Genomic DNA, 72089 nt, shown 5'->3' with positions numbered 1-72089 from the left:
TCTTTTTCATTAAAGAAAGTAAAAATGGGATTTTATTTTTTTGCCTTTACATGACCTTTAATGATTTTTCTTTTATTCTGTAGTAATAACACTGTACCTAGTACTTGATGGTAACAAAGATGCAAGAATCCATATTGGGGCAAAACAATCCTGTTGGGTTTATTTCATGTTTTAGTATTTTTAGCAAGCGATCCAAATGACTCCCCATATCTGGAAAACCCAAATTCGAAGTATTTCAAGTTATTTAACTGCTTCTCTACCACTGAACATTCTATTCAAAGCTCCGGGCAAAATGCATTTCCGACCGTTGTGTGTAGTAATGACTAGAACTGAAAGGGTTAACAGAAACCTCTTGGGATTGTTTCTTAATGGGCCTGAAACGACTGTTTGAGCATTTCTGTGCAGTGCAAGTGTGAGTATACCTGTGTGTGCCTGTCTGTGTGAATGTCAATGTGAGCGCTGTTTCTCTCTCTGCCTTTCTCGAAACTCCCACTTTAGATAAAACTTCAAAGGAATTCCTTCCACTGAGCCTCCAAATACTCCATTGGCAAATGGCACACTTAACCCCTTTGCTGCAACCAAATACTAATCTTCTACCATAAACACGGCAATGGTTCACACTATGGGGCAAATTCACTAAGATGCGAAGTTGCGCCAGGTGCAACTTCGCCGCACTTCGCCGCACTTCGCCAGGCGTAGTTTCGCCAGGGCTCCGCAAATTCACTAAAATCCGAAGTTGCGCACAGGGGCAGCGTAAGGTTGCGGAGTTGCGCTAGCGTTGATTCGCTATATAAAGCAAAGTTACGCTAGCGAAGGCTAATTTGCATACGGCGCGAAATTCAAATTTCAATGGAGGAACACGTATCTGCATTACAAATGCCTAGAAAACCTTCAAATCAGCAATTAAAATTTTTATTTTGCCCTACACATGTGCCCACTGTCTAGGTAAGTTGCCATGAGTCAGGAAATGTAGGGGGGAGGAAGGGGAGCCCCAAAAAATTTTCGATCTTTTTCAGCCTATCAGCCATCATGTAGAAAACACGCCAGCGTTTTTTGGGACTTAGAAAAAAAATTTACTTTTTTTTAAACAATCCCTATCTACTCTATTGCGCTTCGCCAGGTCTGAGGTGGCGAAGGAAGTCTAGCGTAAAAGGTAGCGTTCAGTACACTGCGCAAGTTAGTGAATTTGCGTAGTTTCGTCGCTAGCGAAAATTCGCCTGGCGTAAGGTTGCGAAGTAACACTAGCGAAACTACGCCAGCGTTCGTTAGTGAATTTGCGCAGTAGCGAAAATGCCAAACGCTAGCGAATTAACGCTAGCGTTCGGCGCTTCGCGGCTTAGTGAATTTGCCCCCATGAGTTTATTCCCAAAGATCAATGGACTCCTGGTTTTATTCAGAGTGTTGGCTCTATTGCTCAGTCAACTTGCTGATTCCTGTTCTTTTCATCTTTATTACACTACAGGGTGGGTACCGTTCCGCAAAAAGAGCGTATTAAACATCCTACATTAAGGAATAAAAACATGATTTAATTATAAAAGAACAGAGACTGTCGCATGCCAGCTCATACCACTTCATTGTTACCATCGTTACCTTCACTCTGTTCTGGTTTGCTGCCAGCGTGTAACCTGAACACCCAGATCACCCTAATCACCCACACTGCCATAGGCCTCACTCTTTTTGGCCTCCTTTTACTTGGTCAAAGTGTGCCATAGCCTTAAGGCGGTGGTTGTTGGACTTCAAGAACCACTTTAATGTCCCGTATTTGCTTGGGGGCCCCTTAGCTCAATGCACAGTTGCGGATATATTAAAACTTTAAAATTATCCGTTATACCCCATTGTACCACCAATTATACCAAGCTAATAACCCATTCATTTACAAAAAATTACGTAAGATGCTAGAAGATTGGGGGAAATATCACATTTCCTGGATGGGCAAAATTACAGCCATAAAAATGACCTTGCTTCCAAAAATTCTCTACCTATTTAGAGTGCTCCCCATAAACATCAAATTGGATGATCTTAAAAAATTCGAACGGTCCATAATGGCTTTTATCTGGAGGGGTAAACCCCCTAGGGTAAATAAGAGTACTCTATACAGACGACGGATGGGGGTCTTGGTCTGCCCAATCTGTATAAATACTTTTTGGCTTCCCAACTGGCACAGATACTACCCTTACATGTGCAATACCAACCTCCATTGTGGGTTGAAATTGAGAACACCCTAGCACATCCATTTTCCGCTGAGGGGTTAGTGTGGACTCCACAGAAAGATAGACCCATGATCGTAAGCCCCAGCTTGTCGCACACACTTTCTCTATGAGACATGAACGCTAAAAAATATGCTCTTATCTCCCCTCACACCCCGGTGGCTCCAATCATTCGCAATCCAATGTTCATACCGGGCATCTCAGCCCAGTCCTTTTCGTGGTGGACTTCTAAAAAAATGAAGAGACTTGCTCACGTTCTTACTGTCAGGGGACCATGTACAGTGTCTTACCTAAAAGACACTCGACCTTCCGGAGTCAGAAGTGTTTAGGGCTACCCAACTCCTTCACTGGGTTACGGAGAGGTGGAGGCTGTTTCCTCCGGATACGGCTTCTCAAACATATTTTGAAAGATGGTGCTACAATGAATCTATCCCTCCCAATCACTTTCGTTATTGTACCGAAATATGCTGTCGCCAAAGGTGGCCTCTAATCTCCAATATGTAAAACTCTGGGAAAAGGAGTTGGGTAGCACCTTAACTGACGAGGACTGGTTCAGGGCATGGTCAAACTTGAAACACAGCTCAGCCAACACAATTTTAACAGAGGCTGGTTATAAGGTACTCACAAGATGGTATCTCACACCAGTGCGACTTGCTAAGAATTATCATTTACCAAGTGACGAATGCTTCCAGGGCTGTGCAATACCAGGCTCAATGGGCCATATATGGTGGTTGTGTTCACGAGCAGTTCGATTCTGGGGGAGAGTATATCAATTAATTTTCTCGGTCCTCGACATTAACCTACTGAAAAACCCATACGAGGCCTTGATGAGTTTGCCACCAAAGGGAGTTCCGAAACTAAAATGCAAGTTGCTGAATCATATCTTTTTAGCGGCTAGGCAAACTATAGCCAAATGCTGGAAGTCCCCGTCTATAAACTACAATATGTTCAAAAATAAGATTGATTGGATTTATGTAAATGATAAGACGACAATAATGCAAAAAATATGGGAACCATGGGTTAGATACAGATTTGGAGATGCACCAACAGTGTAGACCTAACAAAAAGAGCTCCTTCAATCATTTTACTCCATCCGGCTTAGATAACTAGGACAAACGTTGGGACTGTCTCCTCTAGTTTGGTTAAAATTTATGTTTTTTGTAATGTTTTTATGTCGATTACAAGTACAATACAGGGTGATTTCAGTAGGCTTGTTATGTCATTTGCAATAATGCAAGACTTTGATAATGTGTAGAAACAACTACGCAAATGTTATATAGCTTGTAACCCCAAATTGCTTACAGGAAACTAAACAATGGATGTTATTGTGACATTATTTCCAGCGTATGATGTAGCAAACAGTTTGCTTTCTTGATATTGTGATCACTGTTATTGGGCTTGTATAATGCTATGTATAATACGTAATGTATATGTATAAACATCACTGACGATATGTTTATAAATAAAAATATTTAAAAAAAAAAACTTTGAAATTATCAGCCACAACACCAAGAACCACTTTCTCTTTTTAGATTATAAGCTTTATTGAGCAGGGCTCTGTTGAATTTGCCGAAAATGTTGGCACAAACATGTTATTATAATAATACTAGGGATGCACCGAATCCACTATTTTGGATTCAGGCAAAATCCCTAATCGTTCACGAAAGATTTGGCTGAATACCGAACAGAATCGGAATCCTAATTTGCATATGCAAATTAGGGTTGGGAAAGGGAAAACATTTTTTACTTCCTTGTTTTGTGACAAAAAGTCATGCGATTTCCCTTCCTCACCCTTAATTTGCATATGCAAATTCGGATTCGGTTTGGCCGGGTAGAAAGATTCACCCGAATCTGAATCCTGCTGAAAAAGGCTGAATCCTGGATTTGGTGCATCCCTAGATAATACTCAGCAATTGTCAAACTGTGGACTGGCCTGGGGGGCTTGGTACATTGGAAAATTGCTCAGAGCAAACTTTTGCTATTTACCTTATTTTTTCTTTTAATTCCAAGATATTCACAAAAACATGTACTGCTCATATAATGAATTGTGTATCAACATCACTATCTGCTCGTCAGTTTTGGACTGTGGCCTGGTGAGAAAAACATGTCAGAAGATGTTGCTCTGTTTGTCCCAAAGGTAAGATTTTCAAGAAGGGATTGAACTTGGCCCCAAACCAAGGATGACTGGACCCATGGTTGAGAAAGCACTGCCGTAAGGTCATGCAAGAAGAATTTGTTGGCTTTGGAGCCATCTTCTTATAAAAAGCCTGGCTCTTCAAATATGGCTAAAAATAAAAATTAATTTGAAGATGTTTTTGGATGTTCCCAGAACTAAAGTTATGCCCAGTTTTTATCAGTGATATTAGAAGTTCAGATTTTAAGGGGTCATTTTTCAGGGCTCAAGTGCAAGAACACTAAAGGGAGCAAGAGTGGGCCTGTTAGTGTCATGGGGTTTTCTGCTCTTTGCTCTAAGGCGCAATATAAATCTGGCATTAAGGGCAGAGAGCACTGGCAGGGGCCCACAACAGAGCCTTCAAAATAAAAAATTAAAACTTAGTTGCCAAAAACACAATACTTTACACTATAATATACATTTCTGGTAAAAAGTTAACACTTATATAATCCCAGCCAGGGCTTGCACCTGAATGCAAGGAGGAGAACCTGTAATCCACACTGGCTACCATGCAAGGCTGAGAAGGGGTTAAAGAGAGTGTATTTAGCAGCACAAGCCACCTAGAGTTCAGCACTTATCACAAGAGCCTTTGTTGCTGCTGAGAACACAATATACCTTGGTCTCTGTTTGAGCCGGCGCCTCTAGTAAGTGCATAGCTCCATCTGCATGGCATGAGTGGGACTGCATTGTGCCTCCACGCAAGTGCCACTTTCAGCTGCCAATAGGTGATTAAAGCATCAGGCGGATCTGAGTCTGGGCTGAATATTGCAGACAGCGAGTCCCACAGGAGGAGCAGCACTACAGAGAATAGAGGATAATGCTCTGTTATGTGGTTAAATGTCCATCTCTCTGCTCTTTATTTATATAAGCCCTCAATGACTTTCCCCTTCTCGAGCACACTTTATATTTACCAATCAAAGGGGAATGACTTTGTAATATAAACCCAAACTTGTAATGTTTGCTAAACATATCAGCAGCTCCCACTGCACCGAGAGGCCTTCTGAGATTCTGCCATAATAGGGTTATAAGAGTAACCAACCCATTAAAATGTAATTTTATAGAATCGATGGTAGTCCAAGTGCATGTAAGGAGAGGGGGTTAAAGGGAACATAGATGTTTGTGGCAATTAAAGGAAAACTATGCCCCAAAATGAATATTTAAGCAACAGATTCAGATATCATATTAAGTGACATATTAAAGAATCTTACCAAACTGGAATATATATATTTAAGTAAATATTGCTCTTTTACATCTCTTACCTTGAACCACCATTTAGTGATGGTCTCTGTGCTGCCTCAGAGATCACCTGACCATAAATACTGCAGCTCTAACTGTCACAGGAAGAAGTGTGAAAGCAAAAGACACAACTCTGTCTGTTAATTGGCTCATGTGACCTTACAAGTATGGTTTGCTTGGTTTGTTTGTGTGCACCATGAATCAGACAATCCCAGGGGGCTGCCCTTATTTTTTAAAATGGAAATTTTCTATTTATGATTACCCAATGGCACATACTACTAAAAAGTATATTATTATGAAAATTATTTATTTACATGAAGCAGGGTTTTACATATGAGCTGTTTTATGCATTATCTTTTTATAGAGACCTACATTGTTCTGGGGGTATAGATTTTCTTTAAGTTGAAGTCCTTGCTCCACCAGAGATAGGTTTCTGGCTAGCTTCACATATAAGAGCATATTATATTTTGCCGGGAAAGGTCTGTATCCAAGTTTTCCTAATTAGCCGTGAAAAAAATTGGGGTAGAATAGCTTGAAAACGCTGTTTTCCCCTTGGACTGGCAGCAGCTGGAGTCACACACTGCTGTAACTTTGATGTTGTATAACCCCCAGCTGTCTTTATGAAATCATCATGTGGTTGAGCTTTGGGGTACCAGCATGCTCGCTGTTTATGAGGAATGAGCACAGCTGCACATCAGTATATTCTCTTCTCCCTGGTTGTTACAGAGTTAAATTCATCCATAGAACTGAAGCACGAAGAGGGTGTTGTGCAGATATCAAGGCACCAGGTTCATAACTAACGAGAAGGTAGAGGGTTATTTGGAGGCAGTGAAAAAAAGCCAATCACTGACTGGTTAATACCCATGTACAAAATTGGCCAGCATTATAAATGACGTCTTGTCTCCATTGAGCATTCTTCTGGGTTTGTTTAATACAAAAAAACACCCCCAGTTTAGTGTCGGACTGGGCCGGCAGGCGCCGGGAAGAAACCTGGTGGGCCCCGGCCCTCATGGACCCCCACAGGCCCAGACCCACTCCCCTGATCCGCCAGCCTCCCCAAAAAATAACCATGTTGAGCGGCTGGCGTTCACACATGCGTACGAGGGCACCAGAAGATTGGAACCTGCTGGGCTCCCAATTCTCCAGTCGGACCCTGCCCTAGTTAGGGCCCTGGCAGCTGCACTGATTATAGGGCCCCCTTGCATCTCTGCACCCTGTATATATTGTGTTCAATATATCAAAGCAGGAGAACCAGCTCATTGGCACTAGGTGCAAATCAAAAGGAGCACATTCACTTTCAATGTCAAATAGTGGTTTGCCATTCTGTAATGATAAATGGGTGAAAGTTGCTTTTTCCTGAAGCCTGGAACCTACTAACGTAAGCCTAGTACCTCTGTTGCACACATCATTACATAGCCGAAATAATATATATATATATATATATATATATATATATTTATATATATAAATAAACAAAATGACAATTCAGCATTTACAACACATTATAAAGTATGCTGAGTGGGTGCAAGAGTCATACACTTATACCCAGCCTTGCATCAATAGTATAAAATATTCATCAAAGTATATCACTCCTATATTGACAAGGAAAATGCATAATTCAATTTATGTGCCTGAGTAAATCGTTCCCATGGGGGAACAACAATGGGCACAAGGCTGTGAGGCATGTTGGCAACTGGCCTGCTGGAAGGGGCATCTTCTTGTAAGAGAAACTTGATGTACTAAAGCCTTTTTCAACCTCAATTAAATGTGACTGTGTAAGACTTGTAACACTAAGCCGTGTGCTTAAAGGGGGGGTTCATCTTTAAGTTAACTTTTAATATGTTATAGAATGGCTAATTCTAAACCACTTTTCTATTAGTGTTCATTTTTTATTTTTATATAGTTTTTGAATTATTTGCCATCTTTTTCTAACTCTTTCCAGCTTTCAAATGGGGGTCACTGACCCCATCTAAAAACAAATGCCCTGTGGCTACAAATGCATCGTTTTTATTACCCATTTTTCTAGTCAGGCCCTCTCCAGTCTCTTATTCAAATCGATGCATGGTTACTAGGGTAATGTGGACCCTAGCAACCGCATTGCTGAAACTGCAAACTGGAGAGCTGCTGAAAAAAAAGCGAAATAATTCAAAAACTGCCAATAGTAAAAAAAAAAAACGAAAGCCAATTGCAAATTGTCTCAGAATACCACTTTTTTTAGACCATATTAAAAGTTAATTTAAAGGTGAACAGCCCCTTTAAATTTATACAATTTAAATTTGAATCTAACAAGGATTACATTTACAAATGTATCCCATGAAACAGCCGTGTTAAAGGCTTATAACAAATGCCACATGCAAAACGGCATCATTTGGTCAATGCAATTTCAGAGACAACTGTTGTCATGCTGTGAATTACAAACCACAATAATCTTGACTTTCTTATGAAAATGCCTCCAAATATAAGAAGGTCTATTGGTGTTGATGAGCAGTGGGCTCCAACATCTTCCTTTCTTTCCTCTGTAAGGAGAACACATGTGCAAAGGTTCTATCTGTACCCAAGCTTTTGGCATTAGTCCCCAAGTTGAAGGATACAGTATTTCAAATTAGAAACCGCAGCCTTCATTTTCTTATAATTTCCCCTTGTAATCTTGAACTCTAATTACAGATTGCTGAGGTCGTAGCCGTGCATCAGCTGAGCTCTCTCAAACACAGTTGCACATTAGTCAGGCTCAAGGGTAAGGGCTGCTAAGAGATTAAAAGAAACAAGATTAATAGCCTGGAAAAGTCAAATATCTTGAAGGGTTATTGAAACTTAAAGGGATACCAGGAAAACTCCCGGTGGGCCTAGGTGTCAGTGGGCCCTCATGCTGCTAAACATTTGGCCTATTTCATGGTCATTCCCTATTCTATGAGAACAAAGAGGCTAAATAGATGGAATAATAGATTGTAGTATTATAGTATGTAAAAAAAAACACACTAGGAGAATAGAGGTTGAGGAGATGAAGAATATTAGTACTGAGAGTGGGCCCCTGGTCTAAGGTTTAATGGTAGGCCCCTGGTCTAAGGTTTTTGGGTGGGCCCCTGGTGTCCCAGTCCGACACTGGGTAAAAATCTGCTTCCATCTGGCAGGATGCTGAAGATGAAACAAGGGTGGACATTTCTGCAAGACAATGATCCCAAACACACAGCCAGGGAAACTCTCAATTGGTTTCAGAGAAAGAAAATAAAGCTGCTAGAATGGCCCAGTCAATCACCCAACCTGAATCCAATTGAAAATCTATGGAAAGAACTGACAACCAGAGTTCATAGAAGAGGCCCCTGGAACCGTCAAATTTGAAGACAGTTTGTGTGGAAGAATGGGCCAAAATGAGCAATGAATGCTACTAGTTTCTCCATACAGGAGGCGTCCTGAAGCTGTCATTACCAACAAAGGCTTTTCTACTAATTATTAAATACATTTCAGTAAGTATGTTCAATACTTATTCCCTGTGTCATTCCACTTTATTACACATAACTTCATTTATGGATTTATTTGCTTTGAGTTCTTTGTATGTGTGGATTACTTTGGTTTTTACCGACATCTGGTGTAAATTCTATGTCAATAGCCCAATTAGAAATATATTTAATGAGAAAAATGTTGACTTGCTTAATGCTTATTTTCCCTGTATATTGGCCCATGATTTCCTCCCTAGGCAGGTTTACAAAAGCCATCGGACTAGTCCCTGGATCAACTTGTACTATGAGCTATCTCCCATAACCCTGTATTCCCTCACTTGCTAAACACCATCTAACCCCTTCTTAAAGCTATCTAATGTATCAGCCTGTACCACTGATTCAGGGAGACAATTCCACATCTTCACAGCTCTCACTGTAAAAAACCTCTTCCAAATATTTAGGCGGGTGACTGCCACTGGTTAGATGTTTAGTAACAAAGGTACATAAACTATGTATGAGAACAGAAATGTGAAAGATACTCACGTCACCCCTATCAACAGAGATATAGTGTAAATCTTTTATGTGCTGCATCCTACAGTAAAGAGACAGAATTTGTCATAATTGCTATTGCCTTTAGAGTTGTCAGTAGACCTCTCTAGTCCTGTGGTTTTCTGATAATGTTGGTTTGATGTCTAATATGGTCAGAGCCCTCCTTATAACAAAGCTACAAGTACATTGAAAAACATTCTTATATGAGCCATTAAAGGGATCCTGTCATCGGAAAACATGTTTATATCAAAACGCATCAGTTAATAGTGCTACTCCAGCAGAATTCTGCACTGAAATCCATTTCTCAAAAGAGCAAACAGATTTTTTTATATTCAATTTTGAAATCTGACATGGGGCTAGACATTTTGTCAATTTCCCAGCTGCCCCTGGTCATGTGACTTATGCCTGCACTTCAGGAGAGAAATGCTTTCTGGCAGGCTGCTGTTTTTCCTTCTCAATGTAACTGAATGTGTCTCAGTGGGACATGGGTTTTACTATTGAGTGTTGTTCTTAGATCTGCCAGGCAGCTGTTATCTTGTGTTAGGGAGCTGTTATCTGGTTACCTTCCCATTGTTCTTTTGTTTGGCTGCTGGGGGGGGGGAAAGAGAGGGGTTGATATCACTCCAACTTGCAGTACAGCAGTAAAGAGTGATTGAAGTTTATCAGAGCACAAGTCACCTGACTTGGGGCAGCTGGGAAATTGACAATATGTCTAGCCCCATGTCAGATTTCAAAATTGAATATAAAAAAATCTGTTTGCTCTTTTGAAAAATGGATTTCAGTGCAGAATTATTAATTGATTCATTTTGAAAAAAATGTTTTTTCCCATGACAGTATCCCTTTAAGCAACAATTACAAAACTTTCTAGGGCAGGAAATAAGTTCTCTCCCCTAATCATAGTCTAATCGACCTTCACACATGCTGCCTAAATCTGACCATCAGAGTCTGAACCAGAGAACTTCTCCTTTGACCTCCCTAAGGGACAACCCCACTGTCCAGGAACCACAGCTCTATATCATAAACAACAATATATGCATTGGCTGACACAGAACATGGACAGGTTCATGCATACACATACCAGATATACACAGTACACATAGATCTCATTTGGTGCAATACCCACCATCCACATATTAATCATGTGTCAGATAAATAGAGACACTCCTCCACATCTACAGCTCTACAGCAGGAATTCCATGAATGCAAAGTTAGGGTCCCATGACCCAATCATAATTCTCTGTGTTTACTAGTACAATCACCTGTGCTATTAGACATGCAGCAGCCTGTACCAGGCTATTATTGTGTTATTACTCCCTGCACCAGCCCATTATAATGATTTACAAAAACAGCTGATACGCAGCTTATAATATAGATGTATTCGTTGTATAGTGGTGGTGGGGGGTGAGTCACTTAGTTTTAAGTGGGCACCTCTTGCCAATGAAAATCGTACAGTAAAACAACTGTTTAAAAGAATTTTTGTATTGCCCAAATCAGAATAGAGTTGGAATGACTTAAAATGGGCCTCCCTCCTGCATTTCTTCTAGTTCTAAATCCTGGATATTGTTCTATGGCACCATCATCATCCTGAATACGGATGGGGCAAACAGTATTACTTTGAAAAAAAATTGAGGTGGGTTTATAATGATATATTTAATGGTGAGTAATGGGGAACTATATATTTGCTCCAACTGTATATGAACGTGCTCCCTGCTGAGGTTATCCTCTGCTCAGTATATAATAGGCTCCCCAGTCGACAATAGTATGGCAAACTCACTCTATATACTTTTAGCAAGGACATTAAAGGAGAAGGAAAGCTACTGAGGCAGTTTATTGCCAATAGATTAACCACAATAGTACAAGTTATAACACTATATTTATTCTGCAGAATGCTTTACCATACCTGAATAAACAGCTTTAGAAGCTCTCTGTTTGTTTAGGATAGCAGCTGTCATATTAGCTTGGTGTGACATTAATTCTTGCCTGAGTCTCTCCATGATCACTCATAGCTCTGGGCTCAAATTACAGCAGGGAGTAGGAAAAGGGAGGGGGAGATGAGCAAACTGAGCATGCTCAAGCCCCAGCCCTGGAGGTTTATGATGAAAACAGGAAGTCTGATACAGAAGCCCATGTGTACACAATAGAAGGAAAGAAATGCTGTGTTTCTTTTGACAGAGGACTCAGAGCAGCATGACTTTGAGGGTTTACTGGTGTATTAATTTCTGATAAAGCTTACTTCATTTTAGCCTTTCTTTCTCCTTTAAGGTAACCACCCCATTGTGCTTCAACAATTGACCCTTACTTTGTACCTACTCCTGCCTACAGCCTACTGGTAGTAATGACCCTGCTGTATATGTACGGCCATCCCATGGTACTAGGCCCTATAAAACATAACATCAGCCAGTGTCAGGTTCCCACCCTGTGCCACAGTGCACGGTAATGACTCCATTGTGACTCATCTGCTCAGATGATAGGATGATGGCTTTCTATTTAAAACCTGCTCTCTGTTCTGGGAAGTTTGTGGAATTATCTAGAGAACAGACATGATCTAAGAAGTTCTATCATTAAAACTGGAAATTAATCATATCTAATATTAATTAAAGAAAATGTTTATCTGAGTCTAGATTAACCTTGGTGATTTATGCCGGGGCTGTTCCACACCGAAATTAATGTGGGTCTCAAGTTCCAAGTGTGACCTTGGCATTTGGTCTGTTTTCAGTACATTTCTCTTCTTCGCTTCACTGAAAATAAAGGGCTTTGCTCGTGAAAATAAATATTATGGTATAACAGCCCTCATTGGCCTTTCTGTTTAGCCAGCAAAACCTTAACCGTTTCCTTACCTGCCAGTGCAAAAGCCTTGAACAATTGGTGCCAGAGACCCCTTGTTTTTCCACATCTTTGTTATTTGGTAAGTAATGTATATTTAATGAGAAATGATTATGAGGATGAAATTGCTGTATTTGTTCTATAACCGTTAGCAAAGCACTGAGTAAAGAAGGATGGTGTTTGCTTTTAAAATTATAGGCACACAAGGAAATCACCCCTGATTGAATTTTTAGGTGAATCTGACTTCTGACAGTAGAGGCGCTATCAAACATAAAAAGCAAAATGGCCCAAATGTCTAGATGTGCCATAAGCCTCACAGAGAATATACACCCCCCATTTTTAAACTTCCACAAATAAATATAAAAGTATTTTATACATTTATAATACACAAAAGCCATGAATATCCTGCAAATTATATCCTTATAAACGGTGAGTTCTGATGTCATCAGTTATAAACGGTGAGTTCTGATGTCATTTCTGTCACATGACTCACTGAAACTTGTGTATTATAATAAATAAAGTACCCCCAGTTGTAAAATATGAGGATATTAGAAGTTACCTTGGAGTTCCATGACCTGTATAAAAGCACTCAGCCTTCGGCCTCATGTTTTTATATGGTCATGAAACTCCTCGGTAACTTATAATATCCTTATAATTTACAAGAGGGGGTATTTTATTCACTATATAATCTGATTCCACAAATTAAAAAGAAACCATGAAAAACTGTACTTTGAATGTGCATGTAGGGGCCATCACCCCATCCCTTTTTGGTCCCTCTGATTTCCAGACAATCTGTACTACCCACTAGGAAAAACAGAGGAACCAAAAGCCCCAAAATTCATCACTTCACAAATGCGTTTGAATTACACTGTGAGCCTAAAGGGGGTTGGGAAATGGTTCATAGTCAAAGGCAGATGATCATGGTTTCCTTGTCGAGTTTCATGGTTTCTTGGGCCTGTGGGACCAATCACTTCTTGAAGCTTTGCCCCGGTCGCTGCAGATTGAAGGAAAAAGTACACCTGGGGAGGGGTGCAGAGGGGTTTTTGGCCGGGATGGGGGACCAGAATGGGGTTTGCGGCTGGGGGGACAGAGGGTTTTGTGTGGGGGTCCTAATCTGACACTGGGAATGAGTTATGTCTGTGTACAAAATATAATCATTTTCTGCATAAGCCCAACAGCACCCTGTTATATATCAAAAACATATCAAACATATCAAAAAGAGGGTTTATTTTCTTTTTAAGCTGTCCATACACACCCTGAGAAAAACTGCCAACTTTACCCCTCCAGGCCAGGTTGCCAGTTTATCATAATTGAGGCCCTGCTCGATCAATATCTGTCCAAAGTTTGCCAAAACCCCACTGAGACAAGGGACACGTCAGCAAATTGGTGCAGTCCTTTCTGAGTGGGTCTCTGTAGGTCCATTTTATGATCCAATCATTGGCCAAATCAGGTTTTATCAGGATTTAGAATTAGGTGGGCTAAGGTATTAAATGGATGAAAATATATGAACCCAAGGCTAGGCACACAAACAGGTGCGCTAAGAGCTACAAAATCACACCGGTTTATTTTGCTCTTTGCTCTTTTTTCTGTAAATGAAGTCCATTATTTAACTTAACAATTGCATCTGTAGCATACGGTATATATCTGGCCGCCTGCAGCTTTCCTGCCATGGTTCCTCACCCCCCTCAGTTTAAGCCATTTGCATTGCCTGGCTACATACATGATGAACCACATGATAAATACATATAGCAAGTCATTGTACTGGCATCTGAAAAATCTAAGTAGCTCCATGAAATGTCAGTTAGTCCTGGCAAATATAAACTACAGTATTAAACAGCAATTAATCCCACCAGCTGGATTTACACTGGAAGCTGTCGGGGAGCTTTTTACCCCCCTATATGTTACATTATAACCTGACTCATTCATCTTACAACTGTGTATAATGGACTTTCTACATTCCATGCCCTGTTTATATAGGAAATCTTTGTACCAGTTGGTGCTGAAATATATACACTTTGTACGTTCATGGCAAGAAGAGGAGAATGCGAGTGAGCTAGAGAAGATGACAGATAGGAGCAGGAGGGTAGAATGGGCAAGGGAGAATAACAGTAGGGTGGGGGATTGGAGTGGGACAGAGGCCCAGAGATCCATAGCACCAAGAACCCGCATGCGACTACATCAAGTTGGAAGAGTTAAATAGGATAATGTTGCTGAAGTCAAATAAATCAGGGAATCAATATGTCACAATAAAAGCTTTTCTTAATTATAATAGCAGAGATAAAGTACACAGTTGGTGGGGGGCGCAGTATGCTGGTGAAAGAGGTTGAGGCTTGAAAGCCAGCACTGCCTATGAGTGGATTTTTAAAGTGATACTGACACCCCCATTCAAAATGCTGACTGATACAGAGGTGCCATCACCAAGGCCTGACATCCTATTTGTATGGTTGATATTGTTGTAATCGTGTAGCAACAGAGCAGCCCTAAAATGTAACCTCATCTGTAGGATCTTTATAAGTACCAAAGTGAATAATGAGCAGTAACCCAGCTTCCACTAGTATACAAAGTGTCATCCCAGCGGTATTGAATCCTGGGGGACATTCATGTCCCCATTTTGGGACCGTTTTTTTATTTAATACTTTCTATATTGTGGCCCTTAGTGTTTATAGGTTTTATCCTTGGCGGAGAGGGTTTTTTTGTCCTTGGCTGCGAGGGTTTGCTGTTACAGCTTTAGGGGCCTCATTTATTAATGGGCAATGCAAATAATTGGTGCATCTCACCAATTGGCGTCACTTGAGGTTCAGCACAAAATAAAACACCTGATGCTTTGCATGTGCAAACTGTGCGTCAGTTTGTAGCACACAGTTACCCAAAAATGTAACGTAAGGCATCCCAAACACAGAACAAACCCCAAGGATCTGGTCTTGGCCTACAGCAGCCGCCTTTGGCTTAGGGAGGAGCTCTCAGCTACTCAAATGCAGCCAGGTCCTAATGTGAAAGGACCAAGAAGAGAGTTCTGGACAGGCTAGGGAACCGAACGTATAGTAGAAGAACGGGGAACCAGAAGCGTAGTCAATTCTGGGTTGGAAACCAATCTGCCAATACAGTACAAGATCGGCAGGCAGAGGCATAGTTGGGGGGCCCAGGCCGGGGTCAGAATCAACAGACAATGCAGAACCAAATCCGGAAGAGTAGTCAAGGTCACAGGCCGTAGTGAACACCAAAGAGTAGCGCGGTACAAAATCAGGATCCAAAGAATGGTCAATAACAGGCAATGATCAGTACAGGCAGCAAGTAATTAAAGTCAGGGACAGGCTAGGGTCAAGAACAAGGATCAGACAATATATAAACGAACCCAGGAACTATGGAGAGCAAGCCCTTTAAATATTTGAATTTTGCTCCAATGCGTCCAATAAGGCCGAAGATACCAGAGTGCCGCACAAACCCAGAAGTGGCAATATCAGGAGTGGCACACGGAGGAGGAAGACAGCTGGCTTTCCCGCAGTTAGCTCAGCGGGAGTCTCTGCCGCAACACTAGACCACCAGGTATTCTTACAACAAGTTGCACTCACACAAAAATGGGTTTTAATTTCATACCTCATGGGCACCATATGCTTTATCTGAATCAGTGACGTAACTAGATATTACTGGGCCCCACAGCAAATTATTTTTCAGGCCCCAAAAATGTCTACAGATTTTACCAATATTTATTGAAATTATATATGAATTAGGGCCTTGTGGGGCCCCTTTACCTTCCGGGGCCCCCTGCAGCTGCAGGGTCTGTTTCCTCTGTAGTTACGATTCTGAATGACAGGTGTAGAGTAGAAAGCTTCCTTGCACCTTTGTACACACAGCATAGAGTATGTATGGTAAAGGGGTTGTTCACCTTCCAAACTATTTTTTCAGTTCAGTTATTTTTAGATTGTTCCCCATAAACAAAGACTTTTTTCAATTGCTTTCTGCCTTTTATTTTTTACCGTTTTAGCAAAATTTTAGTTTAAATGTTTAATGTTCGTATCTCTATTGTTTCAGTCTGGCAGCTCAGTGATCCAGGAGCATCTGAACTGTTACAATTTGCTCCATTTAGTTGATACAATTAGTTGATCCATTTCTCAGCAGCATCTGTGGGGTATCAGCAACTATTGTATCAATTCTAACAGCTGCCTTTAATGAAACTCAGGGAATCTGCTCAGCAGGGACAAAGATAAGAAAAATATCAACTAAGGGGCACATTTACTTAGCTCGAGTGAAGGATTAGAATAAAAAATACTTCGAATTTCGAAGGTTTTTTTTGGCTACTTCGACCATCGAATTGGCTACTTCGAACTTCGACTACGACTTCGAATCGAACGAATCGAACTAAAAATCGTTCGACTATTCGACCATTTGATAGTCGAAGTACCGTTTCTTTAAAAAAAACTTCGACCACCTACTTTGCCACTTAAAACCTACCGAACACCAATGTTAGCCTATGGGGAAAGTCCCCATAGGCTTTCTAGCCAATTTGGGATCGAAGGAAAATCGTTTGATCGATGGATTAAAATCCTTCGAATCGTTCGATTCGAAGGATTTAATGGTTCTATCGAACGATTATTCCTCCGATCGTTCGATCGAACGAATTGCGTTAAATCCTTCAATTTCGATATTCGAAGTCAAAGGATTTAACTTCGAGGGTTAATTAACCCTCGATATTCGACCAATAGTAAATGTGCCCCTAAATGTATCAATTTAGAACAGTTACAGAGTCGGCGACCCCCCCCCCCCCTCCCATAGCTGCTTTAGAAGGTGATATACTTCAATATTGCAAAATGGTCACAAATAAAAAATTGAAAGTAATTGGAAACATTATTTATTTCTGGTGAACTATCTGAGACCAACTGTAAAAAAGTGTTTGAAGGTGAACAACCCCTTTAATAAATAAACCACTCTTCATTTGTTTTAGTTGGACATAGAGTTAAATGAATGAGGGAAATGCTTGGGACAGGGGCGTTTTAAGGTAGTAAAGACCAAAAACTGTGGAATGAGAATGGCATGTACAGTACAAAGGTCAGAGTGGAGCGCAGGAATAGGCTGAAAGGCGATATTGCTTTCCCTGGAGCAGTTGCTTTTCACACTCCATTACCCGCTGCAGTGTTTGGGTATAAGGTATCAGGTACGACCTGAAGTGACTGAAACCGACACTAACAAATCACATTTCTGGCGGGAGAGAGGAGATGACTGATTGGGTGGGGAGAGAAGTTAAGGGCTACGATTTTCATAGGTTAATGTGTAATTGTGATTTTATCATCTTTAAACCAATCACATTAATGCTGGAGAGAGAGAGAGAGAGAGAGAGAGAGAGAGAGAGAGAGAGAGAGAGAGAGAGAGAGAGAGAGAGAGCGCAGAGGGGTCCTGGAATGAAACCGAAACTCTAATCAGGACAAATATGCAGTGAGGGCCCTGAGGGAAGAGATTCTGGGAAACAGAGGTAAATGAGATGTGGAGTGACAGCACCTTGATGAGGAGAGAGAGGGAATAATGAGGACAGGGAAGCTGATAATGGGTAAAATGACAGATAAACCTGAAAAATTTGTGGACAGTTTCTGGGGCTAAAATACAGTATCATGTGGCACAGAGACTACTTTATGTCTTGCACAAACCCCACATATTTGTATGATATTCTATAGCCCCTTTCTGTTATTGCACAAGTCTGTCTTTCATTTTAGCATTCTTAGGGCTCATTTCCCATCCTCCTTATGACATGCAAGTAAGCAACGTGCAGATGCACCGCCTTGAGCCTTCAGCAAGGTGAGTGGATCAAACCGAACAAGCTTAGAGCAGGCACTCAAATATGGCAATCTTCCTACCAGGCAATTAAAATCATAGGCTTTACACTATGACTAAGTGTTCTTAGCACGAAACGTGTAAGGCTGCTTCTTCTGTGTACATAAATAAAGTCTCTGCTTGATTTTATTCACCTGGTTGGAAGATTACCTTATTTACTTGGGAAGATTACCTTATTACACTTGGGTAAGGGAGCTCTTTTGATCCTGTACTACAATTCCCACTTTTCTTCAACATACAATCAAGCTACAGCATGCTGGGACTTGTAGTTTGGTACTTTCTGGGTACAGTAATACGACTCATACTACTACGGGGTAGCACGATGCATTCTCTCTTCAATGTGAAAGCTTCCCCTTGTCCAGACCACACAATGGGGCAAATTCACTAAGCGAACGATATCGTTAATTCGCTAGCGTTTGGCATTTTCGTTACTGCGCAAATTCACTAACGAACGCTGGCGTAGTTTTGCTAGTGTTACTTCGCACCCTTACGCCAGGCGAATTTTCGCTAGCGATGTAACTACGCAAATTCACTAACTTGCGCAGTGTACTGAACGCTACCTTTTACGCCAGACTTCCTTCGCCACCTCAGACCTGGCGAAGCGCAATAGAGTAGATAGGGATTGTTTAAAAAAAAGTCCAATTTTTTCTAAGTCCCATAAAACGCTGGCGCGTTTTCTACATTATGGGTGATAGGCTGAAAAAGATCGAAAATTTTTTTGGGGCTCCCCTCCTTCCCCCCTACATTTCCTGACTCATGGCAACTTACCTAGACAGTGGGCACATGTGTAGGGCAAAATAAAATTTTTATTTGATGTTTTGAAGCTTTTCTAGCCATTTGTAGTGCTGATACGTATTCCTCCATTGAAATTTGAATTTCGCGCCGTATGCAAATTAGCATAGCTAGCGCAACTTCGCAACCTTACACTACCCCTGTGCGCAACTTCGGATTTTAGTGAATTTGCGGAGCGCTGGCGCTGCATTAGTACCCCCTATTTGCCCCCCATCATATATTCCCCTATAGTCTGCCAATCACTGGGTACAACATGACCACAATGCTAATAATGCATATCAGTCTGGAGTTCCACTGTGTCCCCTATACTCCCAGAACCTTCATTCTGCCATCACCCTAGTTATACTTATCCACTGTACTCTTTTGTAATTCTCTCCTTACCCCCTGTGTGTGTGTCGTACTTAATGGTTTCTTGTAATTGTAGTGTACGACACAATTTTGGCAAAGTGTATACTGCTGTCATGTTAATTATATTCCCAAACCAGAGAGAGACACTTAGCAGATGTGAGCGAGAAGAAGCATTAGGATAGAACAAGCAAGGTAAGAGTCGGATGGAAAGGAGTGAGTGGGAAAAAGAGAGCGAGAGGAAGAGATAAAAGCCAGCGTATGCCAGCAATGCAATTACTGTTAGTGATGAGCGAAGTCAGGGCTGGGGGGGTGTTGCTGAGAGGGAATGTGGCCGGATAGAGAAATCAAACACTCTCCCCCCCTCCAATCACAGAATCAAAGACACAACAAGGACACCGCTCAATGTCTGGCTATTCTGGGACAATTACTAAACCAGAGAGGGACCCAATATGTGTGCATACAGGGAAGGTGAGGACACATTAACCATCTCATACAGGGCCGTATTTAGGGATAGAACCAGAGGACATGAGTGTAAAGAAGGACCACAAAATAATCTGGCCAGGCCTGGATTTGTGGAAAGGCCACCAAGGCTCGGGCCTAGGACAGCAGGATTTTAGAGGGGCAGCATTGCGCCCAACCACATCCACATTGGTTCATACAGACTGGGGATGCTTTGGAAAAACAATCATTTTTAAAATCCCTGTGCCAATCCCTAGTGCTCCAGACCCGATGATGAAAATTTGCACAGGTGCACTAATAGAGGAGGAGGGGACGTGGGTGATGAACGACAGCAGTCTTGGACTGTCCCACCGGGATACCAGGAAAACTCCCAGTGGGCCCAGGTGTCAGTGGGACTCTTGCATCTAACCTTTTGGCCTATTTCATGGTCATTCCCTATTTCTTTATAGGAATAAAAATGCTTAATAATGGAAGAATAGAGTATAGTATGTAGAGATAAGAGACTAGGAAAATAAAGAGGTTGAGTGAGGAGAGGAAGTATAATGAATTTGAAAAGTGGGCCCTCAGAATAAGGTTTTCTGGTGGGCCCCTGGTATCCCAGTCCGACACTGAACGGCAGCAGACCTAGGGGGGCACCCGCTATGTAAATCCAGCCTTGTATCTGGCCTTTTTGCAACACTTAAATATGGTTGGGTTACAGCTGTGACATACCTGACTTAAAGGAAAATTATACCTTCTGAACAATGTAGGTCTCTATAAAAATATATTGGATAAAACAGCTCATGTGTAAAACCCTACTTCATAAATAATAAACCTATTTACTTATAATATACTTTTTTAGTAGTATGTGTCATTGGGTAATCATTAATAGAAAACTGCCATTTTAAAAAATAAGGGCCGCCCCCTGGGATCGTAGGATTGACGGTGCACACAAACAAACTATACATGCTAGGTCACATGAGCCAATTAAGAGACAGAGTTCTGTCTTTTGCTTCCACACTTTTTCCTGTTACAGTTAGTGCTGCAGTATTTCTGGTCAGGTGATCTCTGAGGCAGCACACAGACCAGCACGAAATGGTGGCTCAAGGCAAGAGATGTAAAATGTTTACTTAAATATATATTCCAGTTTGGTAAGATTCTTTAATATGAAACTTAATTTGATATAATCTGTTGCTTAAATATTCATTTTGGGAGTGAAGTTTTCCTTTAAGTAGGTTTGTTTTTCTGCATTGCGCTTGGTCTTGTCTATATTGGACCCTGCTCTCATGAAGTTATAGGGTAATGCAAAAAAGAAATGAAGGATGCACTGGCTTCACCTGCAGCTTCAGGCTTGCCTACGCATCCATTGTGTCTCTGTAATTCTGGCCACAAGCTTCTTTATCACTTCCCATAGGTTTCCCTTTGTGTGACAATTCCATTACAACAAGAAGTGGCATGGCCTAGGAATCCAAGGAACGGGGCATTTCTTCAGGAATGTGAATCAAACAAGGCTGTGAATGGCACTTTCCATAGTAAATACACACAAGTTATTAGATATACCAACAGTCTATGCCAGCACAGGTATCCTCTTGTACTAAGCACAATTCTGTATGATAAAATAAGAATATAATTTGCATTATAACCCACTAACCCTTGAACTATGTATTACCCCAGAATGAGAATTCCATTCACCTAATTTTAAATGACCAGATTATCATCATCTTCTTCCTTTCCCAAGTTATGGCCTGACCTTTCCAGACCAACATTATTATTATTAGTTCACTCACAGTCTCATATGCTTGTTCTTTACTATTCAGTCTCATAGTTGCTGCTGTGGCTGTTTGCACATGGAAGTAATCTGTAAGCTCTGTATGCACAATATCCCTGCATGCTGCTGTATATGGGGATGAAAGTAATTAATCCTTTGACCTGGTGGTAATGTTCAGAACTTGGAAGGGATTCTGAGGATGCTGAGAAATGGAAATACAGAAATATTTAGTCATCCGAAATCTGTATTTATTTATTTTCATGTGAAAGCTTTACAGTATGCTGCATTGTACTCAGCAGAGACGGCCAGCCTCTGAGATTTTCAGATGTTGCTGAACTAGGGTTGCCACCTGGCCGGTATTTTACTGGCCTGGCCGGTAAAAAATGATGGCTGATCCCAATGTATTAATAGGGAAAAAGATAAATATATAGGAAGGACGGTATTTTTTTCCAGAAAAGGTGGCAACCGTCTGCTGAACTAAAGCAGTTGTTCACTTTTGAGTTACCTTTCAGTATTCTAAGACAATTGCAACTCGTTTTCATTTTTTATTTGTGGTTTTGAGTTATTTAGCTTTTTATTCAGCAGCTCTCTAGTTTGCATTTTCAGCAATCTGGTTGCTAGGGTCCAGAGCCGGGCCAAGCCGGGCAGGCGCCCTAGGCAGCCTGCCTGGCTGCTGCGCCGGCTAGTTGCGCGCTTCTGCGCATGTGCGAAAAGACGCTTCAGCGCATAGACGCGTCAGCCCACAGACGCTTCTGCGCATGCGCGAATCGACGCATGCGTTCGCGTACTCGCACAGATGGGCGATGGGCAGAGAAGGGACCGGACTAGGGGTAGGAGTAGGTACGTGCCTGGCGCCTCTTCACCTTTGCACCCTAGGCACGTGCCTACTCTGCCTACCCCTAGTTCCGGCCCTGCTAGGGTCCAAATTACCCTAGCAATTAGGGGTTTTTCACTTATCCTGTATTTAATATTTATAAAACCAACACATACCAGAATTAAATTCTTCAAGGTTAATTACTGAGTCGGCAGCTTATTGGCTCATGTATGGGGCCCCCCGACGGGCTTCCCCGATCGAGATCTAGCCAAAAGTCGGCCAGATCTCGATTAGATGGGACTAAAAATCCCGTTGGATCGCGGCCGAATCTGATCGTTGATGCGGTCCTGCGATCTGACCGCCTGTTCCCATTCGTTAGGATCTGATCGTTGGGGCCTAGGGCCCACGATCGGATCAGCCCGATATTGCCCACCTCAAGGTGGGCATATTGGAGAGAGATCCGCTCGTTTGGCGACATCGCCAAACAAGCGGATCTCTCTGTGTATGGCCACCTTAATGCAGCATGCACCTAAATTAATTGATAACTTGCCATCTGGTTTGAGGCACCAGCATAAGGGTAAGGGCACACAATAAGATTTAGTCGCCAGGGAGATTTAGTCGCCCGGCAATAAATTGCCTCTTCTTCGGGCGATTAATCTCCCCAAACTGCCTTCCCGCCGGCAAGAATGTAAATCACAGATCGATTCGTTTTCCAAAGGTGCCCGAAGTGCAACCTCGGACGACTTCGGAAAACAAAGTGCTCCGAGTGCGATTTAGATTCTAGCTGGTGGGAAGGCAGTTTGGGGAGATTAGTCGCCCGAAGAAGAGGCGATTTGTCGCCGGGCAACTAAATCTCCCCGAATCTCCACGTGTGTCTCTGCCCTTAGTCCTCATAGTCAAGAAAACACACTGAATAAAATATGAATGGTTGAACTGAAAGGGTTAAAATTGTTCTGTTACAGATAATTGTAAATCAGGAATTGAAACTTTCCAGGGCTTGTTCGGCAGTGCTAAGAATGTATTTCCCCTGGGCTCCAAACCTCAGATGGGCCCTATGGCCATACAATATCCTTGGTACAAGTTTTAAGTTATTAAACAGCTGCAGTTGCAGAATGGGACATCTTGGCTTTAAGTAGGTTTCTTCCCGGAGGCTGGGGCCCCTACATTGACAGGAGCCTGCTCTATTCTATCTCTGTCCCTTAGGAATATATTTAATCAGTGGCATAACTAGATATAGCTGGGCCACCACAGCAAATTGTTTTTTGGCCCCTAAAATGTCTAGAGGTTGACTTGTTTTACCGATATTTATTGAAATTATATATGAATTAGGGCATTGTGGGGCCCCTATAGTTCCTGGGCCCCCCTGCAGCCGCAGGGTCTGCTTCCTTTGCAGTTACGCCCCTTTATTTAATCATTTTTCTTTAATTATTTAAGGGGTTTAGGCTGATGGACGTTGAGGTTCAGCAAGATCTGAGATGCCACAGGATGCCCATCACTGAAAACACTCTTTAACAACACACAAAACCCCCAGTTGTGACTGTAACAAAAGCTGCTGCAGCACTGCCAGTGCCGCAAGTTTGACAAGTGACCTTGAAGGTGGAACGTCTAAGCTTAGTGAAAAGAAATGTGCAAATATTTCGGCCATGTGAAGCTATCAATTTCAGTATCCATGGGGCACACAGCAGCAGGGCCGGCCTTAGGCCAATTTGACCAATTGGGCCCAATTGGGCCCCGCACCTCTGGGGGGCCCCGCACCACAGGGCAGCACAGATAATATTTCCCTCAGCACATGATGCTGCCTGGCCTGCCCCCAACTTTGAGAGTCCAGCCCATCCCCAAATCCATAGGTCTAGCCTGCCCCCAACTCTCATAGGCCCAGCTTTCCTCCAACCTTGCTAGGCCCTGCCTGCCCCCAATCCAACCAAGCCTGCTCCCAAGCTGAATCGGCCCAGCCCCAAACTAATTGGCCCAGTCCACTCTCCTATTTCCTCCCTCTCTCTCTTACCCTGTGTGCCCCTATTATGTTACCTTGTCTGCCCCTTTCCTTTCTATTTTGTGCCTGTATGCCCTTATTTTCCTAAATACTTGGTGTGTCAGTAGCCAGCAACACTTTGTCTAGGGGCCCCGCCAACATGGTCCCAATTGGGCCCCACATGTGATAGGACCAGCCCTGCACAGCAAAACTACACTTTATGGCTGCAGCACTTCCAAGCCTTGTGAAAGATGGCAATTCATGTATACAGGTTTAGGACCTGTTATCTAGAATACTCAGGACCTGGGTTTTTTTTCTGAATAAGGGGTTCTTTCCATAATTTGGATTGCCATACCTGAAGTCTAGTAAAAAATCATTTAAGCATTAAATAAACCTAAATGATTATTTTGTCTCCAATAAGTATTAATTATATCTCAGTTGGGATCAAATACAAGGTACCGTTTTATTATTTCAAAGAAAAATAAATCATTTTACATTTTATGTGATTAAAATGGAGTCTATAGGAGATGGCCGTCCTGTAGTTTGGAGCTTTCTGGATAGTTGGTTTCCAGATAAAGCATCATATACCTGTATATACACAATTGCATGTGTGTGTAGGAGCTGTGCCCCTTGATTGGCTTTCATTATTTATTTTTTATAGTTTTTTTCATTATTTGCCTTTTTCTCCTGGCTTAAAATGGGGGTCACTGACCCCATCTAAAAACAAATGCTCTGTAAGGCTACACATTTACTGTTATTGTTACTTTTTAATACTCTATTCAGACTCTCTCCAATTCATATTCCAGTCTCTTATTCAGATCAGTGCATGGTTTCTAGGGTAATTTGGCCCCTAGCAACTGGTTGCTGAAATTGCAAACCAGAAAGCTGCTGAATAAAAAGATAAATAACTTAAAAACTACAAATACTAAAAGTTAACCCAAAGATGAACAACCCCTTTAAGTTTCAGATTCATGTGAGAGGAGTGAGAGGAACAATTGCAGATGTACATGAAGCCAAATTAATCTGAGCACGTTTGCAATTGGTCTTTCTCTAGGGTTTTTCTTTGTGCTGCAATTTGTAATCTATTCATTTCTTATATATTAGATGAGATCAGTGACGTAACTCCTTGAGCATATTTACATACATCTATCATATTTACCCAAATAATCAGGTCTCGCTGTATTTCCTGGTAACACGAGTATATCCTTTCTTCTTACAACTCTGCACCCCCCGTGTACAGCCATGAGGCTGGCATGCAAGATTGTCTACTGGAGTGACACTAATCCCTGGTCAAGCAGAGGACTGGATGGGATTACTGACGAAGTCTGATGTGGTTACTAAAGTTTCTATACACTAATGTAGTGAAAAGGAGAACAAAAGCCTAAAAAAAGAATATGGCTAGAAATGCTTTATTTTGTTTGTTGAACTTCCTGAACCAGCCCAGAGGAGTGTGTCAGCGACACTGCACATGCTCAGTGTGCTTTGGCATATGTTGAACAGCTAAATTTAGGGGTTGTTGGATGGCATCAAACAGATGGGTAGCCTGTTATAGAAGCTGGTGCTAGAGGGTTGATTATTATATTCTAATGCAGAGTTCAGTGATTTCTGAGCTGCCTGCCATGTAATGTGAATGTGAAAATTCCGCCTTGTATTTTGACAGCTATCGTTAAAATTGTTTTCTGCCTTCCCCTAGTCTGCACCCCTCAGTCTTACTCCCCCTCCTTCCCTCTGTCGATCTCCCCTCCCTCCTGTTACCTTCCTTTCTGCCTCTCTCCCCTCTCTCCCCTCCGTCGATCTCCCCTCTCTCCCCTCCATCGCCTTTCCTCCCCTCCCCTCTGTCGTTCTCCCCTCCTTCCCCTCCATCGCTCGCCCTTCCTTTCCTCCCCTTCCCTTCCCTCCGTCACTCTCCCCTCCCTCCCCTCCATCACTTTCCACTCCCTCCATAGCACTCCTCTCCCTCCCTCCTTCCCTCCATCCCCTCTGTCAATCCTCAAGCGTTGGGGGGGGCTGACTGGCCGGGTTGCTTAGGGCTCATGCTCATGGTTCAGGGTACAGGGTACATAATGCATATGATGGTGGAAGACGAAGGAGCACTGGGGCTTTAACTCCAGTTGCATAGAGCTGATAGCTTTGTGAACAGTCACAGTGGCCCAGCCCATATAACTACTAAATATATTACTACACTGATGACATAGAAAATACATAGTAAAGACTAGTTCTTTAAGTGAATCTGCAAGGGTCAGTTTCTGACCCATATAATCTCCAGAGCACCAATCGCCTGAGCCAATCCCCTCTGTTCTTTTTGTTTTGGGTCAGATAGTAATCCTACCCCTGGATTTCCGGCAGGTCAGACCCAAACCCCTGAGACCGACACTGAATTGCTAAGAAGCATTTGAAACTCAACCTTCTGGCACTAAAGAGCGCTTTCTAAATGGCCCGATTGTGCTGTGAGTTTTTGCTGAGGAAGTCAGTATTTATTTTACATTCTGTAGGATTGTTCTTCTTTATTAGAATTTCTTTGTTATTTTCCTGTCTTTGTTTATAGTTTCAGCCTGGAGCTCAGAGAGGGTAAAACAAATGGCAGATTTCGCTAGGAACATCATGAAGCCACAAACAAAAGTTCATATACAGGTATGGGACCTGTTATCCAGAAAGGTCTGGACTTGGGGTTTTCCAGATAACGGCTCTTTCTGTAATTTGGTTCTTCATACTAGAAAATCATATAAACATTAAATAAACCCAATAGGCTGGTTTTGCTTCCAATAAGGACTAATTTTATCTTAGTTTGGATCAAGTACAGGCTATTATTTTATTATTACAGAGATAAAGGAAATAATTTTAAAAATTTGGATTATTTGGATAAAATTTTGGAGTCTATGGGAGACAGTCCTTCTGTAATTCATAGCTTTCTGGATAACAGGTTTCCAGATAATGGATTCCATACCTGTACATGAAAGGGCACAGCAGTTTCCATATAAATAGTTATTATGTATCTTTCTTGTCTGTCTATTGATGATGGATTGGTAGATGCAAAACCTGTACAGAGAGAACCATGTCTGACCAACTGCAAAGCTGTTAAGCTTTCACAAATTATATGGGGTAACGCAAATTAGATTATTCTGCGAGGCCCTGTAATGCCTAGTTCAACCATCTACAGGTAATTTAAATAAATAGGTTTTTTATAAGGCAGAAACCTTAGAAATAATCTCAAGGGAGCTCAGCTACTTTACTTCTTGGCTGGCAAGTCTTATAAAAATCAATACCTGTAAAATGGCCATTATTATTTATTTACAAGAACAGACTTTGTCCATAAAGTAAAGGAAGGGGGGGATAGGATATAGCAGTGCTGGAGAAAAACTAACGACAGAGCTTACTATCTAGAGGGATTAGGAAGAGATCCGTGACAGATGTACAGGTTTCCAAAGAAGACTTTGTCCATTTTGTTTTGGTTTAAAGAGACAGACCTTCTCCCAAAGCAAATTATGGTCACAAAATGCAGAGATTTGTTGTCCCATTATTATTACTTTGAATTTTTTATACATGAAAATGGTGTTTACCTTATTGTTTGTTTTTTTTGTCATTGCACAGGGAGCTTGGTTACTGCAGTCATTTCAAGACAAATACCTTTAATCACCAATGTTTTCTTTCTATAATAGTGTATGAGATGTGCAATGGGACACAGTGGGGTGAGTCTAAATAAAGGTGGAGAAACTTGCCTTTGTGTGACATTGGCAGTTTGCTTCTCATACATTATAGTGAGAGGTATACTGATTGCTGTGGTTTCCAAGAAAAGGTTTCCCTGATCAGATACAGAGTGTTCCAGTGGGAAAAGAGCCGCTACTAAGCACTTTGATCTTCTAAAGACAAAACTTACTGAAAATGCCCTGAATCACTGGCAGACACTTTCCACAAGCCTATATGATTGGGGTATTGCTTATTTCTCTTGGGAAGAAGTATAATGAAAGACATTGACAGTCTTTGGCTGTTTGGGGGATACTGGGAGGTGCATCATAGCCATATTGGACAGTAGAATATTAAATAATACTTTTATGGGTTTTTTTTATCCATGTGATATTGTGATGAGTTTGGTACATGGTACTATTAAGAGAGTGTAAGAGGGCTTAATGGTTGTTTTTACACTTAGCAATAAGGAACTAGCTATAATGATGGGAAGTGTAAGTAGAATACACTCCCCACAGCATATAGGTTTTATGGCTAAATGTATTCTCTCGTAATTACATATATCAGGCACTAGTTTGGCATGGCACAGGAACAGGGAGTCCATTTAATGTAGTTCAGTGGTTCCCAACTTTAGGTCTGATCAAATGGTCAAATGTGGCTTGAACCGAAAAAAGTCTGTAAACCATTGGTTGTAGAGGGTTCTAAGAGGAGGTGGTTTACCAGAGTCAGGCTGGTTTAACTTGGGAAGGGGATATATGGGAGACATTCACTAACATTCGAAAATTCGCCAGCGACGGCTTCGTTCACATCGCAACACTTTGCCAGGCATGGATTCGCCAAGACAACGCTAATTCACTAAAATCTGAAGTTGCGTCCAGGGCGCGGAACGCTGACGAGGTAACGCTACTGTGACAAGCGAAGTTTCACTAGCGTTGCCTAATTTGCATACGGCGGGAAGTTAAAGTTCAATGGATGTATATGTTGCAGCAAATACATTACACTACACAAGCCCGGGAAACCTTAATAAAAGAAAATAAAGTTGTTATATTGCCCTACACATGAGCCCAGTGTATAGTTTATGTGTCATATGTTAGGAAATGAAGGGGGAAGTCGAGTAAGACAAAAGAAATTTATGATCTTTTGTAGCCTATCACCCTGAAAAATGAAAAGTCGCCAGCGTTTTTTTGGGACTTAGAAAAATTTGTAACTATTTTTTGAGGAAGCCCTATCTACTCTATCGCACTTCACCTGGTCTGACGTGGTGAAGAAAAGTCTGGCGCAAGAGGTAACATTCAGTAAAATCCGCATCTTAGTGAATTTGCGTCGTTACGTCCATTCACCAGAGTGCAACTTCGCCAAGCGTAAGGGAGCGAAGTACAGCTAGAGTCTATCTCTTTCGCTAGCAGTTACACCAGCGACAGTTAGTAAATCTGCAAAGTAACGAAATAACGTCACGCTGGCTGATTTTCGCTAACGTTAGTCAATTCGCCCTTTAGTAAATCTGCCCCCATGTTTGTCCCACACTGCTTTGGCTTATGGGGATAATTTATGACGGTAGAAGCCTCAGTGTTACATACCCAGGGGAAAGCAAATTCCACCACCATCTTTATTAGTCCAGTCAGCTGTTAATAGGGAACTTTCTTTAAGCTTCACCTTAGTTGAGTAAGGAACTAGGCCAGTTAGCTGAGCAGATTGGGCTCCACCAAGTAGTTTAGAGGGGCACTCCATCGGTATAGTGCAATAATAATATGGTCAAGGGTAGACATATACTGAGATTCTGTACCCACAAACGTTCCCAAACAAATATCAAGTCGACATCATTCAATGTCCCACAACAAACAGGATGGAGGCATCATACCTGGAGTTAGCAAGGCTGTAGAAAAAATATATATACCATTATGCCAGTTAAAAAAAATATATAAGATTAATGAATCAATTTATTCATCCATTTATAAAACAATAAGCGTCAATTTTTTTCCAGCTAATAGCAACGCAGAAGCAGAGGCATTTGGTTAAAGAGGCACTAGAGACCCTAGAAAATATTTTCTGTATGGATTAAGTTGGAGCATATGCTACAATAATTAGGCAGCACATTTGCTTTATATTATTCTCTACAACGATGCATTGTTTTGTATGGTAATGATTCCCAGCTTCATTCTGCAGTGCTGCTTGTTTGCACACGATCATCATGACAATAGGGGAATTTCATTAGCAAAATGGATCTTGTCTAGTGTAACGGATTCTCTATTCTGTGATCATGTCCTGAGAAAAGAGTCAGTGCATCCTTCTGCTGCATTTCCCTGTACCCCAACATGCAGAGCTGTCATTGCAGAGGTCCTCACAAAACAAATTAAAGGGATTCTGTCATTGGAAAACATGTTTTTTTTTCAAAACACATCAGTTAATAGTGCTACTCCAGCAGAATTCTGCACTGAAATCCATTTTTCAAAAGAGCAAACAGATTTTTTTATATTAAATTTTGAAATCTGACATGGGGCCAGACATTTTGTCAGTTTCCCAGCTGCCCTTGGTCATGTGACTTGTGCCTGCACTTTAAGAGAAAAATGCTTTCTGGCAGGCTGCTGTTTTTCCTTCTCAATGTAACTGAATGTGTCTCAGTGGGACATGGGTTTTTACTATTGAGTGTTGTTCTTAGATCTACCAGGCAGCTGGGGGGGGGAGGGGGGTGATATCACTCCAACTTGCAGTACAGCAGTAAAGAGTGATTGAAGTTTATCAGAGCACAAGTCACATGACTTGGGGCAGCTGGGAAATTGACAATATGTCTAGCCTCATGTCAGATTTCAAAACTGAATATAAAAAAATCTGTTTGCTCTTTTGAGAAATGGATTTCAGTGCAGAATTCTGCTGGAGCAGCACTATTAACTGTTTAATTTTGAAAAAAAATATTTTTCCCATGACAATATCCCTTTAACATATATCTATATCTGATTTGTCTAAACCAGGGGTCAGCAACCTTTACTATCAAAAGAGCCATTTTGCCCCCTCTTCCACTAAAGAAAAATAGCCTGGAGCCGCAAAACATAACACAGCTTCTAAACTTTTAAAAATGCTAACCTTTTTTTTAATTTTAACTGTTACAACAAAAAAAAAACAACAAACAAAAGTGTAGTGTGTATGTGTAGGCCTACTTTGAAATAAATTAAACACTGAATAGCCCTATTAAATGCTAGTGTTCTCATCTGTTTAATGTGATTTCTGTTTCTGAAGCTCCATGTTGAACTTCCTTCTCTTGTCTTGAGTGTGTGACCGTGGTAAGGACCATGATGAATCATCTTGCCGTGGCTCGGTCTTGCCTGTCTCTCATGGGACGTCTATACAACCCTCGCACCTGCTGGCGGCTTCCTGAGTGTGCGACCGTGGTAAGCTAACCGTTAGCTTACCGCGGTCGCACACTCAAGAAGCCGCCAGCAGGTGCGAGGGCTGTATAGACGATGTGACAGGCAAAGCCGCAAGACCGAGCCGCAGCAAGCAGGATGAAGAGCCGCATGAGGCTCCGGAGCCGCGGGTTGCCTACCCCTGGTCTAAACTGATATATTTTAATATATAATTATTCCACTTATGGTGATCTCTAATGAAAAAAGTGAACCACTTGCATTCAGAACTTTCTACAGCAAAAGTCATATTGAGATATTAAAAAGGATCCGTGCCCAATCTTGAAAGTATCCCATTTCTAAACCTGACCAATACCTTTAATTTTTCTGATCCCTAGCACAATTTTATACAGGTATAGGACCTGTTATCCAGAATGCTCGGGATCTGGGGTTTTCCGGATAACAGATCTTGGCTCTTCATACCTTAGGGGTGTTATTTTTCAAAGGACAAATTTTTGGGGCAGATTTATCAATGGTCGAACTGAAAAATTCATTTTATTTAATTTCAAGGTCATTTTAGTGTACTTCGACTAGAGATTCGAATCGAATCTGAAAAAAATTAGAATATTGAAATTTATCATGTACTGTCTCTTTAAAACTTCGACTTCGACTATTCGCCATCTAAGCCGAATTGCTGTTTTAGCCTATGGGGGACCTCCTAGAACCAATTTGAAGCCATTTGGTGGAAAAATCTGAGTTTTTGGGGGGGAAAACTTTGAATATGATCCAAATTCAATTCGAACGATCGAATACAGCCTATTCTTTTGAAGATTTTTTTTTTAATAAATTTTGGTTGGTCTTTTTTTTACTCGAATTTTGAGTTGATGGGAGTTTAAAATAACTCATTCACAATTCAAATGTTATTTATGAAAAAATTTGAATGCCTAAAATTCTGCAACCTGAAAATTAGAATCGTTGCGCTTCGAATTTACCATTCGAACCTTAGTAAATCTGCCACTATGTCTACTACAAAATCATTTAAACATTAAATTAACCCATTAGGCTGGTTTTACTTCCAATAAGGATTAATTATATCTTAGTTTGGATCAAGTACAAGCTACTGTTTTATTATTAGAGAGAAAAGAGAAATCGTTTTTAAAAATGTGGATTATTTGGATAAAATGGAGTCTACGGGAGTTGGCCTTTCTAAAATTCTGAGCTTTCTGGAGGTTTTCTCATACCTGTACTTGACTACAAGTCCTTTCCCGAAGCTCAAGTGCTTTACTGGTCAACTGTCTGAAAGCAAACATCTGCTATTACTATGGACTACTATGGACTACTGGAAAACCTTTCTTCTTATATTACCCAATATATCACCTGCCTTTTCCTGATCCACTTTTCTACAATTTTCTACAAATTTGGCCAAATCAAGCAGTCATTGTTTATATTGCCCCACCAGTGGCGTAACTTTAGGGGCTCTTTGGGGTTACGTCAGGGCACCCCACCTTGCCTCATTGAGATGCCATCGTCATTGCCCTGAGGTTGTTTCAGAGACAGCTGAAACAGTTCAAATATAATGGAGAAATGTTATCTGTGCCAATGGCCTTAGTCCCCAAACATTGTCCAATTAGTGTCAGACATTGTCCAATTAGCATGACCAAAGCACCTTGGGCACGTTGGGCACATTGAGATATTGATCAGATACCTTAGGTAATATGATTGGCTGATGATTTCAGCTGCCTATTGACGTTGGCTAAAAATCATAAACATAATTCCACGCACATTCAGGGCCTGTGCAACCTGTGTCAGCTTTTATAGTCTCACTGCCTTTGCATCAGAATTGCTTGACAGAGTTTATATTATATAGCAATTCTATAGACAGTAAGGCGGCACCATGCCCTGGGCATGCTGGGAACTGCTATAACAGATGTTAGTGAGCTCAGAGTTTTGGAGACGTTGAGAAGAAAGAGATTATGTTTGTATGTGACCAAATGCCTATTTACAGTCGTGTCATGTAATCTATGCTCACTTTTATTCATACATGTTAGGAATGATCACACACACCAGCATCTCGTACAAACACTGCTGTTATTTATATCCAGATATTCATACCAGTGATGGTTTCTTGGCTGGTTGTGAATACTTGACATTCCCAACTGAATTTATGGGATGGCTTGCTACAGAACTAAAAGGACAGGGCTAACAGCGACACCTCGTGGCCATCACTGACACATTCATGCACCATGTTTTTATATAACGGTGGAGTAGGCAGATGCTTGGGGACATCATTTAGACAGGGTGTCTTGTTAATGTAGCTTATAGTTATATAGTTACAGTATATGTCTATTGATTATGTATATACATATATATATATATGTGTGTGTGTGTGTAGCAGGGTTTGGGACCATGAGCCACTGAGAAAGGAAAAGTCCAACGGATTGAGCAGAATCTGACCCCGAAGACAAAAATAGTTTGTGAATTAAACTTAATGTGGATTTCTAAGCAAGCGGTGGAATGACTAGTTATTGGAAACCACAGCAAAACTGTTGGGCCCACAAACTTTGGGAACAGGACATTTTCCATAAACATTTTATATTACAGTTACTTTATCAGTCCCATATTTTTCTTGTCCCCCCCCCCAACAGGTGCAGGATCCGTTTCCTTTAAACTTACAACCCCCTGATTTTAAAAAATGATTTTTGCATTCGTATCATAGTAGCTGTGGTTCAAAAAACACATCCACCATAGTTAACGTTTGGTCCCAGCAAAACTGGGGCAAAAAATGTGGCACTTTGCACTTGTGTCCATGGGGGGCACCAGACAAATAACTTGTAACTTGTATGTTGCCCCAGGTTTTCTGATGGAGGCCCTGCCAGTAGACACAAGCACCCATGCCCTAATAGGCTTAAAATTGTGCCCACTTAAGCACCATACACATTATATTTGGCCTACCAGGTGCAACTTGATTGAACCATCTGGGAATAGACAGACTGCTACCAAAATCATCTTCAGGCGCAACCTTTGTATCACCATACACCAGCACTTTTTACTGAGCATTCAATATTATGTAGGGGCTTACTCTCTCAGCATGTCCTAGAGGAAACAGGTGTGCCGCCCCCTAGGAACTCTGTTTCCATTAGGCTGGTTTGTGCAGAAGGTAACACATACATTTCTAGGTTTTTCCCATGATGTTTCTATCTCAGACTTGCTGCTACTGGATGCAGTTGTTAGTTGTGTTATTTTAACTAAGCACTGCTGTTCTTTCTACACATAGTAATGATGCGGTGGTAGTTATTTTCCCTTCTCACGGCACTAAGACAAACATTTAGTGGAAACAGCTGAGCAATACCATCCACTATAAGGTCTGTGCCACCACCAACTGTAGGGCTTTTGTCTGCTGAAGTTTGCTACAAGCACCCAGTTACTGAGTACTGCATACATTATACTACAACTAATACATTCTCCTGCCACTGAGCTCTTAGCCCTAACTGCTTTTTCTACATAGAGCCTATTATCTTTATTCATAGGGTCTACATTTGTTTTCAGGGGTAACAGGATCTGGATTACAATTTCAACCTTGAAGTCTATGGGGTATCTGAAAAACAGTTCCTTGTTTATATACTCTATATTTATATATCCTGTTTTGGTGGGGGTCAAATAGCCTTCTTACTCGCATACAAATTAGACGCTCCCATAGAAGTCATTTGATCGCTAGTAGGGCTGCCTTAAACATGATTGACTGATTCTAGTTTCCTTCTTCAAGTAAACTTGAACCATGTTGATATGTTCCTTCATATATCTAGTAGTGACTGGTAGAGGGGTCCCAAATTCTGTGCTTCACATCCCTAGGAAATGGCAGCACCAGAAATTGTGAAAAAAATTAACTTCTAAACAGAGGGATTGCATAGCCTATATTGACTGAATAAACCATATAAAGGGTATTTGAGGCATGATACCATAAAAGGGGGTTAAAGCAGACACACACATCCCTTCCTTGTTGGCACCCTTGACTTCATGAAGCCATAGATGCCAGTGATGGAGATAAGAGGAAAAATTTGAAAGAAAAATGATGGGTATCTTTTTAAAGGGCATGTCAAGGCAAAAAAAATAAAACACCATTTTTACTTTCTTCAATGAAAAAGAAACCTATCTCCAATATACTTTAATCAAACAATGAGTACAGTTTTTATAAGAAACCTGACTGTATGCAGTGAAATTCTCCCTTCATTTACTGCTGTGGATAGGAATTGTCAGACGGTCCCTAACTGCTGAGCAGGGAAACAATCATACTTTTGAACAGCAGGGGGAGCCCCCACCTTATTTCCCAGCCATGCAGAACTTAAGCAGCTTTGTTTGTTTCCCTATAGAGCAGTCAGCGACTGTGTAGAGATTTGTATTGGATTTTATTTTTGCCTTTACATCCCCTTTACTGTTTCCAACTCCAGCTGCAGGGACTAAGATCATGGAGCCAGATTTAAACAGATAAACTGGGATTCTATTTGAAGGATTATTTTGCTGCAGCCACTGGTTCTGCAGAGATGGAGAAAGTTTGTATTAAACAATACAAAAACTATAAAATCCACATTAGATTACATGACAACACAGGACCCAGTGCAGTCTGTATATTCTGATTATTAATCAGTCTTGCTGTATCAGCTTCTGGCAGATATTATTTAACTTATGCTGTTTTGATAATTTATGATGATCACTAAGCAGCCCAGACCACACTGAGCATGTGCACAGTCTTAGTCTTGCAAAGATGTATAACAAAGTTACAAGATGGTGACCCCCTGTAGCCAACTTTGAAAGCATAAATTATTTGTTTGATTAGGCTTGTGGTGTAGTAAGTTCATGTTTATATTTAGTATACAAAATACAGCATTTATAGCCTTATTCTATTTTAGACTTTACATGCCCTTTAAACATTTATTAGTACAATTTTAGATTACCATAAGAAACTGTTTATTTTAATAGAGCTGAGATGGAGAAGGCTTCTCCTGTAATGAAAACACTGATTATGTGCTCAGCTTAGAGCTGGTACAATTATAAATGTAGCGTGACTGTTGGGACTGCGATCCTTTATAGGCACAAGACTGATCAGGTAGAAAAGGATTTACATGGCTGGACTTGATACATTCTAGAAAACAATATGCTTTCTGGAGCTCAGATGCATGACCAAGTCCTAACCAGGTCACTGGTTTAAAATGGTCAATGTTGCACCCTTTTCTACTGAAAAGAAAACTGTAAAACATTTTGCTTTGGTTTGCACCCCTTGCAATCTCCAGCATGACACTCTCTTTCAGATCTCCTTGATGTAGGTTGAAGAAAGGGACAAAACTGTACAACAGTGTATTGCTGGAGCTTGTACAAGACACCCCTCTTCTGTGACTCTCAATCAGGTTTGTTCTGGCACAAAGGCAATTCCTTTACTCAAGTCTTCCCTATATCAGGCTCTCTGCACCTACTATTTATAGCACTGTGTGTGTGAAATGGGAAATCTGCATTCAATTCATGAAGCAATGGAAATCTCACCAACAACCAGAGAGCATGTCTATACCTGAATGTATCTAATCCTCTTCCGTGCTTCTTGTCTACGCAGAGCAGCCCTTTGTCTTAGACTTAGACTATAGAACACTGTATAGGGAAATGCACTTCGACAGACAGTGCTAACAATGTTGGATTGGAAGTAGGGTTACCACCTTTTCTGGAAAAAAATACCGGCCTTGCTATATATTTATCTATCTATTAATAACATTGGGATCAACCAACATTTTTACCAGCCAGGCTGGTAAAATACCGGCCAAGTGGCAACCCTAATTGGAAGTCCAAGCTTGGTTTTCCCATTGGGACGTGGATGAGATTCCTGCTCCCAGTTTAGGGACTGGGATGGTGTCTCTCTTCTATGTCCAGGTAACAGGGCCACTGTTTTGTCTCCCGTGATAAAGAACACACACACAAATATATTGTCCACAATAAAAAGCTATTTACTACACCTAAGACCTGTGAGTGCGATCTCCACTACTTCTATTGATCCTCCTGAATGACGACTGCACCCAGGCACAGATTATTTCAATATCGTGAGTTCCCTACTCTACTCTATATATATATATATATATATATATATATATATATATATATATATATACATATATATATATATATATATATATATATATATATATAGATATAGATATAGATATAGATATATATATATATATATATATATATATATATACATATATATACATATATATATATATATATATATATAGATATATATATATATATATATAGATATATATATATATATATATATACACATATATATATATATATATATATATATATATATATATATATATATAATATAACATATGTGGAATTATATGGAATTATATGGAAGAATCCCTCTTATCCCAGTAACATTTCCAGGCAACTCTCATTGTATAGTAGAGGTTTGTGGTTTGTCTCCATGCTTTTTTTAGTTGTCCTGGGAAATGCTTATATTGAATGTATATGTGCATGCAGGGATTCCAACAGTAATGGGTATCCATACTACTAAGTCATAAGGGTGATCCAATCCCCAATGGAGCACCAATTATTAGCCCACTTGTGGTCACAATAGCCACTCTGGGCATGGGGCATTGAAAATACCTCATGAATGCATGGCCACACACCCCCTGACCCACTATATACCATTACACCCTAGCCCTGTGCACATTTAAATCATACCCAGCCCACTTCTCTCCAGGCCCTGCTACTTCATGATTCTTGAATTGTACCTTCCCAACTCCAGAGACCTAGATGGAAGCCCATGATAGAAGATTCCCCACACTGTAACCAGATAACTGATTTCTTTTTCTACTTATGCCCAGCTTGTAGCCCTGTAGCTAAACCAGCTGAGCTATAGTAACATAACTATGTATTTCCCATTAGGCAAAGAGACGAGAATATATAGAAGAATACTCCAGAGCAGCAATATTTTTGGGAGCCCATTACTCAGGAAAGGTCTTTAAATATTTGAATGAAACATTAAAAAATGCATGTATTATTATCTGCCTCCTACTTTCCTACTCCCTTGGCTTCTATGAATGTGTAACTGCCTCAGGATTCTTGCGGCTCAGTCATTTACATCTGCAAGTCCAGTGAGCAAAGTGCCATTTCAAGTGCAAGCTCTGTGTTCCCATAATGCAGTATTTTTTCCCAGAACTGCGCAAGGAGGCATTTGACCTTTGATGAATGGAGTTTAACATGTGACTTTCTGGAGGAAAGTTTGTAGGAATACTACTGCAGTAGCGGACGTAAATGACCCCTATTGACTTTCAGCCTTCTTGTTCAGTTCAGCTGCATTACCAAAAGTTGACAAGTAGGTGGAGCTCCTGCTCACTCTCTAATCAAAGCATAACGCAGCTTTCTGTAAAGCAGTTATTTTTATTATCAACAGTATATACAGCCATTATTATTATAATCATCAAGCATTTATAAAGTGTTAAAATATTCCGCAGCACTGTAGAAGAGAAGGGCATGTACAGATTACAGGCAAAAATGTCCTAAGACAGGATGTCAATAGGGCCCTTCTCAATAGAGTTTATAATGTAGGTGTCTTGTTGTTGAGGCAATTTCTAGCTCAGGAAATGGGTGGCAAAAATCTCCCCCCTAATAACTTCAGTGGTAATCCGCTAGACCCACACTTTGCCCCCAACCACCTGCTGGCCTGCACCAAGGTGACAAAATGCCCTGAGTCACTCCCTGTGCCATTGCCCTAACAGAAAAGAATACAAAGTCCACAATGGCTATTATTTTTATAGGTTCATTTTGATACACACTTAAGGTGGCCCTACACGATGCAGCCGCGATCCAACGACATTTTTAACCCTGCCTGATCGACATCTGCCCGACTTTCAGACAGATATCAACCGAGGAAGCCCGTCGGAGGGCCCCACACAGGGCCATTAAGTTGCCGACTCGGTCTGTCCGCAGCTTTAATCGGCCTGTGTATGGCCACCTTTAGAGGCATATTTATGACATGTACAAAATTATTTATAATTGGACCAAGGCAATTCTCAGCAGCGCTGTTCTGTTTTGCCCTAACTGGTTTCCCCCTCTGTACTGCCTAATGGCAGCCCTTATACTATCCTGCCTAGACTACTGACTCTCTGGTAATTGTTGTCATTAAATCAGGAGACAGCACTGTACCGAGTTAGAAAGAAAGCATTCATAAGATTCTGTATCGAGCTGCCATTGCTGCAGGGCCATAGCTCCATGATTGAGCCCGTCTGTATATTCACAGCGTTATTTGACATGTATTTATAGTAAACAGGATTTTTGTGTTATTTTAGCAATATGACCATGCTAGAAACACAACAGCATAAACCTGAACTGCACTAACCACATTTTTCATCTCATTCCATCCGTGACTTCAGAACGTACGGCTTTTGGTTCATGAAAGCATTAAACTAGTATACCAGTACCACAACGGAACAGGCTCACTTTCTCATATGAGTGGGATGGATCTTGATATCACCCAGGTCAGGTTCATTTACCTGTTATTGTTATTATTACACCTCCAGTTTCCCCCTATTCTAGATGCCTCTCTGTGGACTTTAACAATCCGATATCAGAAGCACTGGAGGTTGCGCCATTTCTCATAAATTCAGTAGCATAGTGCGCCATTGCTGAAGGATGAAACCGCTGGCGTATTTACGCCTAGCGTGATCGCCTTTTTATTTTTCAAAAAATCCGCATTTGTGTCCGGGGCATAAGGCTGGATAAATGCTGGAACTGACTTAGGGAAACAAGGTGCAACTCTAGGGATTGAAGGTTTTCCTGAGACACATTTTAACCTGATTCATTTGGCATCTTAAATATTTTGCAATACATAGAACTATCACTGTTTTATTTAAAGGGAGAATTGGAGGTGAAAATAAACTCTGCCCCATATATTGTAATATACTTTTTTCTATTGATAAGTGACCAGAATCTTATTCTTGTTTATAAAAGGATAAGATAAGGATACTTTTCGCACCTTGGTTTTATTACAACCCCATACTTGCTAAATGACGTGCATGTTTGTGGATGGGAGGGGGTGCCTACTAGCAACCCAGCCAGGGTCAGACTGGGGGGGGGGTCTGGGCCTGCTGGGTATGCCATATTGGGGCCCGAACACATCCCCAGGGCCCCTGAACCCCTCCACCAAATGGTGGCTAATTTCAAAAGTAAAAACACTTTTGGAGCATTTTTTATTTCTTGGTTTTATTAGACCTGTAAAACAAAAATGTGTAGTACAATTTTCTCTTTGGCTTATGCTTTATTTGGGATTACTTGCAATCTCAGTGAGTAAAATAAGTTACATCCATAGGGTTAATGCTCCCCTATGGCTTTAAATGCCTACACTTATTCTTATTCTGTACTTGATGGGTAAAAGTCCATGTACAGACTTTTGATTATTAGCATAATGTGTACTGGGTATCATTGGCCCAGAGGCTGATGACAAGTTGCTGTCACACTTCAGTATAGTGCTGGGCAGAGGGTGGGGCTTCCTCTGGAGTTGATTCCTGGAGTGGATGCACTGGGAGCCTAGAGCTAAGGCTCCAGTAAAGGGAAGGCCCCAAGTAGGGGTGCCACCTATCCCGTTTTCACCTGGACAGCCTGGTTTTTGGAAGGGCTGTCAGGGTGAAAACTGCCTGTCCGAAATTGCCTACCTGGTGTTCCAAATTAGGAAAACCGGGCAGGATTCCTTATGATTAATATGGCGATCAGCCACATGATAGCCCCACTCCTGATATCACAGCTCCACCCCTGTTATATCACACCCCTGCCCGGAGTCAAATTGAGCAACAGGTGGCAACCCTACCAGATTGCCAAATTAGAACGTCTGAACAAGACATTGAAGTTAATGACATGGCGATCAGCCAATAACTGATCACCACGTCATCAGTCCTGCCCTGATGTCATCAGCCCCTCCCCCTGATGTCACCAGCCCTAGCAAGCAAGAGCAGTCTGTGCTGTGACTAGGAGGAATTACAAGGGGGTAACTTTCCCCTCAGGCAACAATGGCCTGTAGTGTCGGGATCACTGCCTAATAGGGATTAAGGGTAAGGTCACACTGGGCAATTCAGGGGAGATTTAGTCGCCCGATGACCTATCGCCTTTTCTTGGGGCGACTTATCTCCCCGAACTGCTTCCCCCTGCTAGAATAAGAAATCGACTGCGGCATGGCACTCACCATGCTTTGTTTTCTAAAGTCGCCCAAAGCTTCCTCGTGAGGCAACTTTGGGCGACTTCGGAAAACGAATCGCCACGAGTGCCATGCCGCATGCGATTTTTCATTCTAGCAGGCAAAAGACGGGGAAGCAGTTCGCACTGCGAGTGCCATGCCGCAGTCGATTTCTGATTCTATCAGGCGGAAGACAGGGGGAAGCAGTTCGGGGAGATTCGAGGCGATTAGTCGCCAGGTGATTAAATCTCCCTGAATCGCCTAGTGTGACCTTACCCTTAAGGGTTAGTGATTTCCCTGATCCAATGTGTAAGATTGAGGACACGGTACAGAGATGCTGAAGGTACATGATCTATCCATGTGATACTCTATCTCCACAGGGATGTCACAAGGCGCTGCCTCTGAAATGCTGTGTTGTTACCTGACGTGTATATGAAAAACTTCAGAGGATTCTGAATATAAAAACCTGATTTGAAGGGATCTAATCACTGTTGTTCCACAATACTAAATTCTTAAAGCAATATTGTTCAATAAACATTTTCCCCAGCTACTTAGTTATTTTAATATAAAGGTCATCTTTCCCTTTAAACAACCACTACAGTGCTTATGTTGAGATGCTATTTATCATGTGTTGCAATAAAACTCACATTCTGCTGTGTCACATTCACCTTTGGGATTTCCTTTTGCACTTGTTCTTGTGAAAAGAATAACAGATAAGGTCAGAACCAGGAAACTCTATCCCCCATATGTAATTTAAGGCACTAAAGTTTGCCCAGGAGCCAGGGCCAGATTTCTAATCGCAGCACCCCAAGGCCTCGCGGTCCTATCGCCAGCGATGGCATGCTCCCACCAATCACGCGCGTGCACGTGTATGCGCCATAACGCTGGCCGGTGGGGAATGCTGTGTTCCCCATGTGGCTGGGCGGCATGCAAAGCCTAGAATTTCGCCACCATAGGCCCCAACCAATAAGATGTTTGCATTTAAATAGGTGACCAGTAAATGTAACCTGCTGATTGGTTGCTATGGGTTACTGCCCCTGGGCAAATTCAGTGCCTTTCATTACTTAACCCCTTCTATGGCCTAACTAGTGGGAAATTGGCCATTTAATAGACTGACTGCAAGTGTGACCAATTGAAACTAACTGCCCAATTGAACCACACACTATGCAAGGCCCCTTTGTTGCTTCTAGAGCAGGGATCCCCAACCTTTTGAACCCGTGAGCAACATTCAGAAGTAAAAGGAGTTGGGGAGCAACACAAGCATGAAATATGTTCTTGGGGTGCCAAATAATTGCTGTGATTTGGCCATTTGGTAGCCCCCTATGTGGATTGCTAGCCTACAGTATATTGAGACTCTGTTTGGCAGTGCACCTGGTTTTTATACAACCAAAACTTACCTCCAAGCCTGGAATTCAAAAATAAGCTCCTGAGGCCACTGGGAGCAACATCAAAGGGGTTGGAGAGCAACATGTTACTCACAAGCTACTGGTTGGGGATCACTGTTCTAGAGTGGCAAATAGTGTTCAAGAGTATGTGTGTGTGTGTGTGTATATATATATAATACACAAAAGCCATGAATATCCTGTAAATTATATCCTTATAAACGGTGAGTTCTGATGTCATCAGTTATAAACGGTGAGTTCTGATGTCATTTCTGTCACATGACTCACTGAAACGTGTGTATTATAATAAATAAAGTACCCCCAGTTGTAATATATGAGGATATTAGAAGTTACCTCGGAGTTCCATGACCTGTATAAAAACACTCGGCCTTCGGCCTCGTATTTTTATATGGTCCTGAAACTCCTCGGTAACTTATAATATCCTTATATTTTACAAGAGGGGGTACTTTATTCACTATATATATATATATATATATATATATATATATATATATATATATATATATATATATATATATATAATATATATATGTTCTATTCTCGCAAAGGGGTTCAAGAGTAAGATACTACCCATACAACACAAATAGAGAAACATTTACCTTTATTATAAACAATTATGACATTGTCTCAGGTTTATTATTAATGTTCCATCACTGTCCCAGATATCCTAATACAACATATTTGCCAACTACCAAAAAGAGCCAGCGTTCCTTGTGCATAAAGTGCATTCTATGTGAAATACAGTGTAACGAGGGTCAAGTATGCACTAGAGCAATGTAATATTAGATTGCACCCAATCTAGTATCCCGTAGCAACCAATCAGGTCGTCTGTTTGAAAGCAAATATCTGATTGGTGGCTATGAATTAACAGACCTGGTACATACTTCTATGACAGCACCCATGGGCTTTCTGTGGGTGTAGGTTGAACATAATGGGGTCTAAGCAGTGTGAAAGGAAGGCTGTCCCCTGTGTCTGTCCCATCTTATCCTTGGTGGGATCGGTGGAGTCCTGTTCATGGGGCCTCCAGAGGCTTCTGTTCTTCCAAAGATGATATCATTGGCTTGTAGTTGCAATCTCTGGGTTATAGGGGGCACAACTTGCAGCCCAAAGGGGGTTGGTGAATGTGAAAGAGAAGGAGGAGGGGCAGAAGGTATAGAGGGAGCTGAGGCCACAGGGATAGGTGTTGGTGGAAGGGGTCGCTGCCTGATCCAGTCTTCTTCGCTTGCTTCACTGGAGGCTGTTGTCTGTTGGGACAAGATCATGGCGGTAACCAAAAGAGGCACAATAAGGTAACTATGCATAGAGTAGCTCTAGTCTGGTATTAAAAGGATGCCGACCTTCACTGTCAAGCTATTGTTAAAGGGCCACTATATACATATGTTTAGATACATTGCGCTTGTACATTCAATAGAAGTCAATAGCTATCAGGGCTGCCATCTGAAACTATACTTTACTATTTAGATTACAGGCCCCTGAGGGGACAGATTTAATAGCCCATTGTCTACCTGGACACCCTGGGAGCTATCTACGCCAACTAAGTAGAATGGGCCCTCAGTTAATAAAAAAGACTCTGTACTATTTGTTATGCCCCTTTCCATGCCTCATTACACCTAAACATTCCTGATCTTTTCCACATCTGGATTATTCCATTACCAGCTACTTTTTAGATGGCCATACCACAATAATGTCAGACACTTATTTACCCTCCCCAGTACTTTGTATAGTTATTGTAATTTGAAACAATACTGGGCAAATTCACTAAGATTCGTAGTTGCGCCAGGCTTAACTTCGCCGCACTTCGCCGCACTTCGCCAGGCGTAGTTTCGCCAGCGCTCCGCAAATTCACTAAAATCCGAAGTTGTGCTCATGGGTAGCGTAAGGTTGCGAAGTTGCGCTAACGTTGATTCGCTAAGTGAAGCGAAGTTACGCTAGCGATGGTTAATTTGCATACGGTGCCAAATTCAAATTTCAATGGAGGAATATGTAGCAGCACTACAAATGCCTGGGAAACCTTCAAAACATCAAATAAAATTTTTATTTTGCCCTACACATGTGCCCACTGTATAGTTAAGTTGCCATGAGTTAGGGAATGTAGGGGGGAAGGAGGAGAGCCCCAAAATATCACCCATAATATAGAAAAAACGCCAGCGTTTTTTGGGACTTAGAAAATTTTTTTACTTTTTTTGAAGCAATCCCTATCTACTCTATTGCGCTTTGCCTGGTCTGAGGTGGCGAAGGAAGTCTAGCGTAAAAGGTAGCGTTCAGTACAATGCGCAAATTCGCCAGGCGTAACGGTGCGAAGTTACACTAGCGAATTTACGCCAGCGTTCGTTAGTGAATTTGCGAAGTAACGAAAATGCCCTTCGGCGCTTAGTGAATTTGCCCCTACTATGGGATAATCCAATACCAGATTAAGGGGTTTGGCATGGTGTGTGTAGCAGTGGTTTACTACTACTTGTTTTGTGGTTCTGAATATATTAAAGCATTTGGCTAGGTGCCACTTAGTTATAAAGCTCAGAGATACATAAAAAACATTTTGTTATTGGTCAGATGGGCACCCAATAGGTGCAATCCCAAAAATTCATCCCTATTGGCCGTAAGACTTGTCTTTTATAGATAAACAGGAGGAGAGCAACTACATATCCCACACATATCTCATTCGTTTAGGCCTTCAGGATGGGCCCCCTGTCCACAAATGTGGGCCCTACAGTTCAGGAATCTCTGCTGTATAATAAGGCAAGATGGTGTCAGGCAAAGAGAATGCAGCTGTGGGATAGTGAGTGTAGTAAGGCAAGGGGTTGTAGCTGTAAAGCAATATGGTAAGGAGGATAGCTTTGGGGAAGAGGAAGGATTGACCTGTGGGATAGTGTGTATAGTAGGGCAAGATTTAGTTGTAACTATCTAAAGGCTGATTTGAATATAAATAATGATGCCCAACCCCTATACAGGGAAGCCATGGGGATGGCCCACTGATACCACTCACCTCTTCTGCTTCTGGTTGGGAAAGGACATGCACTTCTTCTTTTCCTTGAATCTCACAGCGGCAGAAAGGGCAGGTGTGTCCGTCAGACTTCTGCAATGGAAAGTCAAACTGTCACATCTCATAGAAATCTGTCAAATCTGGAAACATACACAAGTTTTCTGTTCTCAGCATTTTTGCACTTTCACCCACCCTGGAGTTGTTAATGCGCCAAAATATGTGGATGGCAGCTGCTGCGATAATACTGGAATTTTTTACACCAAAGATGAATGTGGCATGGGGAGTTTTGGGTGCTCCTAAAAATACTGGCAGAGAAACTGTCCTGCTTGCCATCATCCTTAGACAGAAAAATAAACAATGGGTCAACAATAGTGATGAGCACCAGACATAGAAATCTGCATTTTTGCCATCTGCAAATTTTTTTCGCGAAACTGAGGCAAAAATCCGCCACGAAAAAGACAAAATTGTCCCTCAGACAAAAAAGTCGCCGTAAGAAAAAACACCCATTGACTTTCATACATTTGGACAAAAAAGTCGCAGAGACAAAATAGTCACCACAAGAAAAACGCCCATTGACCTCAATGCGTTTGGCGATTTTTTTCACACATTTTTCCTCATTTTCGTAAATTTTTCAGCAAACCAAAATGGGATTAATTTCCTCATCACTCGTCAACAATATTAGGGCAAAACTAATAGCTAGTGTTCTTCCCCCCTCCATAATTTATCAAAATATAAGAAAAACTCACCCACTTTCTATTTATTCCTATGGGATTATTAGAAGTTTATTTACCAGTGGGTGGTAGTTACAGTTCACCATTTGATAAATACATCGTGGTGAATTCTAATCTCCCATTTTAATGAATATACCCCTAAGTGTTCTCTCTTACCTGCCATGCTAAGAGGCAGTCATTACACAGTAAGTGCCCGCACGGCTTTATACGGACATTCTTCTCATTGTCGACACAGATCTTGCACAGTTCAAAGGAGGAACCCATCTGGGAATATAAATCCCATTGCTCCTACAGAAGACACAAGTGGGTGCGTTTATGGGAGATGCAAAGAATGAGACAAACACGGACTAGGAGAGTATACATATTTTTATATATATATATATATATATATATATATATATATATATATATATATATATATATATATATATATATATATATATACAGGGTTCTTCGATTCTGTTTTCCAGATACAGGTACAGTTTTGGCTTCTCTATATATTCTCTAAAATGCAAATGACATGCGAAAAAAACACAGTAACGCATCGATAGACTGGACAGAGCGGTTCGACCGGCTTTTGCTCACCTGTGATACCTGAACCTTGGGGCTCGTTGAAGGGTTGCTCAGTTCTGATAAATCCGGATTACTGCTCAATCCATTAGGGTGTAAATACCTGCAACAGTGAAAAAACACTGACTGTTTTAGGGCTCTTACAGATGAGCGGTTTTACCTGCGCTACGGTCAGGCCCGGATTTGTGGCGAAGCCGCATAGGCCCAGGCCTAGGGCGGCATCAATTAAGGGGCAGCATGCCGCCCAGCCGGCAAGTGATTTTCTTGCCGGAGCACTAGCGACGAACGGCTAGTGCTCAGGAATCAAGGTGACAGTAGCCTCATGTGCAATCTTCAAGATAACATGATGCTCGTGCGCCATCTTCAAGCTGGAAGCGATGTGCATGCGTGCAATCTTATGAAAGGGAGGGGGCGACAGAGGACGCCGGCCTCCGGGCGCCCTCACGGCAAATCCGGCCCTGGCTACGGTTTCATGCGCTCAGCCGCAGGGGAGAGCAGGAGTAGGCTCTGAATTCTTTTCAATGGGGCTGTACTCATACAGGTGCATGTAAACGTCGATGCAGGTTGGGATGCAGCATGTTGCATTTTACCTGCGTTCTGCGCTCACATGCATCTGTGTGAGTACAGCCCCATTGAAAAGAATTCAGTGCGTCTACTCCTGCGCTCCCCTGCGGCTGAACGCATGAAACCAGAACACAGGGGAGCGCAGCTAAAACACTCGTCTGTACGAGCCCTTATTATCTTTAGCTCAGCTGATGTATCCATCCTCTGTGCTCTTTTTCTATCGAGTTTAAGGGGCTGTTCACTTTTTTGTTAAATTACGTATGACATAGAGAGTGATATTCTGAGACAATTTGCCGTTGGTTTTCATGTTTTATTATTTGTGGTTTTTGAGTTATTTAGATTTTTCTTCCACAGCTCTCCAGTCTGCAATTTCAGGTTGCTAGGGTCAAAATTCCCCTAGCGACCATGCATTGATTTGAATGAGAGACTGGAATATGAATAGGAGAGGCCTGAATAGAAAAAAAGAGCTATCAAAAGTTGAAATAATGAAACGTTTTTAGACTTCCAGAGCATTTGTTTTTCAGACGGGGTCAGTGACCCCCACTTGATAGCTGGACAGTCAGAAGAAAAAGGCAGGTAATTAAAAAAACTTTAAAAAATAGATAATGAAGACCAAATGAAAAGTTGCTTAGAACAGGCCATTCTATAAATACTAAAATCAATACTAAAATGAGCTTAATGGTGAACAACCCCTTTAACCTTTTAAACTAAACTGTTGCCTTTAAAGTCAAAAACTGATAGCTGATATGGGGGGAGTGAGCCCCACCCCTTCTCTCCCGTACTCCCTTCTCTCCCGTACTGAGGAGTTTTGGCCATGGGGTCTGCTCCCATTGCTGAGGCTTGTTCTTCAACTTACAGCCCCTCCTTCTGTCCTTCCAAAAGTGCCAAATATAAGGGCTTATTGTGTGGGATGGTCTGTAGAATTTCTCCTTTTGCCGTCACATAGCCAATAGCCCATTGGCCAAGGTGTGTGCAGCTTAGTCTGAAGATGTAACTGCGGGAAACAAGGAGACATTTGGTTAAGGGGCAGAAAATACTTTGCCGACGACTATGATATTAGCACATTACAGGGTATATTTATTATATAATTAAAAATGAGTTCACCACAGTTCAGAGGGGAAATCCCTCGTTTTTTACCCACTTGTTTTATCAAAGGCCAAAAGTAACCTTTGTGAATAGAGAGAGCAAAGAGCACTGGGCATCTCTTGTGAACATGACTTGACTTTATTGTCACCCATATTTAAGCAGAGAACCTAACCTGGTTAGGGTGAGACAGGCTAAAAGGCGCTTCCTCTCGTGCAGGCCGGCGTTATCGGCAACTCGCGCATGTGCATGTGCCCAGTCTGCGCTGATCAGGTTGCCTAGGGCGCCTGGCCGGCCTGGCCATGGTCCCTGTAACCAATTATGCATCCAGAACCGCTGGTTTTATAGCACAGAACCTAGCCTGGTTTGTGGTATTAAGCAGTGCTATGTATATGGCACGAGGCAAGTTAATACCTTCTGTTTTCAGAAGACTTTATGTTGCACATATATTTAAAGATACTCCTGGATAATTTTTATGCATTAGGGAAAAGAAGGGATGCAGCGAATCCAGGATTCAGCCTTTTTCAGCAGGATTTGGATTCAACACGAATCCTTCTGCCTGGCTGAACCGAATCTGAATTCTAATTTGCATATGTAAATTAGGGGCAGGGAGAGAAATTGCGTGACTTTTTGTCACAAAACAAGGAAGTAAAAATGTTTTCCCCTTCCCACCCCTAATTTGCATATGCAAACTAGGATTCAGATATGGTTCGGCAGAATCTTTTGCTAAGGATTCGGGGGTGCGGCTGAATCCAAAATAGTGGATTCGGTGCATCCCTAGGGAAAAGTTCAAAAATGTTATTAAAAAAGAAGTGTAAAGGTGGTCATACACGCACTGATAATAGCTACTCGCTTGGAGGCACATTTATCAAAGGTCGAATTTTCGAATTCATGTGAGTTTTTTAAAACTCCCAAAAATTCAAAATTCAACCAATCTAAATTTATTATTAAAATCCAATTTTTCAAATTTCGACGAATTGAAACAAACAGAATTCGAATCAAATTCGATCAAACTCGATTCGAGTATTTTCTCGGAAAATCTGCAACGAGGGCTAAGTAAAGAGATAGGGGCATTTACCCAGGGTAACACCTAGGCTGGGGGGAGCAGGAAGGGGGGTTTATGTAGGGTAGGGGGTAGGGGATTTTAATTTGGTCAGATGATAAAGAAGTATGGCAACCTTTAGAAAATTTACAGAACAAGACCAATGTGAGCCCATTCAGAGCATTACCAGGACTAGATTGTTATCGCCCTGATGACATGGAGTCAGAGGTCCATAATAATATATGTTCCAAACGTTGAATTTGTAATTAGATTACAGTTAGATGAATAAGCCCCGTATTAAGGAACTTAATTAGATTCTAAAGATCCAATTACTGATACATTCCAAACATGGCTTGCGTTTCATGTTAGAGAATCATTCCTAATAAGCCTAGATGGTGAAATCATAAGGGCAGAGACACACGCTGCGATTCGGGGAGATTAGTCGCCCGGTGACAAATCTCCTCTTCTTCGGGGCGACTAATCGCCCTGAACTGCCTTCCTGCCGACTAGAATGTAAATCGCTGGCAGGATGGCACTCGGACAGGCCCGGATTTGTGGAAAGGCCACCTAGGCCCGGGCCTAGGGCGGCAGGATTTTAGGGGGGCAGAATGCTGCCCAACCATACCCACATTGGTTCAAAAACACTTGGGATGTGTTGGAGATATAATATTTTTTTAAATTTCCCATGCATCAATCCCCATTGCTCCAGTCCAGATGATGTAAAAATTTGCACGAATAAAGGGGAGGGGACAGGGGCAACGAATGGCAGTGGGCCTAGGGTCGCCCACTATGTAAATCTGGCCCTGCACTCGGAGCGCTTCGTTTTCCGAAGTTGCCCGAAGTTTCTTCGTGAAGCAACTTCGAGCGACTTTGGAAAACAAAGCGCACCAATTGCCATCCCGCCAGCTATTTAAATTCTAGCCGGCAGGAAGGCAGTTCAGGGAGTCTTGTCGCCCCGAAGAAGAGGAAATTTGCATCATGTTAAGAACGCTTCCAGGCAGCACCTCTCACCTTTGTTTGTGTTCCATTCAATAGACTGCCAGTCCTGTTGTCCAAAACGTCAGACAACCAGCCTTTCTTATTATTCATAGAACTGTACAAATACATGACCTAATTTAACCTCCCTGCTGAGTCATACCTGGCAGGTTTCTGGATGTGGCTCTTCAGGTGCTCTCTGACCTCATCATATGTAAGGAATGCCATATAACCAGGGTGAGTAACAGCTAGCAACATCCAGTTCTGCAGAAGAGTGTTCCATGGCTGGATGCAAAACAGAAGGATAAGGATATAGCAATTTTAGCTGGAAAGGTAAGGGACATAATACTGGACACCAAGAAACCTAGTGCAACCAGAACTGAAGCCTCAAATTCCAAAGTGACACAAACAATGGCACATGCAGGACATAATAATGATATGGTTACCATATTAAGGTCAATGTTAGACGCAGCGTACTGGTACATACAGTATAAGGCAAAATAATTGCCTGTCCAACCTATATCTGGAGATTGATCAGATATCTATCAGGCAGCTCAGAAGATCCCTAAGGATGAGGGACACATTGTGTCCCAATGGGTCGTAATAGGCCCCTATTATGATTTAATTACTGGCCCAGGGGATAAAGATGGATCTGCCAAATGGATCTGCCACCATCTGGGTCCATGTCAAAGAAGCAAAGGTTCTCATGTATGACTTAAGGCTCATGGCATTTCACTGCAGACAGGTCCTTCCCATTCAAAAGAAATTACTCATTGGCACACATTTTTTGCAGATAGAATCAGTGTTTAGAAGCATACCAGCATACCAGCTTTTTTTTTGGGGTATTTCTGCTCTACGGAAAAATACTGTACTTTTGAAATATTTCTATTTTCTGGTTGACAAGCAACAGGGTACAGATTCTAGATATACATCTACAAGACAAGCAGGATTGCTTATCCTATATCTAATATTTTATATATACTGCACTGCTACCTGAAATACCTGCAGCTAATTTACAATTAACACAGAAGAGAAAAGAAATCTTAAGGCTAAAATTGCCTGCCAACTTGGCCTCTGTTGAGAAACCTGTTGATGCCTGTATAGACTTAAACAATGGTCTCCTGATATCTGGTCAAGATATAGTTTGGATTGGCTGTAAAATCTTTTATTATTAAATGATAACATCTGTCTATGGATGCTGATGGGTTCTTAAAATTCCTTAATTCAGGATTTTTATTGCTCAAGCCCCTCCTTGGAGTTCCTGCCATCCTTAATTTATAACAAGATTACAGACAAAGGAAAATATTGTAGTATCACCATTCAGCCATAGTTTCAAGAAGATCTGGAACCGCAAATAAGTATTCACCCCTTATCTCATCCTAATTGACCTTCAAGCTAGGCTTCCAGGTTTATCAAGAGCAAATAGGCTTTAACCCCAAATTGGCCTTCAGACTGAGCCCCCCACCCACCCACTGCTCCAGGAACCACCGAGGGGGTCAGCCCCACAGTTTAGGAACTACTGCCTATGTGTAACCCAATTGTTAACCTGCAAATGTTTCAGATTTGGTCCACCACCTGGGCGGTGGTTGTGGTTAAAGAGAGTACAGTGAAATCAATCCAAGAAAGAGGATATAATTTTGCCACCTAAAAGTTGGACAAAAAATTATATGAATCTTTAACCTTTAGATGACATAGGGTTTGTGTATACCCATCAGACATAGACTGTATCCACTGTCATCTAAATGTCTCAGCCAATGGGATTTCCTAGCCTCCCCAATCAATCTCTGAAGCTCCAAACAAATACTGAATGAAGTATTTAGTATTTATAGTTTACAGCCAATGACTGCGTACGCACGAGCATATGAGTGACGTCACAATTATAATAACATCACAGTCATCTGTCTTTGACTATATTAAAAAATAATAGAAACAAGATTATAAATACATGAATTGAGGGTTTGTGACGTCAGTGTATTTGCATTGTACTATTATAATGGATTAAATGAAAGCAGCATTAACCTACAGTATCAGGTTCCTTCTCTTTTTGTTACTCCTATTTGCATTATCCCTACATACAAAAGGCAGGAATGGCCGTACCTGGAACAGTCTTGTGAAGATGTCAAACTCAAACACAGACACGTAGTCATTACACGTGAGGTCTACTGTGCTGTGCAGGGCAGACTCAAGAGGCCCAGATCCAACTGAGTGCACATGGTTAAGTCCTGCTCGGAACTCACTCCATTGCACTAGGCATCTGTTAAAGGAGAAGGAAAGGCTAAAATGAAGTAAGCTTTATCAGAAAGGTCTATATAAATACACCAGTAAACCCTCAAAGTAATGCTGCTCTGAGTCCTCTGTCAAAACAAACACAGCATTTCTTTCCTTCTATTGTGTATACATGGGCTTCTGTATCAGACTTCCTGTTTTCAGCTAAAACCTCCAGGGCTTGGGCTTGAGCATGCTCAGTTTGCACCTCTCTCCCCCTCCCTTTTCCCCCTTCCCTCCTCCCCTCCCTGTTGTAAACTGAGCCCAGAGCTATGTGCAGGGAGAGACTCAGGCAGGAAGTGATGTCACACCAAGCTAATATGGCAGCTGCTTTACTAAACAGAGAGAGCTTCTGGAGCTGTTTACTCAGGTATGGTAATTCATTATACAGAATAAATATAATATTATAGCTTGCACTATTGTGAAGAATATATTGGCTATAAACTGCTTCGGTAGCTTTCCTTCTCCTTTAAAGTAACATACAGAGGTAGCCGTGTTAGGTGCTGAAATGGACACTATGCTCTACTTGTCACAGACCTCTCAGAGAAAACCAAGGGATCACATGATCGCAAATGGGGTTTAATCTGTAATGATAAAAGGGGGACTGTAAAGGCTCATTTTGAAAACAGTATGTAGGTACTATGACTTTTCTTGTCATGTAAAAGATTACTCCCATGTCTGAGACCCTTTGCTCAGAAATTATGTTTGAAAGGCTGATCTAAGATTTGGGCACTTTGTGAATAAACTGTCCACTGGGAGGAACTCCATCAGAATCATAGTCAGAGGTCATAATATACAAATATAAATTGCCAGTCCACCCTTTCTCAGACCCCCATAAAGACATTTTTGCCAGGAGTATTCTCAGTAATTCCTCCGTCTCAGTGTTACTTACCTTTGGCCAAATGTGTTTGTCCAGAACTGTGAGGCTTCAGGTTTGGAGATTTTATATGTGTTCCCCTGAAATTTTCCCCCAGGAAACAGGGCTTTGAGCTCTGCGAGAATGTGGCTGAAAATCAGTGAGAGCTTGGTGAGGTTTCTCCTGTGACAGAGACAATAATATTGTAAGAGAAAAATCCAGGTTGTTTTTGCAGTTATACACAAATCAAACAACCTACTTATATCCATCTTCTCCTCTTATGTAATAATGGACAAGGAAAGGCACCTCGCTATTGAAATATTTACAATCTTGGGGTTTTTTTGGTCACCACCGTTTAGAAACCATTTTCTAATATCTTGCAAGTGGATCTTTTGCATGTTTGACAACTGGGCCAACGCTTTCCGATCCAATTTTAGAGCAGAGAGGGGCGAAAGAGAGAAATAGAGCATTTAGGGGAGAGGGAGAGAAAGAAGTGGAGAATGAGAAAGGGTGAAGAGTAAAGCTGGCCATAGACTCAAAGATCCGCTCGTTTGGTGACATTGTCAAACGAGTGGATCTTTCCCCGATATGCCACTAACGGCATGGCTATATCGGGGTTAATTCGAAACGTTCGGCCGTATGGCCAAACAATTGAATTACGATGCGCCAAGGGGCTCCGACGGGTCGGTCGGTTAAAAATCAAACCTTCTCGATCTATATCGTGGCCAGTTATCGATCGGGAAGACCCATCGGAAGCCCCCATACACGGGCAGATAAGCTGTCAAATTGGTCTAAACGACCGATATCGGCAGCTTTATCTGCCCGTGTATGGCCACCTTAAGAGACAAGAATGGATGAAGCAGAACTAAGATGAAGTAGACAGACAGGGAGAGGGGCTTGGGTAATGAGTCTCCTGGTGGGACACCACTACTGCAGCTTAGAGTTGTCCAAAAGTATTTCGACTGCAAAATATCCAATACATTATGACATAAAATATACTGGGAGAGTGGGTCCCTGTGGATAAATAAAGATGGTTTCAAAGCTGCTGTGGTGCACCACCCTCTAATCTCATTCACATTTACAAGATCTTAATAGTGGTAAGGTAGAACTTTCCAAGTGACCTACTGCAGCTCCTGTGCTTATGACAGTCTCCTTCTCCATGATTAAATCTCCACAAACTGTTTGAGGAACTGACAATCTCTGCTTTGTTTTCTGCTTTGCATAGGCAAAATCATAGTGAGTCCTACTGTTTGCCTCCGACACAGACACTGGCTTCTAGTAAGGCATTCATGTGACATTCAGGAACTAGATAAACATTTGCATGGTGCCAAGATAATAGGAAAAAAGAACCAAGCAAATTCATGTGTTCAGGCCTAAAATTCAAATTCAAATTTCAATTCAAAGTAATATCAGTAAGCAGGGCAGCCATCAGGGGGGGGACGGAGGGAGAGTTGTAGGGGGCCGAGGGTAAGGAGGGCCCGGCCACGCCACACTTACTTGATTAGCCGGGCCCCCAATCTTTCTGAGAGCTGCTGACTTCGGGAAGGCATGGACGTTTAAGGGGCCCTGGCCACCAATTTTCTTATAATGGGGGGGGGGCCTGGCTACCAATTTTGGCCACCAATTTTTTTTCTCATGTGGGGTCCTAGCCACCAATATTTTTTAATGGGGGGGCCCTGGCCACAAATGTTTTTTTTGTTTTTTTACTGTGTGGTGGGGAGGGCGGACCTGTAGGTGGGGCTTGTGGTGGGTGTAGCCCAGGGGGCCTTGGAAATTTTGTCCTATGGGGCCCTGCGATTTCTGATGGCAGTCCTGTCAGTAAGCTCTGAGCTATCATTTTGCAATGGTTTTCCCATGTCAGATGATTGTCCCCAGATACAACTCCCAGTCAACTTCTTCTTTACACCTTGGCCAGCCAAATGCATAGATACGGTGTCCCTAGGTATGAGCACCTGGTCATAGTATAGTAATAGTATATTTATAGTATATTAATAGTATAGTAATAGTATAGTAATAGTATAGTAATAGTATAGTAATAGTATAGTAATGTACATGCCACCAGTCTGTACTCATGCATGGATGCTGTTGGCCACCAGAATGGTCTATCCAGAAAAAGAACCAAATGAAGCACATGAAAGTACCTTGGCTGCGACACTACATGGGTTAGTTCATCCCCTGTGACAAGTTTGAAGTCCTGGATCATTGCTGCTATTGACAAGCTGAAACTTTAGGCTGGTGCGATACGTTCAATATGTAAAATATGCCATTTTAACCATATTTATATTGTATACATTCGTCAAACAATTCTTAACAGTAGCAGCTTCAGCCCCTAATGAGCATACACCCTGACGTTTATACATTAGTTGAAAGCAGGAGCTTTACAGGGGTTGTTCACCTTTGAGTTAACTTTTTGAATGATGGAGAGAGTGATATTCTGGGACAATTTGCAATTGATTTTCATTTTTTGCAGATATTTATTTTTTTCTTCAGCAGCTATCCTGTTTGCAAAGTCAGCCCTCCGGTTGCCAAGGTCCAAATTCCCCTAGTAAACATGGACTGATTTGAATAAGAGACTTGATATGAATAGGAGAGGCCGGAATAGAAATATGAGTAATCCAAAGTAGCAATAACAATCAATGTATGGCTTTACAGAACATTTCTTTTCAGATGGGGTCAGTGACCCCCATTTGAAACCAGGAAAGAGTCAGAAGAAGAAGGCAAATAATTAAAAAAACTATACAAAATAAATAATGAAGACCAATTGAAAAGTTGTTTAGAATTAACTATTCTACAACATACCAAACGTTTAATTGAAAGAGTTGTTCACCTTTGAGTTAATTTTTAGTATGATGTAGAGCAGTGGTCCCCAACCAGTAGCTCGCGAGTAACATGTTGCTCTCCAACCCCTTGGATGTTGCTCCCAGTGGCATCAAAGCAGGTGCTTATTTTTGAATTCCAGGCTTGGAGGCAAGTTTTGGTTGTATAAAGGCCAAGTGTACTGCCAAACAGAGTCTCCTATAGGCTACCAGTCCACATAGGGGCTACCAAACACCCAAATACAGCACTTATTTGACATCCCCATGGACTTTTTCATGCTTGTGTTGCTCTCCAACTCTTTTTTTACATTTAAATGTGGCTCACCAGTAAAAAAAGGTTGGGGACCCCTGATGTAGAGAGTGAGATAATTTGTAATTGATTTGTATTATTTGTAGTTTTTGAGTTACTTATATTTTTTATTCAGCAGCTCTCCAGTTCAATTTCAGCATTCTGGTTGTTAGGGTCCACATTACCCTAGCAACCATGAACTGATTTCAATAAGAGGTTGGAATATGAATAGGAGAGGAACTGAATAGAAAGATGAGTAATTAAAAATAGCAATAAGAATAAATGTGTAGCTTTACAGAGCACTTGTGTTTGGATGGGGTCAGTGACCCCCACTTGAAAGCTTGAAAAGTCAGAAGGCAAATAATTTAAAAATTCATACAAAGTCATTGTATAACATACTAAAAGTTAACACAAAGGTGAACCAACCCTTTAACCCTAACTGATCCTGCACCCTGGACTTTCCTAAAGTCAACAGTTGATACTGATATATTCAGTGAAATCACAGCAGCAGCTTCAATCCCAACTGACCTTGTTCCCTGAATGTTGCTAAAGTTAACTGCTACAACTGATACATATTAATTGATACATTCTGTAATAGCAGCTGCTTCAGCCTCCCCCCCCCACTGAGCTCTTATTCCTTGCGTGCTGCTGAGAAATGTACGAAAAACTATAACAATAACATAATAGAACCGTTTAGAGTGTCAGCGACTTAATGGAGGAGCTACTTGTGCTAAAAGGTGGGAGCCTGGGAGGCAAAGGGAAATCTTTTTTTTTTTTTTAAATAAAAAATATACAAACCAAAAAAAAATCTCCCCGAACTGTCTCCCCTCCGGCTAGAATCTAAATCGCCGGTGGGAATGCACTCGGAGCACTTCGTTTTCCTAGTGAGGCAACTTCGGGCGACTTCGAAAAATTAAGCACTCCGAATGCCATCCTGCCGGCGATTTAAATCTCTCCGAATCTTCTCTGCCCTTAAGGGGTGGTTCACCCTGAGGTTAACTTTTAGTATGTTAGAGATGATACAATTACAAACATCTTTTCAATTGGTCTTAATCATTTATATTTTATAGTTTTTGAATTATTTGCCTTCTTCTTCTGACTCTTTCCAGCTTTCAAATGAGGGTCACTTTCTCCATTTAAAAAAACAACTGATCTGTAAGGCTACAAATGTATTGTTATTGCTACTTTTTATTATTCATCTTTCTATTCAGGCCTCTCCTATTCCAGTCTCTTATTCAAATCAGTGCATGGTTGCTAGGATAATTTGGACCCTAGCAACCAGATTGCTGAAATGGCAAACTGGAGAGCTGCTAAATAAACAGCGAAATAATTCAAAATCCGCAAATAATAAATAATGAAAACCAATTGCAAAAGTCCAAATCTATCTCAACATTTTCTGCTACAAACTCCGATCAAATCCACTCGAGTTTTTGGCACTTATTTATTATTGCATTTTCCCGAAAATTTGCTTTGCGGAAAAAAATCAAGTTTTTTTTTGGATTTTTCACCTGAAAACTCTGATTTCTTATACTTTTTTCCCCCAAAAACGTCGGAGTATTGCACGAAACCCAGCGCACATCAAAAAATCAATGGGACTTCTCCCATTGATCTACTGTATATGCAACCTCAACAGGTCTGAGATGCCGGATTTTCTAATTCAGACTTTTCCATCCTCCGGGTTTAATAAATTCCAAAAAAATTGTGATGTTTTAAAAGTCAGATTTTATAAAAATTTAAAAAAATCACACATTTTTTGGGATTTTTGCCTCAAAGTTAACACAAAGATGAAGAACCCCTTCTTCCAATGTCAAGGTTCACTGGTTCATATGTGAGGTTAGAAATCAAGCATCTTACACAATATTCCTAGACACCCAAGTCTTCAGGGAGTTCTATCAGCTTCCCCAATCCTACCATTTCTCTCACCCTGAATGCCTATCTTTCACTCCACTCCCACCACTCCTTTTCTATTATCCCACTCCATCCAGCCAACACCCTTCTGATGAATGCGTCAACGTCAGACACCCTTCACCCTTCAAAAGGGATCAACCCCCAGAACCAACAGCAACATAATCTATGGGTGATATTTGCTCATTCCTCACAACCAATAGCAACCAATACAATATTTGTTTTAGGTGTCTAACTGCAGTAGAAAATTGAAAGGTAACTGCTAATTGGCTGTTGCAGATTATTAGACCCAGAGAAAACTTTGCTCCTGTTCCTTTTAATCTCTTGCACTTTCTCCTCTGGTATCCCAGTCCCACACCCTCTTTTCTCTTTCAACAAATTGAGTTTTGTTCATTATTGATAAAAGTCCATATTTATCTGATCCTTTGGACACAGAGCCAGAGTTGGGGGTTGGGCAATAAAGGCTGGGACCCCAAATTGCAGAAATAAGTAATGCCATTCGTACATTAAGGCTCCTGGTCAAGTGCTCGGTAACACATTCCTATTGCATTTTATTTATAAATTAATATTCACTTGAAAGGGATGGACTTTGAGCGATGTATCCCTGGAACCCCTAAAGTAGGTGGGAAGCTCAAAGAAAGTGTTTTAAAGTAACGAAAATATAATATCCTGTTGCTTTGCACTGGTACAACCGATGTGTTTGTTTATGAATAGTCTATATAAACAAGCTGCTGTGTAGCCATGGGGGCAGCCATTCAAAGCTGAAAAAGGAAAAAAGACACAGGATACACAGCAGATAACAGATAAACTCTGTAGTATACAATGGGATTCTTTAGAACTTATCTGTTATCTATTGTGTCTCCTGTGCTTGAATGGCTGCCCCCATGGCTACACAGCAGCTTGTTTATATAAACTATAGTAGAGTCTCTGAAGCAAGCACAACAATTATAACAGTGCAGAGCAACACTACATTATATTGTTGTTCCTTTAAAACACTTTCATATTTTGGTGTTACTGTTCCTTTAAGTCTGGTCATGCCCTACCATAAAACACTGGTGTAAAAGTTACTCATTGCTCTTCAGTGATTAGTGCAGCTCCTGAGTGTGCAGGAGGTGTATGTAGAGTACATGTATTCCTTTATCTGTTGCAGGAAGGAGCTGCATTGCAAATAACGTTTATTCTCTTCATCTTGGTACAACTCTCATCACAAAGTTCAAATCTGTTTGTGAAAGGGATACTATCATGGCAAAAAACATTTAACATCTAAGAACAACACTCAATAGTAAAAACCCATGTCTCACTGAGACACATTCAGTTACATTGAGAAGGAAAAACAGCAGCCTGCCAGAAAGCATTTCTCTCCTAAAGTGCAGGCACAAGTCACATGACCAAATACAGCTGGGAAATTGACAAAATGTCTAGCCCCATGTCAGATTTCAAAATTGAATATAAAAAAATCTGTTTGCTCTTCTGAGAAATGGATTTCAGTGCAGAATTCTGCTGGAGTAGCACTATTAACTGATTCATTTTGAAATAAAACATATTTTCCCATGACGGTATCCCTTTAACTCTCCTGGCGTCCAATAAAACACAAGCATATTTTAGTGCACTGGGCAAACCATAAGGGCTGGTAATTCAGCACAACGTTTATCTGCATATTATAAAAACATTAATATGATCTAATAAAATAGTGTAGCCAATGTAGAAATCAGCTAAAAGATGGCAAAGGGGCAGAAGAACTGATATTAGGTGTAGGTGATAAGTGAGCTCTCACTACTTTGCCCTTAATTTATAATCTCCTCCTTATTAACACCATGTAAATAACAACGTGGGTCATTGCTCATCTTTCCTGACCCACATATTGTTTTGTGTCACTTTAAATGAGGGGCAAGGGTTACTGGAGGCTGTGAATGGCTACCAGCAGGGCCCCACATGGTTCCATGGATAATGTCCCAGGCTGTAATTTAGACACGTTGACTCATGTCCAACAAGAACCAACAGCCAACAACACACTTTTGGGTCAAGCTAGCCCCAATGCATTACTGTGTGGCTTACCGATCCGGAGTAAATGTCAGTTATAACCTTTTCTCCCAGCTGCCATTATAACGCAACTGCTAGAAACTGAATTACTAACACGAGCTAAACTGCAGCAACCCACGGTAACCAAGAACACCATCACTTTTATTTTCTGATCGAAATGAATTGCTGATTGCCATTAAGATTAATTAAAGGGGAACTCCACAAAAAACATAACTTGAGCTTTTTGAAAAGTAAACATAATTTCAAGCAACTTTGCAATATGCATAAATTAAAAAATATGCAGACTTTTTTAATGGTTTTCCCTAGCCCCCTGCTCTCCTGCTCATCTGTTTGACTACTTTGCTGAGCTGGCTGACTACTGTTACGTATCAGCAGCCATCTGTCCTCAGCCTGCATCCTCGAAACCCCACAATTCCCTGTACACATGATTTCAATAAGGAACAGAACATCACAGTGCAATGCATTGTGGGTTATGTAGTTCCTGCATGCTGTCTGTAAGCTGTGGAGAAGTTGTTACTATTTGTAACATCAGTGTTTAGTCCCTCCTTCCCTGCCAGGATATCAAATGATGCAGAAAGAGAAAAACTGTTAAACAGCTGGATTTCAGCATAGAAAATGGCATTTATTCATACTTTTTGAAGAAACAGGTAACTGTGATGGATATATTAGGGGTTTCTGTGGTATGTAGCCTCTTTATAAAATTTTGGTTTGGAAGCAGGAGTTCCCCTTTAATTAATCTTCAATAGTCCCCATGATAAAAGATTGACTAAACTAAAGACTAAACCTCTTTTCATGTCAGCCACCGGCACTCGGACCTGACCCACAAAATGCAAAAATGGGTTGCAATGGTGCGATGATTATACTTTGTATGTGGGTATGACGAGGGAAGGTTGCTAAGAAACATATTGTGCTTTCTAGGAAAAAATGTATTATATAAAAACAGGAATGTGTTTTTTTTTTCTTTCATTTATTCTGTTCCAGTCATGAATGTGCGGTATGTGAGCACATAAAGAATACAGGTGGAAAGGTTTCTCTTAAGAAACATAACACTGAAGGTTTTCATAACAAACTCAGAGGGTTAGGGAAACCTGCTTTAGTTTAAAAACATAAGAAATCACAAAGAAATGTGCTTTTTTCTACAAGGAAAGTATTTTTGTTTTTACTTTTAAAGTGAAATATCTAAAAAAAATGACATCCCCAGGGGCCACATTCTTAAATCTCCCTTTTATTGAGACTACAGCAGTGCCAATCCCTTAGGGTAGAGACGCACGCTCAGATTCTGGGAGATAAATCGTTTTTTTATCTTTTATTTCACTTTATGCTGCAGCCAACGTTGGATGTAGCATGAAGTAAAATAAAAGATAAAACACATTCAATCACAAAACTGTTAGTGCTGGTTCTTCTATGCACCATAAATATATATTTATAACTAGTACTAGCCTATAAGATCAGTCAGAGACACATATTGGTACCTATCAAAAAGGTGCATCTTGCCCAGCACATTGTATTCTGTGCAACTATATATTATATACCAGATCTAAATACTAGTGATTCTGCTCAGATGCCCAACATTTTGGCACTCGCCAATGGAAAAAGGCTTTCCTAGGGCATTATATAGTGAATAAAGTACCCCCTCTTGTAAAATATAAGGATATTATAAGTTACCGAGGAGTTTCATGAGGTCATGGAACTCCGAGGTAACTTCTAATATCCTCATATTTTGCAACTGGGGGTACTTTATTTATTATAATACACAAGTTTCAGTGAGTCATGTGACAGAAATGACATCAGAACTCACCGTTTATAACTGATGACATCAGAACTCACCGTTTATAAGGATATAATTTACAGGATATTCATGGCTTTTGTGTATTATAGACAAATAATCAACAGGTCAGTACTTTTACACAGGATGAATGTATATATATATGCCACACTCTATCCTTCTAATTAGTCTCACTAAGGGGCAAATTCACTAAACGCCGAAAATACAATAGCGAAGCCTTCGTCGCACTTCGCCAGGCGAAGCTTCGCCAGGGTACCGCTAATTCACTAAAATCCAAAGTTGCGCTCAGGGAGCTGAAAGGTTGTGCTAGCGTTAATTCGTCAAGCAAAGTGAAGTTACGATATCGATACCTAATTTGCATACGGCGCCAAGTTAAAGTACAATGGACGTATATGTAGCAGCAAATACATTACACTACACAAGCCTGGGAAAGCTTCATAAAATAAAATAGAGGTGTTATTTTGCCCAATACATGTGCCCACTGTATAGTTTAGGTGCCATATGTTAGGAAATGTAGGGGGAAAGGAGGGTACCCCCAAAAAGATTTACGATCTTTTTCAGCCTATCACCCTTAAAAAAGTAAAAGACGCCAGTGTTTTTTGGGACTTTCTTTGAAGCAAGCCTTATCTACTCTATTGCACTTCGCCTGGTCTGAGGTGGCGACGGCAAGTCTGGCACAAGAGGTAACGTTCAGTAAAATGCGCAAGTTAGTGAATTAGCATAGTTACGTCCCATTCGCCATAGCGCAACTTCGTCTGGCATATGGGTGCGAAGTAGCGCTAGAGTAGGTCCACTTTGCTAGCGAATTTACGCGAGCCCCCGTTAGTAAATCGGCGAAGTAACGAAATGCCGTCAACCTGGCGAATTTGCTCAAGCGTTAGCCACTTTGCGCTGTAGTAAATTTGCCCCTCAATCTCCTATCTTTCTCCACACAATGTGACAACTTGGAGTTTCACTCCAGGTCTAGTAACCAATAGCAACCAATCAAAGCCTATCAATCAACAGCCTTCATTATTTATTTTTATGGTATTTAAATATGCCTATTCTGCCTCTCTCCTGTCTGAATATGCTGGATGTGGATGTTGGGGTGCCTGACCTCATTGTTAAAGATATCTTCTTTTTTATTATTTACTTGCTGTTCAGGCCCCTTCTATCCATCTTGTTACTCCAAACCTTCTGCCCTGGTTACAAGGGGAATAAACCCCAATAGAGAGCATAAAGCAGCTAGAAACGGTTGCCTGACTGACAGCTGCACAAAAAGAGCATGTAAATAACTACAATAACACTACATCTACATTATATTAAAACTTAATATTTCAGTCAATAGTCCCTTTAAAACAAGGAGTCTGCCCACCATGCTTTATTTATATCTTATTGCTTTTGAAAAGACTGAGAGGCTCCGAGCTGTTGTGGGTCCTAAGGCATCTCTGGTCTATTTTTTAAAGAAACCCTGGACTATAGCAGTAAATGATAACTTCTGATTGGCTATCCTTGGTAACTAACAAACTAGGTTTGCTTGATGACTTCAAGCAAACCTTGAACCTTGTATTCCCAGAGAGTTGAGGTGCAGCCTCAAAACTTACGAAATTCAAACTTACTGTAGCACCCCCTGGGTTTGCAAATTGTAAAACACATTATCAGTCCACAGATAACCTTTCTGTGTAGCTGCTATGTCTAAAGGCCCAATAAAAGGGGGAGGATGGGTTTGTTTATTCAGATCTCATTTTGACCAAATTACATTGTTGACAGGGAAAGGAATATTTTGAAGGAAAACAAAACAGTTTTTTAAATTAGTGCTTTATATTTAAAAAGAACTAGGATGAGTATAATGCCGCCACAATCCTTGATTTAGATTTCAAGCAGGTTCTAGATTTTTTTTTTACCACCCTGGAATACATTGTTTGTTTATTCAGATCTCATTTTGACCAAATTACATTGTTGACGGGGAAAGGAATATTTTGGAGGAAAACAAAACAGTTTTTTAAATTAGTGCTTATATTTAAAAAGAACTAAGATGTGTATAATGCCGCCACAATCCCTGATTTAGATTTCAAGCAGGATCCACTATTTGGGATTTGGCCGAATCCCTGAATCCTTGGTGAAAGATTCGGCCGAATACCGAACCGAATCTGAATCCTAAAAATTCTTAATTTGTGATGAAAAGTCACGTGATTTTCCTACCTGCCCCTAATTTACATATGCAAATTAGGATTCGGATTCAGTTCGGCCAGGCACGAGGATTCGACCGAATCCGAATCCTGCTGAAAAAGGCCAAATCCTGGCTGAATCCCGAACCAATTCCTGGATTTGGTGCATCCCTAGTTAAATCTAGAATAATGAAATGCAGTAGAGTGAATGGGCAGAAGGGTGGAACAGGGCAAGTACTGACACAAGAGCTGCACAAACACATTCCAGGCTGTCTAATGTCACACTGTGGCTGTCACAATCTCTCTACATCACTCACGTCACATCTTACAGTTGCTCATGTATCTTTTCCTACAAATCACTTCAATCCAATTAGCGGAATGGAAAATGGACGTACAGGAGAGTCACGGCTGGTTTAAGACAGAAAGGGATTTTGCCTGTGGCCCCTAAACTCATAGGGGGCCCTTGTACAGAAGATAAAGACATCGGGGCTCATTTATAAACACTGGGCAAATTTGCACCTAGGCATTAACCCATAGCAACCAATAAGTGATTAGCTTTTTGTCCAGCCAGCTGCAGGTTGAGCAATGAAAGCAATCATCTGATTGGTTGCCATGGGTTACTGCCCAGGTGCAAATTTGCCTAGTGTTTATAAATGACCCCCATTATGTAGTTTTTACATTAGGCATATTCAGTGTATGATATTCTGGTTCTTGCTGAAATACAACTCTCAACATGCCAAAGGGATGTCCATGGGGCTGGACATTATAGTTGGGAGGCAGAACAGATCCAAGTAAGAGACTGTCCTATGAGCTTGTGCGCCATGATGATGTCAAATTCTATGGGTTTGTACATCACAGTTGAGCGTGTACTTAATGGATGAGCTTCCACATAATGACTGATGATCCTATGATCTTGGACAACATTTTTGAACTGGTATAACATGGCTGAAGAGCCCACTTATTGCATAGTCACAGATAAAGACAAACCGACCCAGTGCAGCAAGTCTATCAGGTGCTCATTACTGGCATTCCAGAATCCTTTCTGTCGGCCCCGGTTGTCACCAGGTGTCACATTAGATTACAAATCAGGAATCTGCCAGTAGAGAAGCATTTGTACAGATGCAGGTTCTACACAGGAGCCAGATGAGTAACTTTCTACTCTTTCATGTGACAGGTCACAGGTCCTTCAAAAATGGGACAACATGTTGTGGCAGTATGTATTTTAGTGATAATTATCAGATAATGTGGCACAATGAAGCATAAAAAGCAAGGAGGTTGGCCCCTGAAACACCCGGCGATGAGATGCTCAGGGTTGGGGTTTTGGTTTGGGGACATGGGCCCTATAAAGAGTCCTGGTGCTATGAATTGATGCCATTTTGACCAAAGATCTGTATTTTCCAGGACTACAGTGTTATATGCAGTGCTGTATTGATGAGGCATAGACTGTGGGGGGCATGGAGGCATCTCCCATCTCACACTTTACCCGCCCTGTAACTTGTACATCACCCATACGGGTAAGTTGAGGAGAGCTGGCAGCACATGGCAGATGGTAAGTACAGAGCTTCTGTTTGTTCACCGACACTAAACTATGACCTAGACGTGATTGCAGAACTATAACTATCCTTGACTGGGCCCAGTAAGATCCTTGCACTTGCATTTGTGGCATTAGTAAAAGGTCCCTGGTAAGTACAGAGCTGCCCTGCATCAACCAGTGTGGTGTTGTGCCAAGCTGGGTAGGCAAACTAGTCACCCTGACCAGACACCTTGCCCCCCTCCCGTGTGTCCACAGGAATGAGCGAGCACAAGCGTGTTGAAGTCATGCAGGGGCGCCATGGTTTCTATTTTTAGCGTGGGGATGAGGGCCTGAAACAGGGGTAGTCAAACAGAAGAGGTACATGCCCAGCGCCCCTCTCACCTTTGTGCCCTAAGCAGGTGCCTCTTCTGTCTCCCCCTAGTTCCACCTCTGTGTTCTGCTCAGGTGCAGCTATAAAAACAGGTGCAGAGTGACCCACCATGACTGGTTTTGCATCTAAATTTTGACCTAAATCGTGTCCACGGTACACAGTTATAACTCAGGCTTTGTGGCAGGTCCATTTGAAACCATAAATACTGGCAAGCACTCTGTAGCCCACTCGTAGGGTGAAGTCATTCAAGTTTATTTCAGCAGATTAAAAACATTGCACTTCTGACGCGTTTCGTATAAAATATAAGTAGTCATAGGTATAACATACATTGTATCAAACGGCTATTTAAATCCGTATCCCGTGTGGCAAGTCCAACAATGAATCCACATGCAGGGCACGGGGCACAAGAATGAGTGACCAGGTCTGGAGTGGGATTTAAAAAAAGGCCAAACAGCCCCCACAGGTCCAATGAAGAGTGTCTGTAACATCTTACAGCAGCCCCTCTGGTATTTTCCAGAATTCACAGATTGCAAGTCGGGCCTGGGAGTGACTGGGGAGAGCTTGGGGTAGGGGTGTCTGGGCTTGCATTCCCAACCCATGGGCCTCTATCCCCACACTTTGTGGTCAGCATGAATGTAGATATGGGAACTCTCACCACACAAAACACAAACTTCTAAACATCTAATAAGGGTCTTTTGGGGAACACGTGTCCAAGTGGGGATCCTGCTGATTTACAGCCCCAGCTGGAGGCCACCATTGGTGTCACTATACAAAGAATAACTACATTCCCATCCAAGGTCCCAAGCTAAAAACCTCCTGCCTTACTAAAGCCAGTCCAGTGTTTTTGTACTGCTTATATATTCACTGTACTCAATAGGCCTGTTCCACAGTAGGCAAGGCTGTAAGTGTTATAGCAGCAATTTCCAACAGTGCCCTCCCGCTCTTGCACAGCTAACAACCTCCCATGCGGAACCCTACTCACCTGGCTGCGCTCTCTGCGCCTTGCGGAGCCCTGTTGAGGCCAAGGATCTCGTTGCAGTGCGCTGCCTTGCGGAGGATGTTGTTGAGTGTAACATGCAGGTATTCGTGTTGCCCATGATCAGACCAAGAGCCCTTGGCTAGTATGAGCTTGAGCTGTTCACTGGTGTCCCGAGCAATGTCTGGCAGGTAGGGGTGGCTCCTGTGCAGCAGGGGGGCCGAGCTTAATCGGGACAAGTGATCCATCTCACGGATAACCCTGCTCATGGTGCCTCTGTCCATGGTGTGGAACCTGTGAGCAAACATGTAGGTGCCTGTTGTAATGTGAGGGGCCGGTGAAGCTGGACAGGCAGGGTTACATGGAGCAGCCTGTTACAAGGGTTGGATATTTGTCCCAAGGAGTAGACACAGAGAGTAGGTTTGTAGCAGCAGCCTCTGCTGTTGGACTAACAATAACAGCTCTGCCCCGCTGCTGCTCATTCTTCCTGTTTGTGGAAAGTGACACACCTACTGCTGTATTAACTGTCAGCTGCACCTGCCAGCCGAGTGTAGCACTGGCACCGGAGAGTGAAAATAAAGAACTGGGCTCAGCACAGGGCAAGGTGAGGTACAGAGCAGAAGTATTGCCCAGGAGAGCTGGAATAGCTGGGTAGCAGAACCAAGAGAGAATAGTCTGGTACAGGACAGGGCTGGGGAAAGGGTACAGGGCAAGAATACAGTCTGGCATAGGAGAGGGCATGTGAAGGGCCACAGAGTGAAAATTCAGTCTGGCCCGGGAAAAGGCAGGGGAGCAGGCACAAGGTGAGAATAAAGTCTGGTACACAGAAAAACAGGTACAGGGTGAGAATTCAGTTTGCTACTGGATAGGACAGGGAAGCAGGCACAGAGTGAGTGAAGTCTGGTACAAAGGAGAGCAGGCACAGGATGAAAATACAATTTGGCACAGGAAAGGGCAGGAGAGCAGGCACAGGGTGAGAATACAGTCTGGCAAAGTATAGGGCAGGGGAGCAGCCACAGGGTACAGATGAATTATGGTACAGAGTAGAGCAGGCACAGGGTGAGAATACAGACTGGCAGAGGAGATGGCAAGGTAGCCTGCACAAAGTGAGAATGCAGTCTAATACAGAGGAGAGCAGGCACAGGATGAGATTGCAGTCTGAAACAGAGGAGAGCAGGCACAGGGTGAGAATACAGTCTGGCACAGAAGAGAGCGCAGGGGACCAGCCACAGGGTGCAGATACTGTAAATGCTAGTACATAGGAGGTTGAGAATCTAATCTGGAACAACAGAGGCAAAGGGAGCAGGTACAGGTTGGGAATACAGGGGAGGGTGGGGAAGAAGGTGATGTCCTGTTTATGAGAGAGATCCTGGTACTGCATAACAGAGTGAGGCTGTATGCGATAAACACAGAATCAGGGAAGACCAAGTTTTTATTGAAAAAAAATATACTTAATTACAACAATAATGTTTGAACTGCAACTCTTTTCAGAGATAGAATGATCTAGACATCATAAAACAAACAGAGGGGAAGTGAAAGGGGATAGGTGAGTGGGGTCGGTGCAATGTCCCTGTGCTGGTTAGTCAGTCTGTCTAAAGAAACATTTTCCCAGGGAGGCTTTGCAGTGACACATGGGAGCCCTGGAATAGACTCCAACTTGTGGATTTTCTTTGGTTTCCAAAATTCAGCCTTGACCCCCTACAGTTGGGGGCACTTTTACTAAGCTCAAGTGAAGGATTCGAAGTAAAAAAAAACTTCGAATTTCGTCATTTTTTTTTGGGTACTTCGACCATCGAATAGGCTACTTCGACCTTCAACTACGACTTCGAATCGAAAGATTCAAACTAAAAATCGTTTAGTTTGTACTGTCTCTTTAAAAAAAACTTCGACTACCTACTTCAGCACTTTAAACCTACCGAGCATCAATGTTAGCCTATGAGGACCTTCCCCATAAGCTTTCTCAGCTTTTTTTGATCGAAGGGAAATCCTTTGATCGATGGATTAAATTCCTTTGAAACGTTCGATTCGCAAGGATTCAATAGTTCGATCGAACAATTTTTCCTTTGATCGTTCGATCCAAGTATTTGCTGTAAATCCTTTGACTTTGATATTCGAAGTTGAAGGATTTTACTTTGATGGTCGAATATCGAGGGTTAATTAACTCTCGATATTCGACCCTTAGTAAACGTGCCCCTTGGTGTTCCCTCACAAACTTTGTAGCATCCAGGTAAAAAGAAGGGATGTTCCAGTTGTAAGGGTAGGAGCTGCCCCACTTGTTCACCCTAGTGAACTCCAAACCACAAAACCAAACTCGAAGGGGGTTATTTACTAAAACTGAATATTTTCTCATTATCTTATTAAAACAAATTCAGCTAAACTTGCATCCACAATTTCACCTTATTTATCAGTAAAATATCTCCAAAAATTTGGTGCAGTAAAAGACTCGATAAAATCGTTAAAAAATGTAATAGTACAAATTCTTTGCTTTTGATGCCTGAAAAACTATCTTTATCAGATTTTCGCCGGAAATCCAGCTTAATCATGATATCTTCTAATTGTAATACGGACATCTGCCATTGACTTCTACATGACTTCAGCAGGTTTGAGATTTTTGAGTATTTTCAGATTCAGACTTTTAACAGTCTTGGGGTATAATAAATCTTGAAAAATTTTATTTTTTTTCCACAATAAATTGTTTTCCCTTTTAAAACCCAGAACATAAAAATGTGGGTTTTAGTAAATAACCCTTCTGATGATGAAGTCAGACTTGATGGAAAAGGGGACGGTGTTGGATGTAAGGTTCCACTCTCTGAAGGGCAAGGTCTCTGACTTCTCGTGGTTGATTTTAGCTCCTGATTTTAACCTTGTAGGTCTGGACAAGTTCTGGATCTAGAGAGTCCTAGCAGAGCACTGCAGTGATCGCTTTCAGGATCACATCTGATACCCTTAGCCAAGAGCTCTACGTAACAAAAGAAAATCAGAGGGGAGAGAGGGCAACCTTGTCTGACTCCCGACAAAACTAGAAAGGGGTCAATTGTCCAGTTGATTACAAAGACATGAGATTAAATGCTTTTTCCTGATGAAGAATGACCATGGCCGTGTTTACTTGGATCATTGATGTAGTGGATCATGTCTCTAATGAGTGGTTATCTGCAAGCCTGTGGCCAGGAATGCCAGTTCAAGTGGATGATCTGCCCAATGACAGCCTTCAGCCTGTTGATTAGAACCTTGGCGGGAATATTGTAGTCCTCATTCAGGAGAGCGACGGCCAATTTTTAAGGTCATGTCTTTCCCCTTCTGCTTATAAAAGATAAGGATTGTTCCTTCCCTCAAAAACTGAATTATTCTACCTTTGACCTCATACAGGTTGAGCAGGTCTTGGCCAATGAGATCCCACAGCACCACACATCACAGTTTTTTTTTATTTGCCTTTTTTTCTTTGAAATTGGGGTCACTGACCCCTCTAAAAACACAAATGTACTGTTTTTGCTACTTTTTATTACTCATCTTTCTATTCAGGACCTCTCCTATTCATATTCTAGTCTCCCGTTCAAATCAAGCTCTTTTGCACAGGGCCTTCCTTGCCTTTTGTACCTGTACTGGTTGTTATGTATGTAACTCTGTATGTTATACTGTAATTCATGTGATATCTTTGTATAAGCACGTTCATTTTACAGTGCTGCACTCTAAAAATACTTGTTAATAATAATAATAATGCATGGTTGCATGGTAATAAAAAGATAAATAACTCAAAAACCAGAGATAATAAAAAATAAAAGTCATTTTGAAAATTGTCTTAGACTATCACTCTCTACAACATACTAAACAACCCCTTCAACAATCTGAAAGACCAATACTGCACATAAATAATTCTGCAAATGTTGCATTTAGTGGTGGCGTTCAATTTGTTAGATCCAAGTACATTATTGCACTTCCATAGAACCAATAAGTTACATAGACCCACTGATCAGCCACAAGTTCTTGCCCACAAAAACCTCTGTGTGCTAGTGTTTGTACTTAATATTAACCCAGTATGAAAGACTTCACCCAAGCCTAATGCAGGTATCACACCTCCTGCACATACTGAAAGAACAAGGGTATTTAGAAAAGAACCAGAGCATGTAGTGGCCCTTTAGGAACCCAGCTGGAAT

General features: G+C 41.5%; 1 protein-coding gene across 1 annotated transcript; it reads right to left on the bottom strand.

The window, feature by feature from the left end:
- Positions 1 to 43593: 43593 nt before the first annotated feature.
- cblc.S (Cbl proto-oncogene C S homeolog) lies at positions 43594 to 68415 on the bottom strand. Its single transcript, XM_018228136.2, has 9 exons — positions 67945 to 68415; positions 54112 to 54258; positions 53052 to 53208; positions 51118 to 51239; positions 48711 to 48848; positions 47306 to 47393; positions 46877 to 47008; positions 45993 to 46082; positions 43594 to 44253 (listed from the first exon to the last, which is right to left on the bottom strand). Exons 1-9 carry the CDS (start codon positions 68244 to 68246, stop codon positions 43948 to 43950), a joined length of 1482 nt encoding a protein of 493 aa, XP_018083625.1. The 5' UTR covers positions 68247 to 68415; the 3' UTR covers positions 43594 to 43947.
- Between the last annotated feature and the right edge of the window lie 3674 nt (positions 68416 to 72089).

Source organism: Xenopus laevis, chromosome 7S (genome assembly GCF_017654675.1).
Source record: "Xenopus laevis strain J_2021 chromosome 7S, Xenopus_laevis_v10.1, whole genome shotgun sequence".
In the NCBI taxonomy this organism is placed as follows: Eukaryota; Metazoa; Chordata; class Amphibia; order Anura; family Pipidae; genus Xenopus; species Xenopus laevis.
This window is presented reverse-complemented; position numbering and strand designations above follow the sequence as displayed.

Coding starts and splice junctions, on each gene's coding strand:
- cblc.S (XM_018228136.2), bottom strand. CDS start 68,246: ATGTTTGCTCACAGGTTCCACACCATGGACAGAGGCACCATGAGCAGG. Junction 48,849..51,117: donor CACATCCAGAAACCTGCCAG/GTATGACTCAGC, acceptor TGTTTCCCGCAG/TTACATCTTCAGACTAAGCT. Junction 46,083..46,876: donor ACTGCCTCTTAGCATGGCAG/GTAAGAGAGAAC, acceptor TTTCCATTGCAG/AAGTCTGACGGACACACCTG.